The sequence below is a fragment of the Syngnathus scovelli genome, chromosome 1 (assembly GCF_024217435.2).
Source record: "Syngnathus scovelli strain Florida chromosome 1, RoL_Ssco_1.2, whole genome shotgun sequence".
Taxonomy (NCBI): domain Eukaryota; kingdom Metazoa; phylum Chordata; class Actinopteri; order Syngnathiformes; family Syngnathidae; genus Syngnathus; species Syngnathus scovelli.
The window spans coordinates 19,465,450-19,537,538 of record NC_090847.1 but is presented as its reverse complement, the minus strand read 5'-3'; the positions used below and the strand labels follow the sequence as shown (position 1 = coordinate 19,537,538).

General features: G+C 40.8%; 2 long non-coding RNA genes across 2 annotated transcripts; both read left to right on the top strand.

Moving 5' to 3' along the window:
- Positions 1–49,897: 49,897 nt before the first annotated feature.
- On the top strand, positions 49,898–59,626 carry LOC125988470 (uncharacterized). The gene is made up of 3 exons (XR_011087677.1): positions 49,898–50,114; positions 58,666–58,758; positions 59,234–59,626. It is a non-coding gene; the product is annotated as an uncharacterized lncRNA (long non-coding RNA).
- On the top strand, positions 53,810–54,222 carry LOC125988473 (uncharacterized). Its single transcript, XR_007488381.1, has 2 exons — positions 53,810–53,845; positions 53,940–54,222. It is a non-coding gene; the product is annotated as an uncharacterized lncRNA (long non-coding RNA).
- Positions 59,627–72,089: the final 12,463 nt, after the last annotated feature.

Here is a 72,089-nt window from a genome sequence, read left to right as displayed (position 1 = left end):
ATCAACACTCCATAACATTGTTTGAGTTTTAGTATCAACGTTAAACAACAGTGTTGATGAGTTTTTGTATCAACATTTGCATTACATCAACAGCTCCGTATTATAGACATAATACAAGAAAGTTCAAAGCACAAATCACAGTTGATTTCATATGGAATATGTCTCATTTGATGTGTTGTATTTTTTATCAGTAGTCTCTTCAATGTTTTTTGAAAGTCTTTAGATTGGCAAACATCTTGGTTTCTTCATTCAATTTGTTCCAGTATTTAACACCAGATACTGAAAGTGTGTGGCTTCTTAATCTTGTGTTTATTTGCAGGTGCTCAAATATTAACAGTCCTCTGAGCCCAAGGTTATTTTGTCACAGTTTGAATAGATTTTGTATGGTAAAAGGCTTGTCAAATCTAGAGACTGAATACATATTAGGTAAGTCGAGGGGTGAGCAGCCTACCTCCAGTTGCCCCTCTTTTGGGGAGAAGTGGGCAGGAGTCTATGTTTGTCTTATCAATAGTGTTTTTTTTGTTTTTTTTTAAAGGAAATCCACGACTTGCTGTTCCACACATCGTTTTCCGTCCTCATCTCCACCATTCGTCCCATTCCGGTGTCTTAGTGATGCGGCGTAGAGATCTTGAGCCCAAAGATGAGCACGTCATTCATTTTATATTTTTGGTCGATATCTTCTACTCTGTGGGTGATCATTTTTATCAACCGGTCTATGTTGGCACTCTCAGCTTTGAGAAAAGCGATTTCTTCCATCTTGGTTTCCAAGTCTATCAATTGAGTCTTCATTTTTTCCGGGGTCGACAATTTATTTTGATCGTATGATTATTTTTGAAAAGTTGACTAGAATCATTAACTCTGTTTAAAACTTTCCACTTTCCCATTACTCGTTGAAACTGATGTGGAAATAGTCTTGCTTTGTTAGTAATCTAAAAATGCTGCACTAGTATCAGTTTATTCAACTTTGTAAAACAGAGAGCTAAGACCCTCTGCAGTGATTAACCAGTTTGCAGAGGCGACCCCCGAAACCTGTTCACCCTCATCACCACCCTCCGTTCTGTCAATAGATGTTCCCTTGCAAGAGGTGAAAGTTATACTACTGCTTTCAAGCACCTCTGTAACATACGAGTTTTGCCCACGCTACCTTTTATGCAAGAACCACACGTGAGACAGTTTGGCCATTTTACGCTTGCAAGCGGAGAAAGCCATCAGCAACCTGTGTGGCCTCTTTTACATCTACCTCATGCACTGGATGGAGGTCTCCAATTTCATTGTACTATGTAGAATGACAATAAAGGTTTTCTGATTCTGATTCTGATAATCATACGATCAAAATAATTTGTCAACCCCAACACCAAACGAATCTATGAACCACTGTATTGTGACAATAAACAAAAATATAAATCAAAGACAAACTTAATGGAACAAGATGAAAATCAGAAGAAAAGAAGATGAAAGAAAACGGCTTCTCCCACCCTACCAGGTCATGGGCAGATACCACACACAATGGTCCCAAGCAGTTCAAAACACGCAGTACTAAAATGGTATCTCTGAGGACTTTAGAAACATTTCTCACATTTAAGGGGAATCCAAGGGATACAAAGACAACATCTGATGAAGTTGGACGAGGGAGAGCTGAGAGAAGTAGCCTGAAAACTCCTAGTGGTTTTGTTAAAAATATGCATATACATTTCGGTCTGTGCTGTGTACTGATTGATAACATTACATAATGACATCTTGATACATTAACGCTGAAACACAGTACAGTGATTCTGTCTTGTGGTCTTACAAAAAGTGACTAACTCATTTGTGCCCATTAGAATGTGGAAGCCAGTCAAATGAGTAAATAAAGGTAAGAAGTGAGTTTTGTTTCTTGTCACATTAGATTTATTTCCTAAGTGTCTTTCACTCAGACTGTGATTATGACTTTTCTATGGCAAGGCCAGATATAGAGAATATGCGTCTTCAGACTTGAGGAAAATAATTGTGTCATCATCAAAGGAATTTAACATAAAAAGCTGAGGACCTCAGTGTTCATGGTTAGGCACGCTGTTTCCTAAACAATTGGATTTGAATTGAAGACATTTTTATCTCCTTAACAATTACCAGCTTCTATGATGAGCAACCTTTTATTGAAAAAAACTACCATGCTAATGTTTTAGTTAATCTTATCACTTAAAACACAATTGTGAATGGTAAACATCAGGCAATCATGAGTGAGCCAATCTATGTTTTGTTCTTTCTACCTAAATCAGTATTAATATATTGATTACTTATATACTCAACCCTAACTGTACAGATCAGTATTTAACTCCTGTCTCTGTATTGAGGTCAAACCGAGGAAACTTGGGACAGTTCATAAAAGTGTTGTAGATATAGATTCAAAAAGTCCCCGGCAGCTAAAAACTAATATGATTACTTACTTCATTCTTAAAGTACATACTATATGTTCACATACACAATCTGTTTGGTTTACAAGTATTTAGATTTATGCATATGAATATGTGTTGTGCACTTTCGTTTTGAAATAATCTTTAAACACTAGTGTAACAGTGTTCAGTGGCTTGCATGAGAGATTCTTAAACATTGTTAGACAAGGACAATCTGAAGGAGGGGGGACATTTTTCTATACAAAAACATTGGGCAGCAAAGAACAGTAGCTCTAATCATGTTGAGAGAGAACAAAACCTTTCAAGGCATCAAAAATGAGTTCATAATCATGAGAGAAGATAGCATGAACCATCTCAGGACTAACAAATAAGGTTACTGTAATCACCAATAGTAAAAGAGGTGGATCGAATAACGTTTGCAAGAATGGACGCTGTCCAAGAGACAAGCAGTATGGGAGCAGTTGTGCAAAGAGTCAGAAAAAGGACAAGGAGACCAACCCCACCTTCTTACAATTGTACTGAAAGTAGACAAAGCTAGATTTTTAAGGACCACCTGAATTAGCATGCGCTTTTCTGATGTCTGGGCGAGTGGTGGTGGAAACTACTCGAGATAGAAAAGCGGTCCAGCGCTGATTGCAACTCTTATCTGAACGCAAACTAATATTATGATCAGAAGAGATTTTATTATTTTTGTGTAAGCTTGATTTTTGTGTCAGTGTGCAGTTTCCTTAATAGAAGAAAACCAATCTCATATTAAGTAAGTTAGAACTAAATAATTGGTAATGGTTGTGTGACACGGAGGGCGACTGGCGGACTTGCGCTCCTTGATATATTTCCAACAGTGTGTTAAATGTAACACAAATGTGCACAAAAATACATAAAACACACTGGGGTTTTTGTTCGTTTTTAAATGCGACACACAAGCAACATCTTATAAATGTCACGGATCGGAGGGCGACCAAATGCAGCTTGGACCAGGGTTTATTCAGCAAAACAAACTAATAGACTCGGCAAACTGACATGACTTAACGAAATAACAAAATGACTAACCGACAGGGATGCGAAACAAAGGACGTGAAGACATTAAGACAACAGGAACCAAAAAACATCAAGACAACAACAAGACACAATGATTCAACCGGGCGTGAGAGGCAGACAGGACTTATATACACGACAGGTAACAAGAGGCAAGTGAGAATAATCAAACTAATCAGGGGCACACAAGAGGGGAGGGGCGAGCACACAGACAGAAACCAAGACAGAGACACATAGTAACACGGCTGGGGACGAGATGTGACAGTAAAGGCATAGCTGGAATTTCAATTTCAGCGTTTCCAAAAAAATCCAGCATTGAATTGGTATTTCATTTTATCCAAATGCACTTTTGATTTTCTATCTGTGATTACCATTTGAGAGGGTCCAGTACCTTTTGATCCTGTTACGAGAAGGTCTCGGCAGCCTGTCCAGCAAATGTTGAAGGAATTCATACAGTACATACTGACAATGCAATCTTGGTCAATAGGTCTGAACCTTGATCACATCATTACAATTAAGGTGCGAGAAAATGTGGAATAACTCTGATATGACGACTACTGGTTGCCACCAAGAGATTACCAGAAATGTCTTTGATTTCTTCAAGCCAACATTATTCAACGACATAATGCAATTCTCAATTCTCAACAATTAAGTAATTAGACTTGCTAGAAAGAAATGAAAACATCTTTAGCCAATACATTTATAGATAGTATTGTAGACCGTCTGAAGTCGAATACCATTGTACATTTTTTACTGTACACTGTACTTTATAAAAAAAAAAAAAAAAAACATCAAGCAGTCACAATGTTGAAAATTGGTGTCTTGTGTGAAGCACTTTGGATTGCCTGATTGCTGAAAACTGCTATACAAATAAACTTGCCTTGCCTTGCCTTGCCTTGTATTAAGAAATGGTTTCGTTTCAAGACCATCAAACTCATGGTACATTAATTTTTACGTGTTTATATTGCAGTTGTACCGCCTTGTTACAATAAAAGCTAGGATGGTAATAACAGTGATGGGGTAGTCGTGGATGAGTAGATTAGAATGGGGCTTTGACCGAGGGTCAGATGTGAATGAGCAACATGCCCCACCCACCCACGCCAATTCATCCACACGGAGATACCTTGCAACAATGCGCCAAAGGGATTAGAAAGGCATTGGAAAGCAACCTATTTGTCTCGTGTGTCACTAATGGAGTGTGTGTGCTGTGTACACTACTGTTAAATGCAGAAGAAAAAAGAAAACAAATCTCATTACAATTAATCATCCATTTGGCTATCCAAATATTTTATAAGAGGGTGGGTGGAAATTGTTGGCCCTTTCCTTCTCAGTCTGTGAGTTTACGCATGTACATAAATGCCAATCCATCAGCATGTCTGCCAACGATTTTGCTGCTGAGGAAAGATACAAGCAGGTTAAGTAATTCCCACTTAGCTGGCTGCATACTATGCCTGCTGGGTCATGAAAGTCACTTTGTGTTGAACTAATTGTCAGGATGAGCTCCTGCATGGTGATTAGGTATCCTGTTGCCGCTAAAGGGTTTAGTGGCATAATCCAATCAAGTGGCAATGCAGAAAGATTGCAGATTTGTAGGGAACATGTTTGTGGGTAGTTGACTGGTTAGCAGAATTCATATCTTCTTCATATCTCCTCAGCCCCATGGTGGCTTTGTAAAGTGGATTCTGCAGGGGATCCAGAAACAGCTCCCGCAAACCAATATCCCAGCTCTTCTCCCCCCCTGCAAGGAGGGTCAAACCTAAAAATGCCAAAAATTCATCTTTATCTACGCTTCTCCTCTCTTTCCCTCATGCTGTTGCTGTTTGTCGTCCGTCTAAGTTGGTGCATTTTAGAACCTCCTCAATGATGTTGTCACTCATGAATATTTCCTAGGCATCTTTTGGTGAAGCAGCTGTTGATCCAGGTGTAGGTCCTGGGCAGCTCCTGAGAATGGCTTCTGGTTCTACCATGAGTGGGAGGATTCTCATCCCAGTAAGATTGCTTTTTACTTAGTCTGCTGGACTGGGTCTGTGTTTCCTCTTCAGAAGACTCCTTTGATAATACAGACAACTCCTCTGCTGAGTCGTCTGTATTATCAAATGAGTCGTCTTCGTGAAACGTAGATGAATTCCCAGACACAAATTCACCCTGTGGCAAATATTCAAGTTCACAATACCCCGCAGCAAAAATAAATAAATAAATAAATAGATAAATACGTTATTGGTAACTATGTATTTTTCTGGAATTTACAGGTACACCCAGCACCATGACACATGCTCCTTCTGGCAGAGGCAATGGCAGAACTCCCCTCACTTCTGTTGGCAGAGGCAGAGCACTGAAATGAAAAGGTCGCAGAAAAGATTGGCAGGAATTCGGCTGGAAACCAAACACCTTAACCTTGAGGTTTACAGCTGCGTTGGAGTCCTGCCGTCCAGTGAATGTCCTAGAGCTGTTCCTCACCAATGACTTTCTCCAGCATCTTGTTGACCAAAGAAATTTCTCAGAGTCTTTCAAACAGCTAACAAAATGCGAGGAAGTCAGTGTCAGTTGCAGAAGTGAAGCATTTTGTTTTCTGACTGGCATGGTAGCAAAGGCCAGCATGGCTCAATTCTGCATTGTGGATGATTCCACTAATTTCAACGCCACAATGCCAAGAAACTGGTATCAAATAATTTGGAGGTTTCTTCACTTCAATAATAGTGAGATTCTTGATGACACCGACAAATTATACGTATAACGTTTGCCCTGTGTTGGATCACCTGCTCAAAAAATTTAAAGAACTATTTCAACCTGGGAAGAACATGAGCATTGACAAGGGGATTATGCTGTGGTGTTGTTCAAAGTCTACAATCCTACAAACCCAATAAGAGTCCTACATTTTGTTTGATTCAGCAACAGGATATTGTTTCAACATGCAATCCCATGTCAGTGAAGCGTGTACCGTGCCAGACAGTATTCAATTTGCTTGAGCGTCTCCCAGGAAATGGTCACACATGGACAATTTCTACAATTCCATAGAGCGGTGTGAACGTTTGCTGGGAGAACACATCAATATATGCGGAACTCTAAGAGCTAACAGGGGAGGAACCCCAAGAAATTGCTGAGGCAACATAAACGAGCCTGGGAGATGGGGGGAGCATTGGTCCGCGACAAAAATAAGGTGATGGTTTTGACGTGGCATGACAAGCGGCTCCTAAAAATGATCACCACCAATTATGGTGTGGCAGAAAGCAGAAAAAAAAACATCTTACCAACTTACCATCGCAAAGAGGTGCAATCCTTATTTACAGAAGACCACCCTGGCTTGGTTTTTCGCACTCAAGAAACCCATGCAGAACATTGTGCTTCTCTACAGAAAAATCATATGTTGGCGTCATCCTTTAATGCTATTCCAGCGTTTTTTTGTGTCGCAAAATAAGACCGACAAAAAGGAATTGCGCTCTCAGAGATAACCCTTTGATATCTTATTCTATTCTGAACTGAGGCCTTGTCAGATTATCTTATATCTCCGTGACAGTATGCATGATGACAGTTTGTTTATTTAGTGGCACCATTCTAGTTGCATTGATAGCTACGGTATGGATTGAGATGTTTGGTCTCTGATGGTTACACATCTAAGTCAACACTAGAAAAAAAAGAACAAAAAAAACAAGGCTCTCAACGCTGGTCTTGGCACATGGTAATGGTTCAGGCTGCTGCCTTTAATGTAGCCAATTACAGTGGCACAAAACGAGGGTATGCAACATGTGCAGCCGGAATGGGCACCACAATTGATGGGAGGGATATTTATTTGTATTTAACAGCTGGTTGTTTACATGTAATACAATGATCAATAACAGAGACACGTCACTGATTAGGCACCCCTTCGACTCCTCTCCTCTGGTTGCTATTGCTCCAATCGCATTTTCAGGCTGCGCTCAGCACCATGGACAACTCTGCACGGTGTGCAGCTCAGGACCGCGGATAGATCCGCGCTGTATATAGGCTAGCACCATGGACAACTCCACACCGTGTGCGGCTCAATGCCATGCATAGCTCTGCGCCGTAGATGGTGCAGCGTCGTGGATAGCTCTCACACGCCTTCGGCACACGCAGAAACTAGTTTGTAGAAACTCTTTTTAAACAGATAGAAAACAGGCAGGACGTAACTGACAACAAAGCAGGAAGATAAAAGCATTTATATACTGCCTTTATGATGGGAAATTATATCAAAATGATAGCATCTACATACTGCCTTTATGGCGACAGTTCCTTTTCAAATGCTCTTTGATTATTAGCATCCTACCATATTTGCACACTCCATCAACATGGGAACTGGGAATCGAAGCATACATGGGATGAGAAAAAACTATCAAGGTTAAAGACTAATCAATACAATGACATAGTGGTGAGATATAAATCAGTGGCAATCCAATAATGTTGAAATGGAGCAAGAAATCAAATGAAGTCCACAACCAGCAGGCAGCCAAGTATGAGAACAAATGAAAGGCAGGACGATTATAGACTGAATAAAGAAAACAAGTCATTGCTGTCTTTGTTTTTGGTGCAGTCTTGTTTTAACCTTGTGTCCAAGGGACGTTGAGAACATTCAAAAATTCATAGGAACGTCGGGAGCAAAGTGACACAGTGGTTGTGGAAGATAACAGAAGTTCTGCTCAAAAACAACATCCAGATGTCGCCTCCATATTTCATCAGGTTTTTTATCTTTAATGTTTTGTTGTTTCTTTCATTTTTTTTTACGCAGTTCAATTATTCAGTCAACCTCATTAATGGATACACTGCAGAATGTAATCTCTCTGCCAGACATTTGATCTGTTCTGGCCTGAGGCATCATGGGGCTTTTTTCTCTATATTTTTTTTCTTTCATGATGTCCAGAGCTTGAGATCAACGGCAGCCAACCTCATTATGTTATCACAGAGGTTTGGAGGCAAGCTTGTGTAACCCGTTTTTGCTTTATTACCTTACTTATCAATAGTAGAAGCCACTGTGTACAAAAGAATGACCAGCAGTGTGCTGGGTTTTATATACCAATTTGGGGGGAGAATATGGCACCCCAACAGTATGACAATTGACTGTTGCATATGTTTCGCAAGATCTTAGCATACAGCTTATACAGTTTAATTCAAAGTGCTATAAGCACTACAATATGAATCCAGTACTAATGATTGTGATATCAAAGACAAATGGGAATTGGAGGGTATAACTAAGTTTGGAGAAAAATGAACACAGTGATCAATAAAATAAGATAAAAAATGTCCTCTTCTGTTCGCTCTGATTGTCAGAACAAGGCCAGCGGAAAGGAAACCACAAAAAAATACTAAATGAGGGTGCAGTGATGAACTTGTTTATCAAATAAAACAAGCTAGAAGAAGATGTGTGGACTAAGGGAATTTAAGAGAGGCGAAGACTAAGAATATGCAAATTACTACTACTTTGTACGTTGCAATCCACAAAAAGTAAGCATTTACTTGGTATCGATTTATTTATTTATTCATGTATTGATTTATTTATTTAACACATACACAAAATAACACAAATGTCATATGAAGAAAAATATTTAAAGAAAATAGACATGCGCAAGACTAGAAACCCTAACGGGCATATAAAAAGTGTCTCCCTCAGATTTCAAGTTAAAATTGTGACCCCAGGGAACATGCTGTTTTTGGCTGTACTAGATTACAGGGTAATTAGACATCTGCATTTATTGTAAGAGTGTCCGCAGGGAGTATACGCTCTATTGTGTAGAACGCACTGAGCATACGCACGCAGCACAGAGTAGGCAATAAGAAGTGCAGTGGAACACCATGGAAAAACATTTAACAGGATTGAAAAGAATGGCGGAGAGTGACCGAGATAATGAGAGAAATGAGAGTCACTCGAAAGGTAAAACAGGACACATGACGAAGCGTACGTAGTGCTCGTCTTAATTGCGACTATGGTGGGAGACGAGGAAAGACCGGTATGTTTACTGTCCCTTAAAATGTTGGCAGCGGACAGTATTAAGCCAAATAAATTAAGGCGGCACTTAAGGACATTGCACCCCAGTCACGCTGATAAGGCGTTGAGTTTTTTCAGCAAAAACAGGCTAAATATTGCCAACAATCATACCGCTTTGTGAATGCTACTTCAGTCAATCAGCGAGCACGTTTAGCATCATATAAAGTAGCGTATCAAATTGCTCTGTGCAAAATCAACGACTGACATTAATTGTTCCATCAAGACCAGACCCTTGAAAACAAGAGTCTTCTCTTCTATTGGCGAGGAGATGGGAGCTCAACACCAACCTATGCTTTTTCGCAGTGAAGCAAGGTGGCTGTCATGAAGAAAAGTTCTGTCCAGAGTTTTTGAGCGCAGAGAGCAGATAGGAATGTTGTGGAGCAGAAACACAAGTATGAAGTTGCAGAAAAATTTGGTGATGAGACCCTCTTGGCGAGACTGGTCTACCTGAGTGACATATTTGGAAGGATTTTTGAATCTGTTCTATTACATAAACATACATACATAAATTTCGTTTCCCCCCCTATCCCACGTTGGCCATGTCTTGTCACCGTGGGATAGGGGGGAACGAAATTCCGGTTTCTTTGTGTCTTTGACATGTGGAGAAATTGACAATAAAGCTGACTTTGACTTTGACTTACAGACTATAAAACAATATTACTAATAAGTTATTCTTTGTTGTAAGTTGATCTTTCTTATTTATCTACCGTATTTTCCGGACTATAAGTCGCTCCGGAGTATAAGTCGCACCAGCCATAAAATGCCCCAAAAAGTGAAAAAAAAACATATAAAAGTATGTTGTTGTTTTTTTCGTTAATGTTAATAAGGATACAAGCATGGGAGGTGCGAAATGCTTTCTTCTCCCTAAGGTTAGGGAGTTTTCGATTCAAACAAGCAATACATAAGCAGAATTTAGCAAGAATTTAACATAGAGAAACTTTATTTTCAAATGAGAAACAATTTCAGAGCAAAGGCAAGTGAATAACACAGACTTTAAAAAAAAAATCTTTAAAAAGACTAATATTTCACTGGGTTTGCAAGATAATTTGGGTTGGCCGTGAATATTTTCATGTTTTAAATATGTTCGAAAAAAGATTTTAGAAAAAATGAGAATGGTGTTTTTCAAGCTATTTTAATTGGTCAGAAATAATTTCAACCTCTAGACTTCCTATTAATATTCAAATATATTCAATATGTAAATTAGCTTTGCTGAAACTGGGTCTATGTTTTTCAAAATCTGATATGAAAAACGGCTTTCCTCTTGGGGTTTCTGCCACTCATCTTAGTCTCTACACTACACTAACCCAAAATATTGTTAGATTATGTCTCTTTGGCACATATAATCCACCATGCTGCTTTTCTCTTGCAATGGCCTGTAGTGTGTGTGAAAGCTTATGTTGAGAAAGCCTATCTCAATGAAATGTGCAGAACACAGCACAATGCCGGTTCAGAAATGCTTAGGAGTTTCTCCACAAATAAATGGACGCAGCCTTAACCTCCCTGAGGCACCTGACAAATCGCTGACGTGTCGTAGGCATCAGTTTTTCCTGAGTTGAATAGGCGTGTAGCAACCATGAAGTGGACACATACTGAACTGAATGCATGTTTCTGTATGCCTTTGCCTTTTACAAAACGAAAAACACATACGTAGGTGTCAAACTGACCTGTGCATGAAATGGTGGCAGCATGTGACACTTGAAAAGATTATATTTTGGTGAGCTATCATTTTTCTTTAGGTTAGGCTATGATATCTATCCATCCCTCCATGCATACGTAAATTGAAAATTGTCTGTATCGTTGTAAAACAATGAAGACCTGACACAAAGGCAAGATTGTTTACAATTAACGTGAGAAGGAATGATGCTCTTTTGAATGGACTGTAAACTGAGACAGGTTTAGATTAATGTGGATCTTGTTTGTATTATAATAGTGGGGAAGTAGATTAGATTTTATGCTTGACCACGTAAGGGTACCAATGACATAATGAAGACTATAAAACCACAACATTTGTTTGTTGATATTCAGTTTTGTCTGGTTTGCCCTTTCATGAGTGCCCCCTGGCAGCCTGGAGTGACATCACAGAACTGCCTTTTTGACCTGGGACACAACAGAGGAAAACTTTGGTTGATCCACCCTTGGCAGTCTATTTTGGAAACCAGGATTAGAAAATAGATGTATAGGAAGCATACTTTATTCAACCATGTGTCGATTTCATAAACTGTAGCTCAGGAGCAGAAGGGAGGAACACGTTTTAATTCCATGACTGTCTGCCAACAACTGTGGCTCGAGCCAATTCATCAACGATACACAGAGACCATGAGATTACAAAGGACCAACACATCACTCCACACCCTAACTAGTCTGCATAAAATCAGTAACAATGATGATGATAATAACAATACTGTATTGAGGTACGAGTTTAATTCATTCCATGACCACTCTGTACTGCACATCTGTATCCCAAATGTGTTTAACAGGACCTTTTTGTAAGTATAAAACAACAACAGACAAGTTGAGGGTTTAGACAAGACAGTGATAGGGACTTTTAAAACTTTAATAGGTATTGAGGAACATTTAAATTCCATTGATAAGCTAATCAAATTTAACACCCACTACTTTGTAGTGGATGTGTGGGACTGGGTAGATTTGTTGTCTCACTAATCAGTCCCGCAATGATTTTTTTTTGTTGTTTACCCGTTAGTCAGAGTATGCAAAGAGCAACAAAATGTTTGTGTCAATTTGCATCACTCTGTCCACTTACACAGCCAACACAGATCACATGCCCTAAAAGTTCATTACGGTTAATGTCAAGCCTTCTCATCAATGACCTAAAAGTATTAGAGATCTTACACATAGTGGAACAGTCCTCCAAGTGGGAATCTGTTTTGGAAATAAAAATTGGAAAGGTTTATGCCCTGTTAAAAACAGGCCCACACATAACAAAAAAATGATGTGCTAAATTATTACAACAGCATTGCTCAACAAGTTAAAGAAAAGGTACGAGTTTAAGAAAAATAAAGACAAGACTGTGAAAAATAGCATCATTTTAGCGGTCCCCAACCTTTTTAGCACCAAGGACCGGTTATTGTCAGGCAATATTTTCAGGGACTGGTGTTTGATGACGTCACGGAACAATTCTAAAAAAATATTCATGGTGTACAGTCTGGGATTGTATATTTATTGGACCAAATTAATTTATTATTTATGTTTGAAAAAAGTACACCGTTATTATGTCTAACATACAACCCACACCGCCATTACAAATTGAGACTACCAGTTGTGGCTGCAAATGTTACATTTTATTTTTAAAACAAGCATCAATAAATCAAATAATCACCGACTGCACAGTGTTTTGCAAAGTTTTCCTCGTAAAAATTGTTGGTGTTTGAACTACAATCTCATTTCCGCAAAACAGACCAACAACATCTTAAACGTCACCGTACTGTGCTTCCAGCCAATTATATATTATATATTATAATTCAGACTCAAGTAAATAAAACGGAACTAATGCAAGTTATTCGTTCTTTATTGTGCGGCTCGGTATCAAATGATCCACGGACCGGTACCGGTCCGCGGCCCTGGAGTTGGGGGCCCCAGCATTAACCCACTCAGCTAAAGGTGAAAGTGTCTCGCATCCACTGTGGGTTCATATCTCCCACTGCGTCAAACTAATTTCATTAAATCCCATCCACCTAATCCTAGTTTTAAAATGCTCCATGATCATCCTACTCCCCAAGAAAGCAGCTCTTTCAAGACTGAATAACTGCAACTGTTGCTCTGACATCTGTTGCCACCATTTCCTTTGAACGCATCTTGTTTAACCACCTGAAGAACGTCCCAGCACATCTGCTGAACCACCTGCAGTTTGCCTTTCGGGCAACAAGATGATGCAATCAACAAAAGGACTTTTTTTTATTTGGGAACATCGCAATGGTTTGTGGCTGCGTTCAAACCCATCACACTAAACTCCTCTCTTGGGTTAACAGCTGGCAGGACACAGCAGGTGACTGGGTGAAGTAACATTTTATGTGTTGTATCAGTACCGCATGGGGCCTTTGCACACCTATTTTCTCACTACATGAAGAACCTCACCTCACCTCAAAATCAAGCTGCCAAACTCACACATCATCACAGTCGGCAGCCTCATCAATGATGGTAATGGGTTTGCATATCGCCAGCACATCAGCTGATTTTAAGAGACATCCTTTGCAACGACTGCCCCTAAATACAGTCCACCCGATCTGTATCAATCGTTCAAACTTAGGGTATACGTAGTTTTTGTTACAGCACCAGAGTAACACCATCTACCAGTGAAAATTCCTTATGTTTTCAGGTGCTTGGATTCTCTGTGGGTGGATGGATGCATACAAGAAAAGTGCCCTGCCATGTCTATTTCCTTTCACCAGTCACCAAGGGGCTGTAGGGGAGCTAAATGTACAAGCTAAATGTATGCGGTGTTATTTTGTTCACTGTAATATTGTTGTTTGGTATAGGAGTTGTTTGAGCATATTGAAAAATAGCTTTGCCCGGTTGTCTGTTTTTTTGTTTTTTTGGGGGGATTGGTCTAGCTGAGCCGTGCTGGCCTAGACATTTCGTGGGATGTCGTCAAGGGACAAATATAGATTTCTGTGACTACCTAACTCCCTGATACAGATTTCCGTGACTACCTCACTCCCTAGAGGGTGGTAGGACTACTCAAAAGATTGATTTCCCTTTTTTTCCCAATTGGATTAATAGTTTTTTGTTAAAGAACCAAAGAGGAAGAGAACCTAAGATCTCAGTGTTCTTTTCGGTCAGATCTGATACCAACCATAACTAAACTGAATTTGAAAGTAAGAGGAAGTTAATATTAAAGATTACAGAGACTGTGGAGAGTGCTCAAACGGAAATGACAGTGAAAGACACTCACCTTGATAAACTGTTGTATCTGTGTCACGGATCGGAATGGAGCAGGGCGACCAAGTCCAGCTTGGACCAGGGTTTAATGGAGGAAACAAATAACAGACTCGGCAGACTGACATAACTTACTAACAAAACCAACAACAGGACTGACCGACAAAGACGTGAAACAAAAAGACATGAAGACATTAAGACAACAACAACACAAATCCGACAAGGCGTGAGGGGCAGACTTATATACACGACAGGTAACAAGAAGCAGGTGAGAATAATCAAACTCATCATGGTCACACAGGAGGGGAGGGGCGAGCACACAGACAGAAACCAAGACAACAGAGACACATAGTAACACGGTTGGGGACGAGACGTGACAACCTGTTTTTCCCATTTCTTTCCTTGTCCGGCTGAAAGAGTCTAATGTTCCTAATTATTTGCAAAGTAATGTTATTTCTTTTTTTCCCTTAAATACATATTATATCCTTTTTTCCACTTATTGCTTGTCAGTGTGTTTTACTTCTGTTGAAGGTTCCTTATTACTCTAAAAGTTGCCATTGCCAGCTCAGTTCAACCTCAAGACATAGTAGCTGCACTGGGGGGTAGGGGCTACACTCGTGTAGAGGAGGATGGTAAGAACCACGGCACAGTAGACCCTCAGCTTGATGGACAGACTGAGACCCCTTCGCTCTCACACGTTCTCACGGAGTATCCCGAAAGCAGCACTGGCATTGGCGATTCTGTTCTTGACCTCAACGTCGATGTTCATCGCTCGTGAAAGGGTGCAACTGCACTGAATTATTCTTCAATATGTGAAGCAGGTGTGAAATTATGACCCTGCCTGTGCACACGGCCCACATAAATCTGTTTTTCAGGGAAATACTATTCAAATTATTCCCTGGAATAATACCCAAGCGACTTATCAACTCTCTAAAAAAATAATTTGCCAAACTTTAGAGGCTCCACACATACGTTGCTATCATTTACATTATGTTTTCAGTTTCATTAAAAAGCTTTATTTCCTCTCTGCACTAATAATTTGCATGACAACAGCACTCTCACACGGCCTCTGTCACTATTGGTACCTTTATTTGCATTTTTTTTGTTCATCGCCCCACACATTAATATTGTCTGTAGTGAGTGCTTTTTCAGTACAAGGCTCACCGTTCTGCCGCTTGAATAACTGAATGTATGATTGTTAGCCTTGACAGCAGGTATTGATATTTTCACATCTGCTGGGATAGGCTCCAGCATGCCCGCGACCCCCGTGGGGAAGAGCGGTATAGAAAATGGATGGATGGATGGATGGATGGATGGATGGATGGATGGATGGATGGATGGATGGATGGATGGATGGATGGATGGATGGATGGATGGATGGATGGATTTAATTTAATATCGTATTCGGTCACTTGCTGTCGATTGAAAATAACATCACAATTGGTCAGGTAGGTAATGATCAATCACAGCTCATCTATTCTGGGTTTGGTCATATGAGTTGAGCTGTGAATAGTTGGTACCTGAGCCCCGAGTAATACGATGCCGTCATGTCATTTTCAGTCAACAGCAAATTGCACAATGCATTTTTAAAGCTATTAATAGTACGTAAAAAATAATAACATTATCAAATGAATTCACGTTTAGCAACTGAATAACAATTGAATAACTTATTTTAATCACTACAAGTTAGTTTGCATCAATACCCAATTATTGAATACAAATGGTGTCTTAAAATGATACTGCAAAGCGAATCACCACAGGTGAAACAAGACCTATGTGATACTGACTGACTTGCTGAGAGATCCAACACTTTCTTTCTTTCTTTCTTTCTTTCTTTCTTTCTTTCTTTCTTTCTTTCTTTCTTTCTTTCTGTTAGAGTGGTGCTCACGCTGACTTATTTTTGCAAGAACCACACGGGAGACAGTATGCCCTTTTTAAGCACTTGCAAACGGAGAGTCATTTGTCGCTGTGCGTACAGCGATGATCGAATGAGGTCTGACTCAGGCCTCTTGCACGAGCATTTTTATTGAGAGAAACAGGGTGGGGGTGAGAGTGGGGGTGAGAGTGGACAGAATGGGGTTGAAGCCCCTGGCCTGCTGATCAAAGCATAGCAGGGGGTCTTTTACGACGTTGTGTAAACAAAACAACTTTGATTGCTTCCTCTGCAGATGGTCAATCAATTCAAAAGATCTTAGCACTTTGTTCTACTACTTTTGTTAAGACAGGACAAGCTAGGTTAATTGTTACAGGTTACATTCCAGCATAAGCATAGGATCAAACTAATCTATCAACCCTAACACTTTCTTTCTTTCTTTGAGAAGGTGTCCTCTTTTTCAGCAACCCAAATCTGGTCACCCTATATACTACCAAATAATTGTCTTGACAATATGAGCTTTACATACCCTCCTGGTCAATGGTGATGTCATCTAAGTTCTTTCCTTTGAATTGTGTCAGACATACTTTTTCTAGAGTCATCAGAACTTTGCTTATTTTAGCAAACTGGAGGGTACCCTCAGGAAATCTGCACAACTGCCAATAAACTTGTGTTGTGGCCCATAAAATCAGCTAACTGGTTTAACTCCGTGATGCTGAGGTTTAGAATTTGTGAAAGACTTCCTGTTTGTTTACAAAGCTTTGTAGATGTTAGACTTTCGGGATTCTTTGCGCCACAGATCAGGGCAATATATCGAAGGACAAACCTTGGAGGCATGTCAGAGTGAATGGTCTTGCAAACAGGCTCCCATTCTTCTGAGGAAGCCCACATTCCTGCCGTTTGCTGGTAAGTAAATCCAATGCATGCTGCATTGGAGGGACGGGTCAGAAGCACAGGAACCTTTCTTCCTCTTTTTCCCCTGGTCTCAATCCATCTGAAATGTTGAGAGTCTTTTTAACAGATGACAAGGCTTCAAAGACATCAACCTGAGGGTCTACTCTACTGTACAAATATTCTGTCATGGGCTTCTTCGACACCTCCCCTTATCCTTGACTCTTTGCCGGTTAAAAAGATTGACTTGAGTCAACGTAACCATGGCTATGACTGAGGGAACGTTTCAGTGAGTCTGAGCTGAAATGCTGCTGTTTCTCACCCAAATAGGAATGTGGACACCCGCATTACATGCAACCAGAAGAAACAACATCAGACTTAAGGTTTGAAAAATGGCAGTATTTTATTTCTCTCTTTTATTTCTCCTCCCTCCAAATCAAACTGACATTATTGCAGTAATAATGAAGAATATAAAATCACAGTGGGAGGAATATGCCACAGGACTGACACCAGAAGATGCTTCATGCTCTGCTAATGGCTGTTTGTGTTGCTTTTCTGTTGAGGTCTCGGTTTCATTCATTGATATGTTGGCCGGTTGGACCAAACCACCAGAATTATTATTAGAATTATTTTTTTCACAGTTGACTCCTTTCTGCTCCTCAATTGCCTAAATCCGGGTGTGTGCTGTGAAAGAGGAAGTCCATTGTAACAAATGCAAGGCAATGACAGCAACACATTAGACTACAAAACTGCAGTTGACTGCTATGAAATGATGCGACATGAGGAAAAGCCAATGTAAATTTGCAAGCTTCATTCTCTGTGGTATCTTGAGGTAGATGTTCCCGCAGCCATGCCTTAGGCTGCATATGTCTTTTTAAATAATGCCACATTAAATGGTCTCCTAACCTTAAAATTGGAAATTAACAGTGATCAATTATTCATTATATTTTGATAGTTTGAGCTCAGGGAAATACAAAGAGGGAACGTATTTGCCACCAAAGTGAAATATTAAACTTAAAATGTAAAAGTCAATGGCGATCTGCATATTTTCTGTGGAATTGAATCCAATTGATTTAACTACTGCATGTTCATATTTGGACATCGACAGAGTTCTGAACATAGAACCAAAATAGTGACTGATTCATTTGAATGTTATGGCTTAATTTCAACGACTTTAAAGCAATTTTTAAAATGCATGGCATGTAGGGTTATTTCATAAATGTTATATATTTCTTGACTATTATTTTTTTAGTGAAGAGCCCTTTAAACCGTTATTTCTCCTTGTCATTGCTTGACTTGTTTTTGAATCCTCAGAGGTTTATTTTATTTTTATTCATTTCATAAATGTGTAATTTTCAGAAATCGGGTCATGGTGTGATCTCGACCGTTAACATGAAATTGTGACTCATTAAATCTTAAGGGGAAAAAAAAGCTCATTTTCTATGACTTGCCAGGTAAAGACAGCGTACACGAGGTCCTGATGGGCCCTCATTGGTGTTTTGCCATCCGCACTTTTTGCGTGTGTGTGTGTGTGTGTGTGTGTGTGTGTGTGTGTGTGTGTGTGTGTGTGTGTGTGTTGTAAGTGTTCACCATTTACCATTCATATGCTATAAAAAAAGGGAATTAAAATATTATACGCCCAAAAATGTGCAACATGTATGTAGGTTAATTGAACGTTTTAAATTACCTGGTGTGAATGTCTCAATTTAAAGTCCTGTTCCTCCTCAGGGTGATGTCATTGGTCCCTGCGAAGGCTGTCCCAATTCTTCTGTAACCACCTCATTCAGGATGTGAGCCCTTTTTTTTATTTCCACACTCTTAAACTGGAAGTGTGGTTCATTGCTTCAGAGCTTGTATTTTAAAGCTTGCCAGCAATGTAATATATACATATGTATATCCCCAAAGTTGAGATTATGCAGTTTAGCTGCCAATGTCATGCACGGACCATATTTTTGTTTCCGAAATGCCAAGCATGGTGTACTCGTGCGTATTGTGTTCAGAATGCAAATGAGGGCTGGTGCTAGGACTGGCTGGGAAAAAACTACTTCCATTCTACAAAGCCCCAAATGCCCCATTACACCAAATTATGCTCATGCAAAGTCTGGCAAAATACCAAAACATCTGAGGAAAGAGCTTTTCACTTGTTAAAAAAATCTATGAAAGGAAAGTTACCTAAAATAAGCTTATTCATCAATAGGGATGGGCAAGGAACACTAGATCGGTACTGATACCAGCCTTATTTTGTGGTATCGCTCTTCTCAACATTGACTAATACCAGTACCGGGCCGGTTTACGATCAGAAACTAAAAATCGAAATTAGAAGAAAAGAAAAATTCCATGTAATTTGAATGGAAAATTGCTATATTGGGATAGACCCCTCCACATTGTCCAGAGGTATAACCACGGGTGTGAATGGTTTGTCTATGTGTGCCCTGCAATTGGCTGACACCAGTTCAGTATGTATCCCACATTGGACATTTTGGTCCACTAAAGGTATCTGAACATTACACTTTTACACCATTACACTATTGCTGCAAGGTAGAATATGATCGAGGGGCAGGCAGACACTAGATTGTACTCCGAGAATTTATGTGGCGAATATCATCATTCTTCATTCATAAATAACGATAACAGCATGCATCTGAATCAGTAATTATAATGCATCTTATTATTATCTCTATTATATATTTTTAAAATCATCCCAGACTCCGGTTTCCTCCCACATGCCAAAAACATGCACGGTAGGCCGAATGAGTACTCCAAATCGACTGTAGGGCTAAAGTGTGAGTGTGGATGGTTGTTGTCTTTGTGTGCCCTGCGATTGGCTGGCAACCAGTTCAGGGTGTCCCCCAACTTCTGCCCTAAGTCAGCTTGGACAGGGTTCTGCACGCTTGCGACCGTTGTGAGGATAAGCGGTTCAGAAAATGGATGTATGCTTGGTCCAGCTTGCCTCCATACAGAGTTAGACCACACCAGGCGTGCACTGGGCACAAAAATACTGCCCACAGTCTTTGACAGCAGTGAAAGTAGCTAAGCTTGTAATTATAATGCAGGGAGCAGACAGAGCTGCAGACGCTATCTGGATGATTTGAACCGGGCGACAAATGAAGTCTATCTGTATGACCGGGAGAGGACAAAGTAAATCTTGAATAAATTGGTATGTGTTAGCATCTCTCCATTTCCCAGTGTCTCATCATGAGGACATGCTGAAAATAAGACACAGGCTCCTTCCCTCCCCTCGATTATAATGGTAATTAACAGCAGATAAGTAGGCTGATGGAACCCACTCACTCTGATTACAAGTGGTATTGGCCTCCCATGTCGCTGAACCTTTTTTTATCAATGTCCTCTAAAAATGTTTTCATAAGTACATGTTTGTACAGTGGTTCAAATACAAAGGTTTTTTTCTCGCCTATATAACACTCTTCTGTTATGCTGACTGATTTTCACCACATCGAAATTTTCAATCATTTTTTAACCTATATTTCTCTAACTCAAACACTAAGCATGCAGCTAAATGTTTTGTGTTTTGACCTACAACCTCAGAGTATGAGAAAAATATCAGCTGTTTTTGTTTTTGTTTTTTTTGTTGATTTTAAATTTTGGATTGACTAAATTATTCTTCTCCTGGACTGCATACTTTGTCGAGGTGGAGAGGCTTCAGTACTCCGATGACCCCGAGAGCTATGCCGAAAGGGGTCTATACCCCTGGCAGGTTCAACCAAACCAGATAGGTCAAGGGGTAAGAGGCAGACGAAGCGCAGTCCCTGGTCCTTCAGGTTGGGGATTGGGCATGGGGCTAACATCCCCATCCCGTAAAAAACAAAAAATGTTTGTTGCGGAAACACCGACGACAAAAACTCGAGAACAACACGGCTTGGGAGAGGAAGGGCCTCAACATAGGGGGCTAATGATGCGTAGCAGTGAAAGCTATAAGGAAGCTGCCAGGCCGACTCCCCTTCTAACCCCCAGGTTAACCATCAAAATTGCCACCTGGAACATTAGGACAATATTCGAACTGGGGAAGACAGTCCAGGTAGCATAAGAGATGAGAAACTACAACATCTCTCTCTTGGGGCTGTGTGAGACGAGGTGGCTAATGACAGGGCAGCTGAGGCTAACATCTGGAGAGAGAGTGCTGTACTCTAGTCACACAGAAGAGGGAACCCCACACACAGAAGGCGTGGCTCTGATGCTGGACCCGGTAGCACAACGCGCTCTGATTAGCTGGGAACCGGTTAACTCCCGAATCATCACCGCCAAATTCGCCACGAGGATGGAAAACATCAAATTGAAAATCCTCCAATGCTACGCTCCAACAAATGATGCAGAAGAGGACAAGAAGGACGATGTCTATCACCAACTGCACAGGTTGTACTGGACAGACAGAAAAAGAAAGACATCACCATTCTCTTGGGTGATTTCAATGCCAAGATTGGAGCCGACCTTGACTTTGCGGACGACCTGGCTCTCCTGTCACACAACCACAATCAGATGCAGGACAAGGCTACCAAACTAGCAACCACATCCCTTGGGGCGGGGTTAAGGATAAACCATAAGAAGACTAACCTGATGAGGATAAACATCTCAACCAACAACCCAGTCACCCTAGAGGGCAATCCCATACAGGAGGTTGACTCCTTCACCTACCTCGGCAGCGTCATAGTTAGTCAGGGGGGCACAGACAGCGATGTCACTGCGACAGTAGGCAAAGCCAGAGCAGCGTTCATTATCCTAAAAAACATCTGGTCCTCCAAAGAAGTAGACACAACAACTAAAGCGTGTATCTGCAATTCCAACGTGAAAAGCATCCTTCTCTACGGTTCAGAGACGTGGAGAAGGACGAAAAGGACATGGCAGAAGATACAAACCTTCATCAACTGCTGTTTGAGGAGCATCTCCAGAAGCAGGTGGCCAGACAAAATTAGAAATGGAGAACTGTGGCAGAGAGAAAGACAGGAGCCAGTAGAGAAATAAATCCTGAGGCGAAAGTGGGGATGGATTGGACACACCCTGAGGAAACCGGAAGCTACTACCACACGCTAGGCCCTGACTTGTAACAATTCAATTTCTCTATATTTATTAATTACTATAAATCCGTGGGTAGGCATATCTAGTGCTAGAGAGCCGCTGTCTTGCCTGTTTTAGAAGTTTCCCTCCGTCACACACATGATTAAAATGATCAGGCTTGATATCAAGCTATTTCAATAAGACTCATCATGTCTCCATAAATTATATAACGCAGTTCAGAATAAATTAATATGTTATGTTAACATAGCAGGCACGTTCTCAGTTTGTTGTTTGTGTCATGTAACATTAGCAATTATTATATAACAATTATTCAGCCTGTTGTTGCCTCTAGTCTATTTTTATTTTTCAATTGCCTTTCAAGATAGCATGTCTGTTCTCGGTGTTGAATGTTAGGAAATACAAATTCCCCAAAGATACATCTTTTACTCCAGTGGGACTGAAATATGTCTTTTCCTCCTTTATTATGCATTTTATGGCTGGTGCGATTTTTTACTCTGGAGCGACTTGTAGTGCGGAAAGTACGGTAGTAAGTGACCCTTTTGATTTGCTGGCTATGCTATACATCAAAATTGATGAAAGGTATAAATATTTATAATGATCTGTTTGTCAATGTTGAAAAATGAGTTGAGCATCTCACTTTGGGTTGGGGAAAGAGGTGTCACGTCTCGTCCCCAACTGCTCCACTATGTGTCTGTTGTCTTGGTTTCTGTCTGTGTGCTCGCCCCTCCCCTCCTGTGTGCCCATGATCAGTGTGATTATTCCCACCTGCCTCTCGTTACCTGTCGTGTATATAAGTCCTGTCTGCCCCTCACTCCCGGCCGGATCATTGGTTGTGGTTGTTCAGTGTTGGATTTATGTTGTGTGTACATGTCATGATGTCTTTTTGCTTCACGTCTTTTTGGTCAATCTCGTTGTTAGGTTTTGTTAAGTCATGTCAGCTGCTGAGTCTGTTAGTTTGCCTTTTTTGAGTTCACCAATAAACCCTGATCCAAGCTGCACTTGGTCGTCCTGCTCCATGCTCCACCCGACCGTGACAAGAGGGGCTGTATTTGGTAGGTGAAGGCGGTCCTGTGTATCTAGGCTATGGACTTCTTTTGTGGAATTTACATGCATTAGGCTCACTGAGGACTCTAAAATGTCCTTGAGCATGAAAAAATGTAGAGGTACCCTGCCATTGGCTAGTTACCTGTCCAGAGTGTCCCTTGCCTCTTGCCCAACAGTCTGGGAGAGGCTTCAGCACACAAGCAACACTGTTGAGGATCATCAGTATTGAAAATTGATCAAAATTGCACCTGACAGCTGGTTGGCTTAAACTATTCTGTATGACAGATTTGAAAAAAGTAATGAAGTCAATTTGACATAATTAAGATTGCGTGGTGGTAGTCGCGCATCTTTGAATTTAATGTATGCACAGTGCAGTGTTGAGGCATTTGGGTATTTAATATCTATTTTTGGCTCTGCTTATAGATTCCTATCTGCAAGGTAACTCTTGGCTCTTGGGCATGTCCATGTGTAAACACATCTATGAGACGTTCTTTCAACTATCTAACAGATGGGTCCAACAACATGATCTCCCAACAAGACCTAAAAATATACTTGATCCCTGATGGTGTTTTGTTACAAGCTCAGCAGGCTACTGTCCAGCATACATTTTAACAAGGGCTCCATGACCTGGAAAAAGTTTCAAAAATCAAAACTAGCTTTCTTATCTTGAGCTCTCACTGCAGAATATGTCTGCCCAGAAAATTTAACATCCACTGTCGACATTCCACCACGCACTTGTCATAACTGCAAACTGATCCTGCAGAAAAAGTATTATTTATTATCAAAAGTTGCTGGTTGCTCTGCACAGGTTGACATTGGCTTTTTGTGTGTGTGCGTGCGTGCGTGCGTGCGTGTGTGTGTGTGTGCGTGTGTGCGTGTGTGAAATGGAGCGTGTTCATTAGTATGAATGCATGAATAAAATTGCTTGCAAATTAAAATTGATCCAACAGGAGACTGATGGCAGGAAGAAAATGGACTTCTGCTGCAAAGTCCAAACTCTGGACTAAATATTGCAGCATCCAGAACACAGCGACATGACAAGCATTTTTATTTACTTTTGTCGTGTGTACCCTTCAAGGGATACAAAAGTGAAGATGGTTCCTTTTTTTTTCTGATTTGTGTATTTTTTTATCAGGAAAATGAGAAATAGTCAGCATTTTCTCTTTTATCCATTCATTTGGATGAAATAATGAAACAACGAATGCCTTTAAAAATGCCCACTTTTAATGAGGAATAGGGCCACGCACCCCTCCCCTCCATATCTCGGGTGATGACGTCACGGAAGGAAGCGATCATTTTCCCATTAGAAATCATTGTACAGACTATCGCTTGAAATGTCCAAAAATATCTATCAATTGGCACCAAACTTTATATGAAGTTCTCCCTCTGCAGCCTCTCCGTGGCTGATTTAAGAGGAACAAATGAGCAGCATCTCTGCAGCTAAAGTGCCATGCCACGGCTGTGTGTTCCGAGAGGCTTTATGTAAGCTGAATTGTTCCTATGCCATTATGTATTCAATTGAAATTGGTAAAGGTTCATTTGACTTACATTTCCTCTGAAGTCCACATATGGGGTACCACCTCCGCCTACAAGTACTACTACTACTACAAGTACCCATACAACTACAACAAGTACTACTACTACCTATACTACAACACTTGGTGTTACTTCTACAGTACTCCAAGTACTACTACTACAAGTGCTACAACTACTGGTTCTATTACTACCACTACACTACTACTAGTAGTTTTCTAAGTCCTACAACTACTACTATTACAAGTCCTACTACAAGTAATACTCCAAGTACCCATACGACTACAAGTATTTCTACTACCTATACTACAACACTTAGTGTTACTACTACAGTACTCCACACACCTGCCCCCCACTACTGGGCTGGAGGAAAATGCGGCTGCACCCACTTCACTCACCGGCATTAGGTGTCCTCAGCCTGAGGATTTCCTTTATCTTCTTGGTTTGTTTGCAAATCAACTAAACGCCAGCGTGCAGGCGCATGGCAACGTGAAGGCACGTGACAATATGTTGTGAAACTGGATACTCAGTTTTCTATCGCAGAATAGATCAACTAAGAGTTCAGGATTAGACTCAAAAGTTAGTTGAACCTGCTTTCTGAAACAAACCCCAGTTCTAATGTTTAGTCACACACAAACACACACTTGGGGATGGATTGCGGTCTTCAAGTGCCAACTTTATAGCAGTCTACTAAACATTATTGCAAATGGAGCTTGCCTTGCCTTGCAGTGCCTTTGTTAAATATACTTTTGTGCATAGACTCCAGTGAGTCAGCTTCCGCCTTGTAGACCGTGTGCTTCACCTACAGTGAATTCGAAAGAAATGAGAGGAGTCGATTCCATTGGCTGGGAAGCAAGTCGGAGGTGTTCACTCCCACAGTGCAAACACTTTTCGATTTCTGCCCGTCTACAAAAATACCAAGAGAAAGTCACCTTCAAAATGAGGATTTTCAGCCACAGCTTTATTAATACCAATAGTTCTTATAGTTGTTTCAATAGGTTTAGATTTTTTATTCACAGTGTGCCACATCATACATCAAAGAGATCGATATACTGCTTCACATGGCCACACAGAATGAATGCATGATTATGCATGGTTGCCCACTTTCTCTCTTGCGTTTGTTTCGTCTCTAACACACATGCAAATACGGGAGCTCAGGCCATCACTCTACCCAAATGCTTTAGCCTGGGTTAACACAGATGAATGGAGCAGAATTGTTTGTCTGAAAACAAATGACTCATGGCAATATATGAATATATTGCCTGCATGATACAAATGGAGGCATTATAAAAAGATTATCCGAATAGACAGTTATCCTAACAGGCAATTAAATGGTCTGTATGAATTTTAGAAGAAAGCACATGACTAATAGTGACCAAAATTATCACTGTTATTTGGATACAGTTATACGTGAGGTAGTGTTCTGCAGGTGTTCATTCCAAAAAGTACAGCAAAAAGTGAAAATCTTATGCAAAATGTGTTTCCTCTATACTTTTAGGCTGTGGTGATCATTTTCATTCTAATTCAGTGGTTCTTAACCTTGTTAGTGGTACCGAACCCCACTAGTGTTGGCTCGAGTGAACGATTCATTCAAAAGATCGAATCTTTTCAGTGAACGTGAGTGAACTGATCACTTCTTGAAGTGATTCGTCCTTTTTTCAGTTCATATGACTTCAACCAACATGCAATAACGTAACTTATCCCACACAGTAGGTGTCGGTAATGAGCATTGAAGATGGTGCCACCTCGCCGTAAAACAAAACGAAGACACACAGACATGAACAACCATCTGCACTTGCATGTTTTTGGGAAGTGAGAGGAAACCGGAGTGCCCAGAGAAAACCCACGCCGGCATGGGGAGAACATGCAAACTCCACAAAGGGAGGTGAAATCGAACCAGCACCCTCTGAACTGTAAGGCAGACATGGTAATCAGTACCACCCTTATCCCATTCAAATGTGTGATTTTGTCTTTCTGCAGACTGTGCCTTGAATACATGAATTAAACATTTTCAAAAGCAGTGCATCCCTGCACTGCTGTATTGCCTCCATCAACGGTGATAAAAAGCAAGTACGTATGGATTGTAATTATTTACAATACAAACAAAACAAAACAATGATTCATACATTTTCTTTTAAACAATTCTCATGCACAAATCTGTAAGGCAATCACTTATATTGTAAAACAATTCCTCTTCAAATATTCAATTACAATAAATGTGTTTTCCAGCAGCCAGTGAAGGGGTCAGGTCTTCTCTCAGATTATCTTGAGTTGTAGAATAATAATTAAACCAATGGGACGCTATTATTCTAATACAGTCATACCACTACATGTAAAATTAATTCTTTCTGCAACCTTGCTCGTATGTTAAATTGCTCGTATGTTGTGACACTTCTTCCCAGAAGAATACTTTTACAACAAATTAATTCACTCCAGCACCAAAGGTTTTACTTAATGAATGTCTATTTTTCTTAAAGAAAAACAAAAAAAAACACCTTTGGGATTTTTTAAATCACTTATTGCTTCCTTGGCTCCACTTTCACTGCTACTTTTACTCGTTGGAGGATGCTTACTGAAATATTTATCCATAGAAATTTGCCTTTGCCTTTTTTTATGTTTCTGAAATGAGTATGCTAGATGAGCAAAAATACTGCCGGTGTGAATATGGGCACACAGAGACGAACAACCATCCGCACTCGCACTCACACCTATGGGCAATTTGGAGTGCTCAATCGGCCTACCATGCATGTTTTTTGCGATATGGGAGGCAACTGGAGTGCCGGGCAAAAACCCACGCAGGTACGGGGAGAAGATGCAAACTCCACACAGGGAGGGCCGGCGGTGGAATCAAACCCACACCCTTTGAACTGTGAGACGAATGTGCTAACCAGTCACCACATTGTGACCGGCAATTGAAAAGAGAACTGGTTGGGAACTTGTACTGATTAAGCATTAAAAGCAGTTCAGGGGTGGTTAGGAAGCACTAATGGAAAGAAAGGGATGAGAGGTCTTTCATAGGTGTGTGGCATGGGGCTTGTCGGTCCGAGAGCAAGAGCAAATACACAGACTACTGGTATTTATGCAATCGGGAATGCTAACTAGAAGAGAAAAGGGGAGACGAAGGAACTGAAATGCAATGTGAGGACTAGCAAAAGTGGTTAGCTGTTAATCATTCACCTCACAGTGCTCTCTACTACCTGTGCACCAATGGACTGGACTGTAATAGACTGCAGTTCTATATATTTAAAAAAAAAATCTATACTATATACTAATGGTTACCTTGTGAAATGAATCATTGGTTGGCAAACAAGAAAACGAGTCATGCATTATGGATGAAATCCTTTTGGCAGCTTGTAATACCAAAGACCTTTATACACTTTATTTATAGTCGCACCCAATCAAAATGTGAGGCTAAATAAAGCTGTTCCTTGCTTCTTTTGCTCACCTCACTGGCTTTTGACGATCGTGGTGAGAGGAATGTATTTCATGCTAGGGTGGAAAGAGATGAATTACCGTACGCAGCGTCCCACCGTCTGTAATTTTTAGAAAATATATTAGTGCACACAGTGCACAGGCACAGATTACGTGGGTGCAAAGCAGCTCAAGTGCCCACAGGCAATTGTAAGCACACAGTGGAATCACATTGTTGTTGTACGTAGTAGTAGAAATGTTGTCTTTTATCAAGTGGTGTCTCGTTTTCTTTTCAAAGTAGTCACATCAATAAAGAAACACCTCAAAATAAAAACCAAACATCAGGTACAATCGTTTATTTTGCTCATTAAGTTCTGTACTCATGCCCAGACAACCATAATATATCTTACCAGGAGTCCTCTGATTGTTTATGATACAATATCTTCTTTTGAAGAATAAGGGGATTGATTTTGTCCTTGTATACTTTAATGTATTTATTACTTTTGTTTTTATCATTTTAATGGCCTATACTATTGTCCATTTTGTTGACATTACCCCTTTAAAGCACCAATCCCACTGAGATTTAAAATCAGAATCCAGTTCCTTCCACTTAACCCTACATCTCTGTCTCACCCCTTCTGCTAAGTGTTCTTTGGAGAGGTGAAGACAAGGGGTTGAGAATTGGGAACGTACTACACTTATAACGCCATCACTTTGATCCTGTGGTTGTTTCGTAAGCAGACTATTGTGCAACAACTCCACAAATGGAATTGAGTCTTTCACAATATATTTTGAACCGGTCCTAAATAGGTCCATAGGTCATAAATCAGTATAAATGTGTCTGTTGTTGCTGATGATTTGATGTTTTTGTGAATTATAATTAACTGTAATAGTTTAGACTGTTGAGAGCTTGTTTTTATGTTGCTTCCTATGCATAAACATGACAAAAGTTACACATAACTTTTTCCTTTGATAAATGTCTTTGAAGGAAATGCCACGTTTACAATATTGACGAGTCAATTCATATTAAAAAATGATACCATGTCTACTTTATGACTCATACCATCTGAACCGAGCCGAACTGAAAAAAAAATACCACTGAATCAGATCAAAAACCTCCATTAGTTAGTATGCTGTTATTGAATCGCATCATACCTCGAGAGATAAGTATCAAATACTTTTTTGGGGGGAAAGATGCAAACCACTTAGCAGGACTGATTTTTTTTTTTTTAATACAGTCATTAGGTGGATATTGCTGTAACAAAGTGACTTCTGACTGCAACATGACACCCTACAGCATCATATATGAAGACATGGGGGTCGAGCGTAATGTATACAATTCATAGAATACTTGTTAGACAGCGATGCTTTCAACACAGCAGGGAGGGGAAAGTGGGTGTTAAACTTCCTGCAAACATTGAACACAGACAGCGTCTCACCTCTACTGTTACCTCCAAATGTAGAAGAATCCTATCTTAAGCTTTTATGGAAGCTTACAGTGTGGAACCCTATAGTGATTTATCATTAAAAGGATATATAAATAAACAACTGCTTTTGAAAAAATTGCCCAGAATAATATACTGTGTGCATTCCACCCCCTCACTGAGTGTCTATGTGCATGTGTTCATTGTGTTTTATACTATGTCTATGTGGCGGTTGGTGATTTGTCACCGAAGTAAATATGTACAACCCTATTTGCATATTACTAAGTGTGTTAGAGTGTTGCTTGCTCTAAACTTCTTTGCAAGAACCACACGTGAGACAGTTTGGCCATTTTACGCTTGCAAGCGGAGATGCCATCAGCTCTCTGTGTGGTACATTCGTTGTTTTTTTCGGTTTTACATTTCGTTTTACAATGGAGGATTACATATGCGAACTCAAACGATTTCCAACTATGGATTTTCGGTTGAAGCAGGAGGTCATCAGTAAAGGAAGACCAACTCCGGAGGTAAAAGGTTTGATTCGGACAACGGGACTTCGGAGCATCGATTGATTGATTTAAACCTTTATTGTCCCTTCTGGGGAAAATTTGTTGTCAAACAGCTTGTGACATTTAAAAAAGAGGAAGACAAACAGAAAAAACAAAGTTCACAATGCAATAAATATGACACACTGCTGGTCCAATAACAGAGCGGTACACACGATTGAAAACAAGTTTTTGATTCCATGAGCTTTATAGAGTATTTTTATGCGTGAAGACTTTTGATATGGGATTTTAATTAAAATAGTTCCAATTAAATAATGAATAAGCTACTCTAGAGCAGCGTTCCCCAACCTTTTTTGTGACATGCTTAGGTGTCGAACAAATTTTACCGTGGGGAATGTCAGTGCCTCCCCAGTCATGAACCTCACCGCACGTCATTCACCTTTTGATATCAAAAAAGTCTACATTCTATGCTTGCTTAAAATTTGTTTTTGAAATGTCATTTGTATATATTATATATACTAAAGAGTGACTAAAGTAAAACATTGCAACACATTCCAACCCTAAGGCTCTTATTCTCCGTCCACACAACCAGGTCAACCATTTATGAAAGGGAATCCAAGCTGAAACCTTGTGCCATTCTTGGATTATCCTTGACATTTGATGGCATTTATTTCTCATTACAGAGTCAAGTCACTAAAACATGTGTGCTGCATGCTTTAATGAATTGAAAATGTACAATAACGTTGGGTCTCCCAAAATTAGCGGTTAGACATGTCAGCAGTCAGCTGTTTATACTGTATATGCAGTAAATAAGATGAGCTGTTCAGAAAATTATCTCTTTTTACCTAGAAGATTTTTTTTCATACCTATTAGTATTCAAAAAGATCATGATTTTTTTAACAAAGTTTTGCGGTTGTTGTGTAGTCATAATTGATGAAGTTGATGATGTCATTGATCAGATATGCAAAATAAGACATTACATTAGTGGAAAAGCCATGGTTGCTGATGAATTATGACATTGGTTGTCGGCTGCGAGACTAAATAGAAATTTACAAAGCAATTAGTCTCTTCATTCTCATTCCTTAATGAGAAATGGCTTCATCTTTTCACATATACCAATCCACTGTACAGTATGCACCAGATACTGTATAAATAATTTATAACCACAGTGAAACATGCAAATTTCCAGCTTGCAGAGAGATGAGAACGTGCGCACACTATTGAGTACAGTGCTTCCAGTTATGTGCTAGGCCCTAGCAGCTAGGGAGATACAACAGAGGTGAACCAATTAGTATCAGAGCAAAGTGTATGGCATATGATTGTGTACAATGAATATGCAGGATTTAAAGTTGTGCGTGGGTAAACCGAGTGGTACAAATACCTATACAGCAAGTCAATATTTTAAAGCAATTCAAAAAACTGAAAACCCTGAGGGTAATACTTGGAAGTTGACAAAACATTTCAGGAAATATATGCCTTAAACAGATCTAATTGATGCTAGCGAGCCAAGATTAATATTCATACAACATTCCTGACAATTGCATGCCTGTGCAGGTGCTTGCACATGAGCAACCTCATGATTGGCGTGACATTAAGGCTATTTTTTAGTCGTTATGATATTATTCCGGAAAGCCGATTGCGTGAATAATCACATTAAAAATATGCCCATGAGTTTATGCATAAACAATCCTGTGCTATGGCCAGCACAGTGTGATTGGTCTCATGAATGCAATTACACTCGCAGTCATGTTTAGACTTATAATTGTAACTTGTCGTAAATAGAGAAAGACACAAGAAGTTGGATGGAGGAGTAAAATAATTTTAAACTGAAAAAACACATCTACGTGTATTACAAGGTGATGAAGGCACCCTAATTTACAACATGAAGCAATGATACTTTAGTAAGTCAAACCATGGTGATCCAGAAAATTATAATTTGGACTGTGATTCTTTGTTGTTTATTGAATTAGTGATTATTTGTTTTTCAGAAGTTGTTAGAAATTATGACATACTATAAATTTACAAAGACTAAACTAGGCAAAAACCATTTATCACTGACATCTGACACATCACATGCAATTGGAAGGCATAGCAATAAATAAATCCATTACAGAACAATTTATACAATGACGTGCACTGCAGTAATCACTGCTGTAAAATTAATTAGCAGGGAGCCCCTTTTCAATTCAGTGCAAGCACTCGCATAGGATTTACTACACTAATAAATGGAGGAAAAAAAACTCCCATGGCATGTTCTTCAGTTAAACTGGTGAACGCTGTGATTAATATTGTCTCTTTATTGTTAGACACCTCCTGGACTGCTATTAGAGTTTTTAACTATAAAAGTTGTTTCTTTGGGACAACCATCTGGGTAAGACATAAATGATGATGAAAAGGAATTTATTTTCTTACTTTTGTGAGCACAGATTTTCCATCCATTTTGGTTTGTGCTTATCTGCCACACAATTACCTGCTCTTCTCACCCGCACTGGTATATCTACACAAACCTTAATCTATTTGTAGTCAGTTAATGGTGAATGAAAATTTTAATTAAGGTATGTGACAGCAGTCAATACATTGTGAAGCTTCTGGAAGATTTGTCTTAAGACAATTATTTAGTCCTCTGAAACATCAGCAAATGCGTGGACTGTTTTTCTGGTGCGCAATGAAAACACACAACCAGAGATGGGAGGTAACTAAGTACATATATAAAGAATACATATTCTTTTGATTATTGATATTTATCTTCCCTAAGTTTTCTGATCATTGCGAGAAGTCATTACCATGAGCACTGTCTACTCATAAATGAATATCGTGAATTTTTAAAAGTAATGTAACAGAGATTTAAAAAAATTCATTGCTACCGCCTGCAACAGCATTTTTCTCGTTTTATCTTGCCAAGTGCATCTCCTTGGCACATACTGCACAACAGCTGGTGAATTTGATCCACAATTATTATTACTTCTTAAATCTGGGGACACAGAGAGAGACCCACCCATGTTGGGGGTGAGGGATAGTTCTCTTCTAGTGTGTGGTGTACATGAGACGAACAGCACAGCGCACCATACTCAAAACGATTTCTCCACAATCAGAAACATTCTCTCGCAAATCAAATGATACCAAAGATAATCCACAGGTCCAAATATGTTAGAGGAAAATGAGTAATAGCATAAAATACACATCATTTAGTACAGGGGTGTCCAAACGTTTTGCAAGGAAGCCCATATTTGATAAAGTGAAGGGGCCCGGGAGCCAATAGTTTTTTCGGACATTTTTTAACTACAAAATTTTCATGCAAATACACACTGTTATAAAACAAATTTCATTGTCCCAATTGTCTTTATTTTTTTAATGACAAAATAACCAAATATAAGCCACTCAGGCAGATGTGAACAACTCTAAAAACAATAAGGGGCAGTGGGCTAGCCTGGACGCTCAACTTGACCATGAGCCATTTTTACTACGTAATAAATTAAATATTGTATGTAAATGTATTGTCTGGAGTATAGCATGCCCAAATAAACTATACCAAAATGAACTGAACTAAGATGCACATGGCAGATAAACTTGATTATTTTCTTGACAGAAATGGAAGAGGGTATAATTTACATATAACAAATAAACACATTCATGATGTCGGCTGGAAATGTAATAGCTTCCCCTCCTTGAATGACCTACCTATCTATTTGGCTGTCCGTTTGCCCATCAACTATCCATCCAATTTGACTGTGACCAACAGAGTCACAAAAACAAGTAATACTTCTCACTGATAATTCAAGCCACGAATCGTTAGAAAATGGCAACTTTCTAAAGAAAAAAAAAAGGAAAGTAAGACCATTGTAGCTTTATTTAAGACAAATGGTTATGAGGTATCTTTGATTTGAGGTTTGATTTGTCGGTGGTTGTTTTTAAAATGTAATTTTTGTTGTTCAGTTTTTAGTACAAAATACAGACTGTAATGGCTTTTTAAAAATAAAAAAAACTTCACACATGCAATACAATGAATAAAATTTAAATAAAGATACTAAAACTAATACAGTAATCCTCAATACTTTGTGGCTCATCTATCTAATTTTTTTTTCATGAAAACAAATAGTGTGGATATATTTGGTGCATCGCGGCTTTTTGCAGCGTCACTTGGAGCTTGACACAGACAGATGAAAATTCCAATGAGAAATGCTGGACTAAAATTTTCTATGTGACTAATACATTTGTCACAATAAAATGTATATTCCTGTGTAAATGTTAGACTTCTTCACTGTGAAGTTTGCTTTGCATTGGGGTGGCAATGTACAAAGCAGAATCATGACAAGCGAGCTGCCCTTACTTGAGATCAGCATCATCCAAGCAATGAGGCTCATTATGTCAGGCACAGCCGCAAAACATTAACCTTGTTTTGCGAGCGAGCACTTAGTAAATGGATGAAGCCGTGGATTTATAGTCAAATGACTTTGTCCCCATTTAGCTGCACACTAATAGACTGACACAGCACAGGTGACCATTTTTTGTTCACTAATATTATTTAACCCTTGTTCTGTTAAGGATAAGTGTTTTCTCTCTTTATATAAATATTTCCTTCATCGTTTTCACCATGATTACCACTTGACATTTGATCGCCATGTCAATTACTATATAAGATCAGGTCACACATCAACTGATGGTATACTGGAACATCATCACCCGTAAACTCTTCACCGAGTAAAGAGAAGCCTGCCGACCAACGTTAGCTCTCAGCCAGCAAGCAAAGATGAGATTTTCCTGTAACTTTGGATGGAATGGATGACTTTAAACGTACATATTTAGACACTGTGCAGTATTCATATGCACCAATTACTACACCAAATTGCAGGGTTTTTTTGTCTTGCACTTAACATGCAGTCAAGTAGGTACCTTCTTCACCTGCTCTTCCTTTTCTACCCTTTCCATCTACATTAGGTTCATGGCTGTCTTTTCCTTCCTCACCTCCTGTCCCTCGATAGCAGTGTAACATTTTACCCCGGCCATGAATTTTACATGATCGTTCATCTCTGCAGCAAGAAATCTCACTCTACACCACTCTCACACAATCCTAGTGTGTGCACTGTGGCCACTCTCTCCTATCCCCTCTCATTAAAGTTCCATGTTAAATAAATGTTTCAGAGAGTTTTTTTTTTTTTTGTACTAGGGACATACCATAACTTGCAGGCATACAAATCCAGAGACCACTCTAATAAATATGGCTTGAGCATGACCCACCGCTAGTTATGAATAAGTAAGCGGACAAAGGCAGGAAAATCAGCATTCGAGGGGAATTGGGTTGTGGAGGAAGACAAGACTGAGATCATCTGTAGGAAAGAGGAAGTTGTATAAAACACAAGCTTGTCATCTAAGCTAGTTATTTACTCCTACATTTTTTTGCTTAATATATAAAGACGAGTATATTGATCTTGGTGTGGCAGATTATAGTCCATAGCATTGTATATTGTAATAATATTATCTGTTGTTGTATGTTACTATTTTCAAATGTAAAAAAATATTCTCTTAGATACAAGGTATAATGTCTGCTCAAAGTAGTACCCCTAGGGAACAGCATAGGTGCCAGAAATTCCAATGAGGACAGGTCCCACACGCACACCAACGTGCGAGTGCAAATGGTTGTTCGTCTCTATGTGCCCTGTGATTGGCTGGGAACCAGTTCAGGGTGCCCCCGCCCATCCGATGACTGCTGGGATAGGCTCCAGCACGCCCGTGACTCCCGTGGGGACAAGTGTTATAGAAAATGGATGGATGTATAATGTAGAAGGGAAGACAGACGAGAATAATTAAATCGACAAGCTAATGTAAACGATACACCCGCAGGCACCACAAGAAACTTTCGTGTTCATTGGTCATTGCTACTCATATGTGATAAGCAGGGTGGGACTAAGCCAAATTCCATAAATACTCACGTATATTTTATATATGAATCAATGTGGAGTTTCATTTTCATACAGGTCCACTGTGACAAACGGGGCTAGATAACAAATAGCAGCACGATGCAGATTTTATTGAAGTAAGGGAAAGTGGAAGGCGGGAATGCTGGCTGGGCCGGCATAACTCCGGCAACTGAGTGGGGACCAGCAGATGACTGGGATAGAGCTGCAGCTGGTTGCTGGCTTCAGAACATGGTAGATGGGTTAGGGTGGGCGGTTTTCAGGGTTAGTCCAGGCAGTGCATGGAGAAGGTTGACAACAGGAGTCAGTCTGATAGAGCACACTGAGCATACGAATAGCATCATAGACAAACTGACAGAGATTGCTGGGAGCTCGGGGTTTATGTCGCGTTGTCAACAAGCAGGAACAGGTACCGGTGATTATGTTGATTATATGGGCGTGGCTAAGAACGATAGACGTTGAGGAAAATTTCCGGCTGGGTGGCAGGTAGCGCAGGCACTTGGCATCCACTGGAAATTACATTTGCAGGCAGCCAAGCAGTTTTTTAGAAGTGCTAGAAAATAAAGTATACATTCTTAATGGTCTTGTTCCTCAACATACGTAACTGCACTAGTTTGGCTATAACTACACAATATGTAATTGAATTAAATATGTGGTTAAATAAGGATATTACAGCCCCTAATAAAGGGAAGAGAAATGTTTTTCCAGTCAAAAAAAAAAGATCAGGGGTGTCCAATCTTTTTGTAAAAAAAAAAAAAAAGGCCAGGATTGGTTAGGTGAAAATGTGTAGGGGCCAAGCACTAGGTTCCAGTTGCTTTAATATACAAGTCCCTTTGTCATAATTTTCATGTTTAGTCGAGTAGTACCTCTTGGTAATGAATTTCCACAAAACAGCCAGTCTTTTTTCAAGCTAGGCAGATGCAGGTGTTTTGTATTTAGGGCAAAGAAATTGACCATTTCCAAGCTACCTTCTCTGAATATATACATGTTTTTGGCATGTGGGAGGAAAAGCCAGAGAAAACCCATGCAACAGGCAAACTGCCCAATGAAGCGTCTGAGATTTGAACCCACAACGTTTTAAGGGTGACACAGACATGATAACCACGTCTTCACTGTGCTGCCCGAATAAAGAAACACTTTTCTTTAAGCTCCATTGTAAACATCAGCTTTACGCAAATAAAACCATTCCAGCCTCCACACCACAGTTGCGCATTTTACTTTTATTGCATGTCTTAGTTCATAGGGTTGCAAGGATAACCAATTTCCATGAAGAGAAAAACAACTCAGCTCTGCCGCGCTCAGCAAAAGCACTCCCCTCTCTCTGGGCTGTAGTGCGGTAAAACAATTAAAGTTTGATTATGTTAGCTCAAAGCTCAGTTGTCTGCAGTGAATCAATGCGTGAGTGTTGCGTGTTATGCGGGGATGTCTGAAGTTGAGGCAGGAAAAACAAAGATAAAGCAGGTTTTTTAAAGCAGGTGTGGTACTTCTGGCTTAAGTTTGTCATTCCTTCACCAGACTCAATGAGGCTGGACAAAAAATTTAAATAATAATGTGGAGCTGTTTTAGCTGAAAAGAAAGATCATAAAGACAAGTTGAGTCAACACTTTAATCTTCACTCCACAAAAATAACTGAGTGTATAGTGCACGTTCTTGAAACAGCTTTTCGGTGTATATTTGAAGGTCATCTCCACAGTTATGTAAACAAGCTGTTTTACATATTTATCACCTCTGAATCATAAAGTCAGTCACAACAATGGATGAGTGAGAGAGAGAGAGAGAGAGAGAGAGAGAGAGAGAGAGAGAGAGAGAGAGAGAGAGAGAGAGAGAGAGAGAGAGACGGAGAGAGAGAGACCCCATCATTCCACATCAGCCTCTAACATCATCACAAAAGGGCGAGATACAATTACCGTAAATTTTGGACTATAAGCCGCGACTTTTTTCTCAAATTTTGAACCCTGCGGCTTATAGTCCGGTGTGATTTATGTAGGATTTTTTTCTGTGATTTTTGTGATAACTTGATCACTTTTATACACTCGTAAAAAGGCTGTGGACCGCTGTTGTGCGGCACCGCTTTGATGGGAGGGATATGTGACACTGTCACTGGAGAGAAAAGTGGTGCGTTGATCGCATGTCCATCTGCCAGGCAAATAGTGCCGTATAATTCACACAAAGAAGAGACAGAACGAGATCAAGACGGACATTACTGAAAAGAAGCTTTTATACACAAACCGTCATTATGGGGGACAAAAGAAATGCATATGATGCCACTTTTAAGGCACTCGATGTTGATGACATTGTGTTGCGTCACCCTTTTCTTTGTTTCCCGGTCACGTCTACTTTGGAGCTATACGTGTCGCTCGCTAGTTTAATGTAATTTAGCGCTTCGTGCATGAATAAAATTAGCAAGAACAGATCCTCATCATGGAAAATGCTAGAAGAAATGCATAAAAGCGACGACGAAAGAGAGACTGAAAACGTGTGTGGCAAAGGATATCTAACGCTATTCCAATCGGACACTGAGGAGGAAGACTTCGATGTTTTAGTGCAGAGGAAGATGAAGACCATTTTTACAAACCAGATTCGGTTGAAGTTGGGAAATTGTGTAAAATGTAAATAAAAACAAAATACAATGATTTGAAAATCCTTCTCAACCCGTATTCAATTGAATACACTTGTATATCCTGTTTTACATATAAGTACATTTCTGATGGGCAATACTTAACATTATTGTGACTCTCTGGGTCAAATATTGTGAATGTCTTAACAAAATTCCCCATGATCAGTCAATGCGATTTCTAAATTGGATCCAGACTTAAAAGTCACTTGTAATGGAATGTTTTCTTGCTTATTACTTGAAGTGGCGGCACAATTGATTTTCCAGGAAACACAGTGGGGCTGTATATCAAGTAGTATATGAAAGGAGGGACAACAGGGTCGCATTCGCCAGTACAGTATATGTGTTCACCACTCTGATCACAAAGCATGATACAGCATATCAAATGAAGCACTTGCCTACACATAAATTCATATTTCGCATATGCCTGGCCAGAATTTGATACATGTATGCTTGTATGGGACAAAGGGCTGGGACAAGAGACTATAAGGTTGGTTCTCAGAAGGTATGGCCAGGTGGGTTACATGAGCGCCTGAACACCAGGTCATAATGATTGATATATGCTTTAAATCAATCCTTCCTGTTGTATGCCCCAAATTAAATATAGTTCACTCACCTCTTTGTTTGCAAGAGATTGTTGAATGCCGTGGTCTATTCCATTGAGTCATTGGTACCTGCAGTGGTACAGCTAGGATTTATTTGTTCTGAGAGAGAACCTGAGCCTCCTTCATGAGCCATCACTTAATGCGTTTCCCAATGATCCTAGCAGCTAAGTTGTCTGGAGCTTAATGCCCATTCATTGCAAACAAGCTCCGGTAGCCCAAAAAATCGATTTTAGAGAGACCAAATTGAAACTTCACTGGGTCCTCCCCTCTCAAATAGACTTCGGAACCTGTCGTGGATGGTGGCCCTGCACCCCTGAGATATGTCTCCTCTGGGAGTGCAGTGCTGCTGTAGACATGTAGCCGAAAGCCAACCACCTGCAATTCCCATACTTGCCAGCAAGCAAAGTGCACACTTTGTGCTCCACGAGGTGAGCCCATGGAAAAAAACACTTGAGAGGACTTTGCAGAGCAGTGGCTCACCCCAATCAAGATGTAATTTGGGCTACCAGAAACTTGTTGGTAAGGAGGCACAGACAGACCCCCCTGTGGCTGTGCTCCGAATGGCTGCAGCTACCCTCACAGCTGCATGTGGCACAGCCACCAAGAAGAATCGTCTGTGTCTGTCCGGAGTGATGAACCGGAGCTACACAGAAAAAGTCATGACAAAATTAAATTATTTTTTAGAACAAGGAGTTCGGATTCTGAGCTTGCGATCTTTTGTCAGTACAGTACATGTGTAATTTACTTTCTAAAATCTGTTCTACCAATGAATCGTCGTTAAATTGGCCATTGTCCCACTGACTTTAGCTCACTGTGAAGGAGCATGGGTCCAGCGATTATTTTCTTCTAATCATTTGAAAGGTCATGCTTGCAGGTTTCTGGACATGGTTTGGCCATGTTCACCTCTCGGTTTGTGTGTGCTCTGTTTATTGTCATTGAAAGTCAGAGAAGAGTAAAAAAAAAAAAAAAGAGAGAGTTGTAACATTGATATGTCCTGGAGGTGTTATCCTTATATCTGGTGATCACCTGACAGAATCAGAAGTCGTAGATGTGCACCCATTTAAGAAGTCGTCTTCAAATGTAGACAGCTAAAAAAACAGTGAACCATCTCAGTTTTCTTGCTCATCAGCCTCCCACAGGTCACCTCATCTTACTTGCCCACTCAATTTGGGATACACAGGCAGCTGGCAAGAATAAGAAATCTTGGTGTCAGCTGCTGTGGCATTTATTATTAAAAAAAAAAAAAACATGCCCACATTCTGTCATTCTGTCTCATTAAGTGTACGCATTACCCGAGATTTAAAAGCTGATACCTTGGGTAGCCCAAATTTGTATTGTTTCCTCAATGGATTTCTTGTAAGTGCACTAAATGGTGTTGTAGTGCACTTAAGTTAAAAGCAGTAGAATGATCCTAAGAACATACAGTATTTTAACTTGGGCTTGCTAAGTGAGTTTTTGAAAAGTAGAAGTGAACAATGGGACATTCAATGTCCAGCATACTGACTGGAAAAGCATGTTGCTTAGTTTGATAAGACAGCCGTCCATTTTCAACACTGCTTATCCTAGGGCTGCTCAATTAATCAAATTTTAATAATGATTACGATTTTGGCTCCAGACGATCTCAAAATTCATATAATCGAGGAAAAACAATTATTTGGTGTTTCGGTTCTGAGATGTGACTGCGCAACTCAACCGTTATGCTCCCGCATGTGTAGAGAGTGGAGATCCAGGCCATATTTAACAGGCAGTGTTGTTCCTGGACGCGTTCAATGAACAATAGTTCCTGAACTCGTTCATATTTTGGACGAACGTGAACTGAACGTAGCACATTTTTGCTCTGTGGACGTTTTAGTGAAAGCGCTCAAGTTGGAGCCAATGCATGGTTTTGAACGGCAGTTTACTTTTGTTCAAGGATGCCGGGTTTTCTCTTCTTAGACTTCAAAATAACACCCAGCTAAACACACTGTAAACAAGGCGAGAGAAAAAGGATTTGGCAACCCTGGCCACAAACAAATGCATGGCACGTGCGTCATCAAAATGCTCACGTTGGGCGAAAAGCAGACTACACCCTGAATTGATCACTAGCCAGTCTCAGAGCACATATAGAGACAAACAACCAATCATATCCGCATTCACACCACCAAATGAGCAATAGGACATGCAGTGTTTACACTATTGTTGCTGTGCCTTCAAAAGATGCCGTTGATTTATGTCCTTTTGAATGCTGAGGTGAGGTATTTATTCATTTCCTTCCTCATTGTAATGAGTAGGCAGCAAGCCTCTGCCGATCACAGTACTGGAAGGGACCAATCCAAACCTAATATGGCACACTAAACTTAATGGAATGGAAGAACCTTTTCAAATATAGTACATACAGTCATACATTTAATGACATACGTACAGGCATATTTTGCTGAGGATGTTCTTATGCAGCTATCCACTAAAAACTTAGTCACTGTTAACATTTAAATCAAGAAATGTTTTTACATGTCACATTGCCGAGTGATTCACTGAGAATTACGCTTCCTTCAGATCACTCACGTCATTTGAACAAAATAACACATTTATTCAGCAAATGTGTGTTTTGTTGGCAGTTCTTTACAAAACTAGTGATTTACAAGAAGCATTACATTTCTCAGCAACTAAGTAATTCAATATATCGCATGAAACCACGGTGGTATAAACACATTTCATAATAGTATTTGCTGTCAGCAATAAATACCCATGCACTGGGGAAAAGAAAATGACATCCTGTTGCACACATGTCCCCCTCGCTGCACACATTGAGCAAAATGTCAACTGTTCATCCATCCATCCACCCATCCATCCATTTTATCCTTGAGGATTGCAGACTTAAAAACTTAAACAATCTGAACTGTCATGTTCCAGCAGAGGGTGGTGGGTATACGTATTATCAAACCACACAGTTTAAAATAGATTTGATAAAAATTATCAGCTTTCCAGCAGTTGAATCTGTCCAAATTATACCTTTATTGTGCCCTACGACTTGCTGGCGACCAGTTCAGGGTGAAATTTTTCTTTCACCCGATGTCGGCTGGGATACACTGAAAAAAATATAACTCTAGAAATTAGATGACACCAGTCTGTTGGGACGCCAGTTTAATTATTTAGTTTAAATATGTGGTATTATGTAACTGCTGACATTTTTCTCCTATGAAAGAGCTAATTTATTCTAACAACTGCAAGTGGCAGCTGAATAAAGAAACAGAAATAATCTGCAAATACTTAAAATGAACATTAATACTAATAAATGATACATGTTTAAGTCAAAGCAAGTCTAACTAAGGTGGGGGACACCCTGAACCGGTTGCCAGCCAATCGCAGGGCACACGGAGACGAACACCCAACCACACTCGCACTCACACCTAGGGGCAATCAGCCTATCAAGCATGTTTTTTGGGATGTTGGAGGAAAACGGAGTGCCCGGAGGAAATCCACGCGGGCTCGGGGAGGACATGCAAACTCCACACAGGGAGGGTCAGAGGTGGAATCGAACCGGCACACACCTAACTGTGAGGCGGACGTGCTAACCAGTATGGTATAATTGTCACCTTTCTGACGATGTCAACAAAAAATAAAAATGTAGAAGCTTCTTAAAATTTTGACATACACAGCTAAAGCTCAATTTTACACTGACTTTGATAAACTTGTCAACCCAGAAAGTGCATTATATAAAAATTTCGTTTTTCTAGCAAGGCCAATGGGGTCCTTTGTCATGGTAATTTACGTATATCAGGCATGTTCGCCGTTCGTCACCGTGAATGCTCCCCCTCCTACATTGAAGTCTGTTGACATTTATATTAAAAGAGAACCAATACGCAGATGACAATATCAGACGGACTAAATAATTTTGACGCTATGTGAATTGGATGGAAGCAAGATTAATGTTTTGATCACATTTCTCCAATACAGGGTGTTTGTGACAAAGTTTCAAAGTGAATATCGCTCTTTTTAATTAATCATTTCTTTTTTTTACAGTATCCCTGCCATTATCACATATCCATGTGATACTTTCTGAAGTGAAAGTAATATCTTTTCTTTTGTTTTGTTTTCTTGTTTTTTTTTTAATTCAACGGGGGATGTGCAATATATTTACATGATGAGGCTGCCAGAATGAAAGCTATACTTACCTGATTATGAAATTATGAAATTAGAAGTGTTCGTGCATTTCCGGTGCAGCATTCCTTATCACTTAAACGTTGTCAGTGAGGACTTTGAATCAAATTTTCTTATTCTATTTCTCTTGCCCGTTTGAGTCTAATTATGTTTTCCCTTTATCTCATTGTTTCTCTCTAGGTCTCTGTCAGATCAAGGAGGAATTCTGCAGGATCACACTACAACGACTGCAGTCCACATCCAGCAAGTTGGATTAATACACACCCTCGCTGTTAAATCTGTACAGGAAGAAGGGTGGAGCCATTGGGAAGAAACCTGATATGATCCTTGACATGTTAAATGAGACATGTGCATTGTAGTAGTATTTAGTTTTATGCTGTTGCTTTCTGGTGTTTTATGTTGTTGCTTTCTGGTGTTTGTAGGGTTAAGGTTAGGATTAGGGTGACCCCACCCTCGATAAGTGGAAGTAAATGATGAACCGAATAACAGGTCAGGGCCCACAAAGAAGTGGTTTTATGAGTGCCAACGGTGCGTGGTTCACTCGGCTGATTTCAGTGCAAACTGCATTGGTTTATTTTATACTCATCAATTGATATTTTTTTATGATGAGCATGTTTGCCTCACACTTGTAATATTCCCGTTCAAATATTGGCTCCAGTCACACACAGACGCAAACAATGAATGATCGAGGTCTCCAAATACTCACTTCACGCTGTGATCATTCACCGGTGGAGGTCTGCTTGCAGTTCCTTATAAATGTATTTAAAGTAGTTCAATCTTTTACATGGATTTCAACATGTCAATTCCTGCTTGTTCAGTGTCAGACAGGGTGCACCTCATTTTTAAAGGGAATGAGAAGAGTCGGTTTCATTGGATGGAAGCAGGTCGGCTGTGTTCACGCCCACAAGGGCGCTAATGGTCCTTTCTCAATGTACCCGTCTACAATATTATCAAAAGAAAGACTGTAGTGACAATGTGATGAGGTTAAACTTCATGCAGCCATTGAGGCTTCCAAGGACTGCTTACATGCATACGCGGGGCCAAATCTGGTCAAGATGCTGGAGTAACAGATACTGGAGTATGTGACAAGAAGCGGGTTGTGCTTGCTTGCCAGCGCTGCTTGCTGTCGTGCAAGTATTTTCAAACCTTATTCAGTGCAATTGTGTCCTTGCTGAGAAGACGCTTATATTTGTTGGATTATTTTATCTATTTCAGAAAACTCTTCACAAACTTCATTGGCCACATCGAGCATGTTCTGTGAATAGCTTTCCATTCATCAGAATTGCTAAAGAAAGGACAAGCAAGGCTAGCTGAATTGAAGTCACCTTGCTGAGTCCATACGCCTAGTTGCTGCTGAACGACCCTTGTGAGCTACCACATTGTCCAATAAAAATAGTGTTTTGGTATGCGAAATTGTGAACCCAGAAAATAATGTGTTGCGGCCGAAAATAGATAGTTGAGTGGATTCAAATGCAAAATAATGTATAATATTAGAAATGTTAGTTATAATACAATTTTTTGTAAAATTTTACCAAAAATATCAGCGGATTTATTGGGTATTTATAGTGTTAAGAAATGTCAGGTTAGCTTTGCCTGAGTGCCAGATGCCATCGTCAAATGAGCCACGTGTGTTCCTGACCCCTGCTTTATGCCAATAACATCTCAAACCATACTCACTAATAATGTATGATTGCTGTGCCACCTATCAAAAGAAAATAATATTTTTAGAACCATTCTTTTCCGCCAAAATCTAACATCAGTCACAAAGGGTGTCATTATGTTGTCATTTTAAATTCATCAAAATGGCAATCATCTAATGGTTTGTATGACAGACACTTGTGTGTTTAATTTAATTTAATGACAGGGGTTCTTGGTGTCATAGAGGGATTGTTCTTCAGGCACTACCAAAAATATCCAAGCCTGTTGTTAAGTGAATATTTGAAAAACAGACTTCCATTGTATTTGAGGTTGTTTTAATCTGCCCAGAAGTGATTCTTATTTAGAGTGACACTACCTTCAGAGTCACTCAGTACGATGGCTGTATTCTGCATTCACAAAAATACACCTGCACTGTTTAAGGTTGACATGGAGCAGGGATGAGCAGCTTAATTGCTGGAGGGGACCACAATTTTTCATCCATGCTACTGGAGGGCCACATAGGAACATGCATTTCAGAACCAGAAATGCTATTTTAAAACTATGCAAAATAAGTACATGCTTGCTCTTGATTTACTGTATTTCATTTTTGATCATATATTTTTCAATGCATTCATATAGTAACAAATGTTAACCTAACAACCTAACAACTTTAACCTAACAAAGAGTTGGCAGCAAACCACAAAATAGTGTAATTTTTGCAAAAGACTCACAACATCCCTCTGCTCAACGATCTGAACCGCTTCTTTGCTCGCTTTGATGCTCAGAATAGCACTTGCCCACTGAAGACCCCTCCCCCTCCACACGAGCAGCCCCTGTGCCTCTCTGCCGATAGCGTAAGGAGGACACTTGCTGCTATCAACACCCGTAAGGCGGCAGGCCCAGACAACATCCCAGGTCGAGCGCTGAAGGACTGCGCTGAGGAGCTTAAGGATGTCTTCACAGAAATCTTTAACACTTCCCTGTACCAAGCCATCGTCCCATCATGTTTCAAGGCTGCCACCATCATACCTGTGCCGAAGAAAACTGCTCCATCCTGATTCAATGTCTACCGCCCAGTGGCACTGACACCCATCATCATGAAGTGCTTTCAGCGGCTTGTCATGACACACATCAGATCCATTCTCCCCCCCACCTTTGACCCCTTCCAGTTTGCAAACCGAGCCAAACGGTCCTCTGAGGATGCAATCTGCTCTGCCCTCCACTTAGCCCTCATCCACCTTGCTGACGACACGACTCTGGTGGGTCTCATCACCGAGGGCGACGAGACTCAATACAGGTCGTAGGTCGACCTTCTGACCACATGGTGCAGGGACAACAACCTCCTGCTGAACGTCAGGAAGACCAAGGAGATTGTTGTTGACTTCCGGAAGGGTCACACCCAACACCTGCCACTGACCATCGGTGGTGCTGTGGTGGAGAGAGTGAGCAGCACCAGATTCCTGGGGGTGCACATCAGTGAAGACCTCTCCTAGACCACCAACACTGCATCACTGGTGAAGAAAGCTCAGCGCCGCCTGTACTCCCTGTGGAAACTCACGCGAGCAAGTGCTCCACCAGCCATCATGACCACCAGTCCCGTGGTCCTACTGGCATGAGTCTTTTCAGAATTTTGTTGCGGCCCTCAGGCTACATGACGCTAGCGATGCGAGGCTAAGGGCGATGCTAATCCACATGATCTTGATGAATATACTTTTCTGATGGCATATGTTGACATCAGGGGCATGATACGTAAATGGATACACACGATAGTATAAAATGTAACTCGAGAACCCAAGGTATATCAAGTGTTTCCCCATCTGTCGGGTCGCAAAGATGCCAACTGTAGTCTAATTGATTGATTGATCAATAACAGAAGAGTGGAGAAAAGGAGGTGGAGGTGATATGAGGAGAACCTGGGAGAACATGATTGATATTACATTAGCCTGAGTGAAAAGGATTGCAGCCAGCAAGGGAAAGATTGGAAGACAATGTAGCCGATGATTGATTGACTTGCTAGGAGATGAACTACAAGCTGGGAGTGCCATAACAGACTCATGAGAGAGAGAGAGAGAGAGAGAGAGAGAGAGAGAGAGAGAGAGAGAGAGAGAGAGAGAGAGAAAGAGAGAGAGAGAGCAGTGATTGTAGAATATTCTGAAGAAGTGGGCAATGAAACATTTGGAGAATGGAATGAAAAAGACGGAAAGTGTATCAAATCAAAGTAGACAAACCTCTTGAGTTTTTCTTTTTCTTTTTTTGCTGTGGGTTTCAAGCAAAACTCATCAAAAATCATCAATGCCATATTCGCCCTACATCTTTCTGTTATGGTCCGAAAAGGTTACATTTTGCAACAACAAATAAATCATTTTAGCACATTTAATTATCAGGCTTAAACAAAATGTTGGTATAGAATCCCAATCTGGCGCCACGGTGACGCACTGGTTAGCACGTCCGCCTCACAGTTCGGAGGGTGCGGGTTCAATTCCACCTCCACCCTTCCCTTTGTGGAGTTTGCATGTTCTTCCCGTGCCCGCATGGGTTTTCTCCGGGCACTCTGGTTTCCTCCCACATCCCAAAAACATGCTTGGTAGGCCAATTGAGCACTCCAAATTTCCCCGCAGTGAGACTGCGGATGGTCATTCGTCTCTGTGTGCCTTGCAATTGCCTGGCAACCGGGTCAGGGTGTCCCCCGCCTGCTGCCCGTTGACTGCTGGGATGGGCTCCAGCTTGCCCGCGACCCCCGTAGGGACAAGCAGTACAGAAAACGGATGGATGGATGGATGGATGGATGGATGGATGGATGGATGGATGGATGGATGGATGGATGGATGGATGGATGGATGGATGGATGGATGGATGGATGGATGGATGGATGGATGGATGGATGGAGAATCCCAATCACACCCTTCCATGTCTCACTGTCATTGCTCATGTGAGTATTCAACGAGGGTCTGCACCACCCCCTGCTCACATTGTGCTCAACCACCTTGGCCTCTCCTTTTGTCATGTTCAATATTTAAAGTAAAATGATCAGTGTCAGTTTCATTTGTGCATTTATCTGCAGCGTGAACAGTTTATTGAGCATCTAATGTGGTGAAGTCTCATGAAGTTTTTCTGCAGCTGCATTGCTGCAATGTCCTTAGGGCCACTCCTATTTGGCACAGGAAGTGAGAAGGTGCCAATTCTGCAGCTTAAAAACCGGTCAATTGTATTGATATATTGCATAAGATAGAGTGCCAAAATTAAATAAATATGTTACTGAGTACTGAGTCACCTGGTACAGCATCTGTGTGACGAGCTATTTGAAACAGAGCATAATACTGCTATATTATAATCAGGAGATCTGTGTTTTAGATTTAAAGGTGTGAAGCTGCAGGGTTGAATGGAGCCGTGGAGGTGTGTGGATAAGTTTATTTGCTCTTGAACGTAACCGCTGCGATACAATCATTAAATAATGTGTTACTGATCTGATTCACTGCTCCCTCTTTTCATTCACTCTCTATCTCGCTCCACCAGGTCACACAGTGTGCTGTGTAGAGTATGAATGAGTCACTTAGTTTGCAACCTTTACAGCAACATTTATAATCCGCAAGGCCTTTCAGGTGAAGTGAATCAATTTGCATTTTTGGAAGTTGGATAGATGTAGTCTGAGTCTTACTTTGATTCAAGCAAAACCCATGTGTTCCAAGTGCAAGTGACAGCATGGTGAAACCCACTGAAGGTACTGCATTACTCATTTTAGCTTTCTAGTCTAGTAATCAAAGATTAATGCGTTTTTTTGGTAACAAAACTAAGTAGGCAAAATGTTCAACTGTAGAATGTTCATCTTCAGGAAAGATAATCAGGAAATACACAATTGAAACAGGTTCCAGCTCATATGGCATTTCCTTCATTTCAATGACAATGCTTCACAGGATGCAGCTTATCATTCATTTTTGAAAATATTATCTTTTTTTTTAAATATTTAATTTGATTTCAATATTTCATTTTTGAACATTTGAACAATTTTTATTAGTCTGTTTTGAAAACTAGTTATTCATCAGTTTGTTGTGTAGCCAATATATACAATATGAGACGTTCATATTTGGGTTGACAATTTTAATGGCCCTTTGAAGTAAATTAAGACTATGATGCAGCCCGCGACAAAAATAGGTTTGACACTGCCTTAAAAGCTGGTGAGTCAATGTGAAAGACCTATAAGAAGGTTGTTGGAGAAAGAAGTGAGAACATGTTGAAGAGTGTCAGAAATTAAGAGCTCATTACGATAGTGACGGACAAGGTGATGGCAAGGCCTGAAGGGTAGGAGAGAGATTTGGAATGAAGCCAGCGTAATGAAGTGAGGATGGTGATGATGTAAGCAGTATGCTCTTTGACAGTTGCTGTATGAATGTATCCATTTGTAATGACCAAGGTGACCATTAAGCATTAAGTAACAGTACTGTAATGAAGAAGTAGATGCGCACTGCACTACTTAGTCTACGTTTGTATGTAGATGACAGGGCATAAATGAGCAATTTTCCAGAAGTAATAAAAGGAGCTCAGCTTTATGTTATGTGGTTTCACATTTGATCAGTTTTTGCTGTCAACAAAGTGTTTTGAAGGCATTTTTAGTGACTATATATACATTCTTGACAAACTCAGACCCACACCTCGGATGTAAGTGTAAGTGAAGATGAAGCACCCTAGTTTGACTTTGTAGTGTGTACTGTTGAATTTGCGACAAGCACTAGTAGATCTTAAAAAAGATACATTTTTGGGATTTACAAATACACATTACTTTAAAGTTGACTATTTTTACTAACAAATAAGATTCTGAAAATCCCTTGTTAAAAACACTGCCCTTCTACCTGAAGAGGATTGTTTGGTTCATTTAAAAGGGATTCTGTGTGAAAACACCTGTTTTCAAAAAAAAAAAAAAAAAAAAGGAAGTGCATTTCTGACAAAATAATAACAATAATAATTGTCACGTCTCGTCCCCGGTTGTTTTATTAAGTGCATTTTGTCTTGGTTTCTGTCCATGTGCCTGTGTGCTCGCCCCTCCCCTCCTGTGTGCCCATGATTAGTGTGATCATTCTCACTTGCCTCTTGTTACCTGTCGTGTATTTAAGTCCTGTCTGTCCCTCACTCCCCGTCGGATCATCGTTGTTGTCATGTCTTGATGTCTGGAGTCTTCTTGTCTCACGTCCCGGTCAGTCAGTCCAGTTATTCTTTTGTTAAGTTGTGTCAGTTTGCCTTTTGAGTTTGCTCAAAAGCTGGTCCAAGCTGCATTTGATCACCCTGCGCCATCCGCTCTGTGACAAATAATAATACATTTAATTTAGAAGCACTTTTCAGGTCACTCAAGGTTACTTTACAAGAGTTAAAAATTTAAAAACAAGTTAAAAACAAAATGTTAACACTAACATCAGTGTGACATAAGCGAAGTAAACTCTTCCTGTGTTCATTATTGGAGTTTATTTTAAGAGAAATGGAGATGGTTTGCATTCACACATGCGAAATTGTAGAAATTGTCATATTGGAGAGTTACCTAGATGTTGCAGGACAGCATTACATAAATGAGCATTCATAAAATGCTGTCTTGATTTTCTAATTTTACATCCAACAGCTACAGGAAAATAAAAGACATCATGGGAAGTAATTAACAAGTGAAGAAAGACCTTGTGCTACCTTGTATTTTGCCCCCTAGGTTTCTCCAAATTGAAAGCAAGACTTTTAAAACCTTGTTACTGCAAATAACACAAAGTTTCACAGTTTCATTAGTAAAATAATGAAGGAATATGGAAAATCAGAAAATTTGTCACGTCCGTCAGGACACTGAGCCAACAAACTTTCCTCAGCCACACCTTCTCCCTCTTGTTACCTCACGTATTTAAACCTTCCCCGTGTGTTTCTCCCTGCCGGTGTCTATTGTTGCTTCCCGTCTGTGTCTGCGCCTGTTGTTCCTGTCCTGTTCCTTTTACAACATTAGGGAAAACAGAGCAAATTTGATTGCTTCCTCTGCAGCTGATCAATCAAGCACAGGATGCAACCGCTTTATTTTACTGCGTTGTGAGAGCAGGACAAAGTTTGGTTAATCATTATAGTCTACATTCCAACATAATCATACGATCAAAATAATCTATCAACCCTAACAGAAGTGTTTAAAGATAAAATTATAAAAGTCTTGTGAGGATGCCCTTGTGCTGGTCTTGCACGGCAAGAGCAGAGCGGAGCCGTGACACATTTGTGGTAGTTTATTTGTAACTTTGTGAGTATTAGTGAAGCCCTAAAAAATGTATATGTAGATATCTAAACATGTTCTGTGGCAACAAAAACTGCTGTGACAATGCAAAAAAAATCCATTTCCCCTGTGTTTTAATGAGTCAAATACATAGTAAAATCCATGTACCTTCTGCAATGTGCTCACATTCCAGTCAATGCTGTTTGGTGCACTGAATGAGAAATTTTGGCGAATTGTTTAAATGTCCGAAGATGTGTGAAGGGTTAATAAACTGCCTAATGCAAGTGTCCACTGTTCTTTTGCTTTGACAGGTAGCTATTGATTGTTGAATGGAAGCATTTCTTTTCCAAACCCTTGTTCATAAAACTAAAAATCGAATAAAAATAAAGTGTGTTCTTCATGTCTTTAAATGGACAAAAGCAAGTAATTACTACTGTCATTCAATTTGTTCGCAGAAACTACATTGGCACAAATGTCTAGATGCATCAGAAATTTGTCGTGTTCCCGTTATGTTTCATTATCTGTGGCCAGCATTGCTGTAAACAAGTCCAACACATCGCTGTAGCTGTATCTCAGGACAGACACATTAATACATTGATTTAGTAGATATACTGCTACACCCCTAATAAAAAGGCATAAAGCTCCTCCCCTCTGACAGATGAGCAAACAGAAAAAAAAACTTGCGGCACTGGAGAAGGGTTTTACCGTATGCCGGTCACAGAATTTACAGTGCCGGTGGATGGTCAGAAGGCAGCCGGAGGACTTTTGCCTCTGGGGGAAGATCAAGAGATGAATACTGGGAGTACACCACCAGAGAAGGGTTGGAGGCCGTCCGTAGGATGTGCACTGCACTTGCAGCAGTGTTGCAAGGAGGCTGCAGGACTTTCCAAACAAGATTTGGTGCCCCAAGTATTTTCGGTGAAGCCCAATCGGAATGGTGGCCTCTTGCCAGCTCAGCCATATAGAGGGAGGGACACCAAAAAAAGAGTGGTACAGTGTAGAAGCAGGATACAAGGAGAGCTTTGGAAATAAGTGTGGACAGACTTGCATCGTGGGAGATGAAATGATGGGCACAAGATGAGATGAAGAAACAACAAAGATACAGAATGAGGTGACAATACGCGGGTGAGAGAAGGAGATGATAGGACTGGGTCAACAGAATGACAGTAACCTTTACTGAAGCGTCTCCGATGGCCACCGTGTAGTGGCCTCATGTGAATTGGGACCCAGGCTAAGGTCAGAGGGTAACTCGTCATAAAAAGAATCTACATGCATGGGCCAGAATTATAAACGTGACACAAACAGATGAGGGCTTGAGAGATCCCACTGGTAAACAAACAGAAATCACCATCCTCAAGTCAAAGTCTGAGAGGAGGTTAGAGAGTTCGGGTCCCTAACCTTCAAAGTCGGAACAATCAGAGTCTATACATCTGTGTGCAGGAGACGGTAACGTGCACGAGGAAACAGAGAACTTATTAGACAAGACACTGGGGAGACAGGAAGACAGTGGTGAAAAAGACAGAGCGGAAATGGGAAAAAGGCTCAGTTGGCAGGCTGACGGAGATGACCAGCAGAGTAACATGTCAATGACGCATGCTTCCTGCTGGGTCTTAGTGTTCTGGAAGCATTCTGCTATGTTTGTGTAGGTGGGTGTTTTTCATGGTGGCTGTGCAGCCAAACAAGGTAGGGCAGTAGGCAAGGCTGGAGTATAAAATCACGCTAAATATTTCATTTGAAAAATGTCAAACAAAAAGTATGGGTATTATGAAGCACTGATCATTGTGGATATCATGTATTTTTTGCATGTGTAAACTTTTAGTTGATTTCCCAGTAGCTGTTTTGTGGCAGTTTGACCAAGTAGTCAACACCTGCAATGTCCGTTTTGATTGGTCACCAAGTTTCAAAAGCCCAGAAAGTACTGGAATGTGTATCTTGTTTGCCCTCAGAAAGTTTTGAACCTAATTACAATTGCATCACCTAGGCCTTAGAAGAATGGCGCACAGGATAACACTTTTCATTTCATCAGCTCATTGTGACTCCACTTTCTGCTATGATTAAATTGCATCCAAAGGGAGAATTTGTGCCACAAGCAGTTTTTCACAATAACCAGTCTCCAGATATTCAAATACACATGGTTAAGGCAGCAGCTTCTATCTTCAACTTCAACTTTATAATGTGAAATTAAGATAGCAGTACAAATATGTAAGATGTATTGTTGAGAGGTTTTCTAAATATAACAACTAATGTCTGAGAACTCTCTCTTAATGACATAAAAAAAATTAAAAGTACAGTATATGGAAGTAGATCAATGTATGATAGGAGACGGATGAAAAATCTTCATTCCACAGGGTATAGAAGAAGAAAACTTTTTTGCGAATAAAGGTAAATTTTCATGTGAAGCGGGGAGGGGTGTGCTGTGCTATTAATTGGAACAGTTGCAAAACTATTTTAAAATGGAAAATCAGTCACTCATTGCAACAGACCGCAATCACAGCAACACTCATGTCCTGAGACTGCATTACTTTTTTTGTTGTTTACGACGGTCAGAATACAAGATATCGTATACAAGATATCATGTGTTGTGACAGGGCAAGATGTCACACTACAGATCCATCACCAATAGTCATGTTCATTTGTCTCTGATCAGAATTGGGAAAATAAAAACAAGAAAGAACCCATCCTTGGATTGTGGGTAGAGGGTAAGTGTGATGTTTATTGCTTATAGTGGCTATTTTATCCAGTTTATGCTCGCTTTTACATATACAGAATTGTCGTTTCTAACCTCCCCAACAGTGGGTACCAGTACACTGTGAAATCCTGAATTGGTCAATGCCAAAGAACCAACCGAATGCTGATGCAGGACATGTCACACAACGCGGCACGATACTCAACAATTCCAACATATCAGGCCTTTGTCCTTGTGGTCGGGAATTGGGGTTTGTACTCCCAGACAGTTGTTAAAGGGTTAAGTCAACCCCAAAATATTCTCTGTAATATGTTCTGTGCACTTCAACTGGTTGAGTGTTCTGATAGTAATGTTTTGTTTGTGTAATAAGAATTAAACAGGCAAAATCCATCTGTTTTTAGTCATCTCCAGGGGTGAAAACATTTTGCCACTTGCTGTTGACTGAAAGTGACACCACTGTTTCTATTGTTTGCTATTGCTGAAGCTGTTTTAAAATCTTGACATTGACATTCATATTGCAGCACATTGTATTTAAATTTTACGTAGTATGAACCCCAAATATCAAGTTGGCTCCATTTAATATTCTGTCCTGGATGCACCCCAGCTTTACCCCAATGTCCATTAGGATACCCAAGATTCTTTTCATGATAGGTTGAGAGCTTGTAGTAGAAAAGGAAAGCAATAGTCCATTTTAATCCTACAGTGCAATTCCGTATTTATTGTAGTTTTTCAACATTGCTTACATGTGAGCTTTATGTCATCATACTTCTAAAAAATATTGTGACCCCATTATGTACATTTTTATCTTGGCCAACATTACTATGACCATATTGGAGCGTAGAACTGATGTAACACTATGCAACCACCATGCAACATGTAGAAAACTCTTCACCCAAGGATATTACTTTTAGCATGTTCCCTGCATCAGGTCATCAGTGACAATAAGGAATGTTGCTGTTAGAGGAAGTAGCTACTTTTGCTATTAATATACAAGACATTTTTGTTCATATTTGTAAACCAGCTCAATTTAAATTGCACAACTGGAGGAAAGAATATTATCGTCAAAAAAAATTCACCATGGATGGCAAAGGGTCTTTTAAAAAAAAAAAAAAAAAAATCATCCATACATACATTTTCTATACTGCTTGTCCCCACAGGGGTTGCGGGCGTGCTGAAGCCTGTCATCGGACAGTAGGCGGGACACCCTAAACTGGGTGGCCACCCAATGGCAGGGCACACAGAGACAAACAACCATTCACTCTCACACTCACACCTAGAGACAATTTGGAGCGCTCAATCGGCCGACCAAGCATGTTTTTGGGATGAAACCCACGCGGGCACAGGGAGAACATACAAACTCCACTCCATGCAGCCACACACGCTAAACACCGTCTGCATGGCTGTCGTCCCAGGAAAAAGCCTCTTCTAAAAAAGATGCACAAGGAAGCTCGCAAAAGGTTTGCTGAAGAAAAGCAGACTAAGGATATGGGTTACTGGAACCATGTCCTGTGGTCTGATGAGACCAAGATAAACATATTTGGTTCAGATGGTGTCCGGCGTGTGTGGCGGCAACCAGGTGAAGAGTACAAAGACAGTGTGTCTTGCCTACAGTCAAGCATGGTGGTGGGAGCGTCATGGTCTGGGGCTGTATGAGTGCTGCTGGCACTGGGGAGCTACAGTTCATTGAGGGAACAATTAATGCCAGCATTTACTGTGGAATACTGAAGCAGAGCATGATCCCCTCCCTCCTCAAACTGGGCCGCGGATCAGTAGTCCAACACGATAACGACCCCAAAAACACCTCCAAGACGACCACTGCCTTCCTAAAGAAGCTGAGGTTGAAGGTGATGGACTGGCCAAGCATGTCCCCAGACCTAAACCCTATTAAACATCTGTGGGGCATCCTCAAACAGAAAGTGACATTTGGGTCTAATTTTGACATTTTCAGCTGGGGTGTACTCACCTTTGCTCCCAGCATTTTACACATTCATTGTTGTATTTTGAATTACTTTGAAGTAACAATACATTTACTTTGCTGTCCAAGCTCAAAGTGTCATTTCTTCAGCGTTGTCCCATGACAAGATATAATTAAAACATTGCAGAAATGAGAGGCGTGTACTCACTTTTGTGAGATACTGTATGTAAAAATAATGACAAAAATGATAACCCTAATCTTCGCCGGACTTGCCAGTCGCATTGCTGCCAGTAAGCTGTCCCCCGGCCGGTGGTGGTGTTCGCAAGACTTGCCAGTGCATTGGCCGGCCAGCCCCGCTGCTACTATAAAGCTCTCTCCTTTCTTCTTCTGAGGTGTTTGTGGCAGCTGCCCGCTGTCCAACAGCGTATGATGGCCCGTGTGTGTGGTAGCGCTGCCAGTCAGCTGGCCTGTGTGCGACAATTTCAGATAAATGAGTACAAGACAACCTTGACTGGCTTGTCGAAATTGAAAAGTTGGACAAAAAAAGTGCAATAAATAAATAAATCGCTTTTTAAAACATTCTGAGCAACCTATGATGTAGATCACACTCAAGGCCCGGGAGCCAGATACGGCCCACCATAATCATTTTATGTGCCCCGCAAAGACAAATTGTGCATCGAATTCATTCATTCATTCATTACTAAAATTGAAAAATTGTCTTCAATTTTAAAAATAATCTTTTTAAAAGATTTGACCAGTTTTTACTCGTCTGATTTGAAAACCAGCTATTTGTCAGTTTGTTTTGTAGCTTATACTGTATATAATATGAGGTGTTCATATATTTATCTGGGTTGACAGTTATAATGGCCCTCTGAAGGAGACTATGACTACAATGCGGCCCACGACAAAAATGAGTTTGACACCCTTGATGTAGCTAAAGCAACCTTCAGCACTTCTGCAATTACTCTTAAGGGCAATTTTTGTTTCATTTCGGAAAACACGTATCCCCAACCACACCCCCAGCCAGTTCGCTGACGTTGCCATGAGTTACCAATGCAATAACTTGCCAGCATGTTTGTCTTGCAGGTTGGCGTGGTTGTGGATCAGTTGGTAGAGCAGATTGTCCGGTGGTCACTGTTAACACCAGCAAGACAAAAAAAAAAAAAACAAAGAAAAACAAGCTGGTCTATTCTGTTTTTGTTTTTTTAATTAGTTATCTGTGTTTTTTAGCAGGGTTCATCAATCCTTTTATGTGTGCTTAACACGTAAGGAAAAGCACAAAATCTTCTCTACAAAACTGTTGTAACTAGTAAGGATACATTGCTAAATAAACATTCAATCAACTTTTAAATACATAGGCTACTTAATTGTAGCTGGGCTTTTTTTTAACTGACCTTCTTAATGTAGTAGCTCAGGTACCATTTATTGGTGACTGACCGTGACAAAATTTAAATGATTATTTTTGTTTCCTGTCCAGCCATCATTATTTTCTTTTACGTAATGAACAGCAAGAGAAGAGCAACTCGCCCCAAAATTGATGGACAACAGGAAAAACAGGAAAATGGCTGCATTGTATTTTTAACTATGTTCACATGACATGTTCCAGAAGACCAGTACACTGAAGACAATACTAAAAAGAAAATCATTCTTCTAATTGGTCTTAGGTAAAGGCATTATGACAGCTATAGTAAACTGTGTTACTGTAGCTGACACTAAATTTAATCACCATAGCAACAGCTAATTGAGATCAGTGTGATAACCACTTCAAAGAGAGGAAGATATACTCTACCAAGAACATTCTCACCGTTGCCTAGAAACAAGTCGAAAAGAGAAAATTGTGGATTGTCATTCACACATGCAAAGACACAACTACTATCAGAATCAAAGATCAACCTGTAAGCTGGTGATCAAATATGAGAACTTGGAAATTAACACCGATTTGATGGTCCACATTGTCATCTATATCAGCTTTTGTGCTGGCAGTTATGGTCTAAACCAGGGGTGGGCAAACTTTTTTACTGGCAGGCCGAATTCGGTTCTAAATTTAGACCAGGGGGCCGAACCAGGAGCAGATGGATGTGTTGTTTGTATGAAGTAATTGAAATGGCATGTGAAGGTCATTGCATAAAAGGTTTGTACTTTTAGTAGGCAGTAAAGCATGGATATTGAAAAAAAGCGTTTTGAAAACAAATGCATTTATTAACAGCTTTAAAAAAGTAACCCACACTCGAATTTCGGCACTGATGGAAATAGAGCGTGCAGTGCGCCGGGTCCATACTACTTAGTACATACACGCACGTATGAGTGTGCACCGAGCTTTCTGACTCGGCTTCCGGGAGTAAATGCGAGGGCGGGCGCTTCCCCATCTATTGGGGAAACACAGTAATTGCAGGGAAAATGACCCAAAAAAAGTTTAATAATAAACATTTTTCAAGTTTGGCGGGCCGGATTAAACAGCCCCGTGGGCCGGATGTGGCACGCGGGCCGTAGTTTGCCCATGTCTGGTCTAAACAATACTACAACATGTTAAATATTCCAATTGGTCGCCAATATGTTTGTGGGATAGTGTTCATTTCATAACACCTGTGGTAATCCCCTGTCCAAAAAAAATAAATAATGTAACACCTTTCGATTCTGCAATCATACTAGTGGTGCCCTGACATGTTTTTGAGATACCAGCCATCATTCTTTGGACTTTTTGCTTTGATTGGGAGCTCAAAGTTGCGATACAAGCATTGTATAATATACAGTGGAACCCTAGAAGTCAACTGACTCGGTACTTGACATATTTGGTTTTTGACACAAAATATCCGGAAAGCTTTGTCTTAGTTCTCAGACAAAGCTTCGAAAACTGATGTTAGTTGGCGTTGTTTTTCAGCGGGTTTTAACCATTGTGTTGCCTGACTGCATTTGTGCAGGGCGTGCTTCCGGAAAGCTGACCCCGTGAGACCACAAGATCACGGGGGTTCATGCTGAGAGTTGATTTCATCTGATAACAACCGAGAGCTACTGTACGTATTTGTAAACAATAGCCAGAAAGCTGCACCAGCGAGACCACAAGGTCACGGGGGTTCCTACTAAAGACTTGAGTTCACAAGATAACAACCATGTAAAAAGAGAGCTACTGTATGTTATATTTAAGAGGCTGGACGACGGAGATTTAATGCTTTAATGCTCAGTAATGAACATTTCCACGAAATGTAACACACCAGCTCAACTTCCGCACATGTGCAATAACACGATAGGCATGGGTGACTGCACTTACCGATGTCACACTGTATTTGTAAACAATAGCCATTATTTCATTCAAATTGATTTGCTTTTGGGAAATTATTTATGGGTTAGGGTTAGGTACAGGTAACCCTTTGGCTCTTGGTGAGGTAGTAGATGTAAACTTCCTGTTCGCAAAATACGATCTTTTAATAACCTTTGGTGTGAAGTGCATTCATTCATATTAAAATGTATTGATGTATTTACCTGTATAAGATAACATTCGGAGCCTGCAGGTCAGCATGACAGACAATGAGCTCAGACCCAATAAAGTACTCTGAGATGCCAAGTATATGAGACCTGTAAGTATTTTGAACAATTAATAATATCAGTAAATAGTCTGTTCACAGTCAGCTTAATGTTTTGGAGATTAAATATAGCCCAAGAATGAGTGTATGTTACATGTTTGTGGGAAATCTGACGGGAGGGGAGAACAACTCCATGGTGACAGCCAAGGTGATTGCCTCCATGACTGAGACGCCCAAGGATGGGGAGCCCAGACAGAAAGGCCCATCACCTGAGTAAGAAACTTCCAAGGATGCTGATGAGACCTCAACCGACATATTTTTAGAGTTGTAACATTGACAGGCTACTATATAAGGCAATATATCAATAATAGATCGTATCAAATTCAACCCATCTTGTGACTATGTTTTTATTGCGTTGGTGTGAATACCTTCCCTATTCAGAAGAAAAACAAACACGCATTGAGTAACTTGGGCACAGACAAATTGTTGTCAGTTTATGCCGCAGAGTGCGACTAGCGTTATCAGCATTGAGAAATTCCAATAATGGGTAAGTATGTTTTGTGTTTAAATAGTGTTATTTTGTCATGTTTATTTATTTGAGCTCATTATTTGTCTTTTAAATGTCTGATGTGTCAAGTGCCGCAGACAGACCGCGTAAAGCTGTGCTCCAAGCTTTTGCTGTCCTGTATCTTTGTTGTTTATCGCGGTTTTATGTACTGTGGCTTCGAAACGTGACGGTGTCGCTTCTCAACGCTCCTTCTGGAATGAATTAGTGTTGAGATCCGGGGTTTTATTGTCTACTCAATTTACTTTCCAATAAGCAGTGCATGGGGCGCAACCATTTTATTTTGAAAAAAAGAGGTGGATTGCAGAGCAATTCAATTCTAAAAACACTTTCTACACAATATAGAAATATAAGGAACATTGATAATAGATTTTGTAAATGAATTGCTACCAGAGTGGCAAAACATTTTGTAGGTGTTGTAGCTGCCACCCTGTACCTTTACAGCACTTCTGTTCATTAGTTACAAAGAAGATCCACTCTGTCTTGAGCTGTAGGATCCCACTATCTCCAAATCTACGCTGACTCAGTGGTTCAGTAATTGACTTTACAAATAAACATTCCCAACCTATACTACTATAACTATATAATTGAACTTGGAAGATAAGGCATGGAAAGACGCCGGCTTTGGTGTAGCAATGACTCTCAGAAAGATTCAGAGCTGTGTCGCAACTCAGGTGAATCGACCAAGTTAAGCTACATTGTTTGCATGATTAAATTACCCTTATCGTCTGCAGTATTTTTATTTAAATGCAGACTACTGCATATCTAATCAAGCATTTTCCCAACGATTGGTCAGCCCACCACCCGGGGCAAACTCATTGTTAAATGTTCATTAAGATGTCGAAACGCCAATTCCATGGTTGGTTGACAGCGGGGTGCTGTCCGATCCCTCTCTGAAAGCCTTGTTCTGGCTTTCAGCCTGGGGACAGCGGACCTTCGTGTTGTTCCTCGGGCCTGGACGATCTTCCCTCTGCCCTTTGCACCCGTGGTCGTCTTCATTCTTGCCTGTTATGGTGGTCAGCACTTCTTCGTTTTGCACTCAAAGGGCTGCCAAGTATGAACTTGAATGTGTGACAGCCAGTGAGGGGCGAGCCTAGGTGTGAGGTTAAGTCCTTCCTGGGTCATCCAGCTCAATGGACTTGGAAACTCCAGATGTGTGTGTCTGCCCATGCATGCACATCTCTTGTACTTCTCAATCAATGTGGAAATGTTTAGTACCAGACTCCGTTCTCGCCACAATTCCATATGAATATGCAAATTATGCATGATCAGATAAGAACATTTTCAAGATTTTAGTCAGCAATGACAAAAGCTTCACAATATGTGAAGACGCAGACGGAGGCAAACTAAGACGAGGCCTGAAAAACTTACCTTTGGCATGTTGTCCTTTAAAGTAAACACTTTCTCATAGTGTGCTGAGCTGCAACCATGGCCTGGCTTTTTATCTCAGTGGTCAGTGTACTGCGTTCCAAACTGGAGACATGATGGCGATGCAAATTCTATCCCCAAGTCCGAGGAACACCGCAATCCTAAAAATTTCCCTTACACCCACCCGTCGACCGAAAAAAAGTTTTCAGGGATATCGAAATTGAGCGTTCACTCCGGGCATCTACTCTGCTTCCTCTGCCACTACACCTGCCACGATCAAGCATCATCTTGTCTGAACAAAAGAATACTATGGCTATCCAAACCATTTTCATTATTTTCTTTGCGTGATTGTGAGTGTGAATGCTTGTACTTAGGTGTGATTGTGAGTGTGAATGGTTGTTTGTGTATTCCTCGCTGACTGCCCAAAGTCAGGTAGGATAGGCTCTAACACGCTCTGACCCTCGTGAGGATAAGCGGTTCGGATAATGGATGGATGAATGAATATAGGGACTATGTCAGGGTTGCATGATGTGTTTCTCTATTTCATGTCTTTGTCTTTATTTCTTTGGGGTGAATGTTTCACTGGCTTCTTTAATTTGATTCTTGTTTGCAGTAAGCACATACTTGGATTTGCTGTAAATGTAATGAAACAAAATTCTACTCGTCATTTTGTTCAGTTTTTTCCTCTTGGTCTAGTCTCGGTCTTGATACTCTCTAGTCTTGACAATGTCTGAATTGGTGTGGTCTTGTGGATATGTGTAGTTCTGGATTTGTGTAAAATACATATGTTTTATTTAATGGCGTGTGAAACAATGAGAATGAGAGAAAGCAAAAAATCAAAGGCGTTCATAACTGCAGGTGCATGAGAATTAAATCATCACATGAGTGTAAACTTGTGCGCACGCTGGAGCATGCACTTACCACAAGGATACTTGTGGCGTACACTCTGCAAGCTGGATAAAATGCTAGGGCCTGTTTTTAGGGTCTGTCCTGCACTGGTTGCATGAAAAACTGCTGTTCGCTTCAGGCATCGAATGACCTACACTCACCGTGCAGTAGTGATTGGAAAATGAAGCTTCAAATTGAGAAGGGTATGCGTGCAGTGTGGCAACATCGACGCTCAAGGGGACCTCCATGTTGATGAGCTCGATGTACAGAAGCTGTTGAAAATGCTAACAGGAGTCATCTTAATAATATTATCTTATGTTAGCTAGCCATGTTAGCCGCTGAACATTCATACTTGAACATTCTAAGAATTCATGTTTTGTCTGTAAAACACGTCAATTAGATGATTAATTTGTGGTTGCTGATCTATTTCTCTCACCAGGTAGATATTACTTATGAAATGACAAAGATATTGGCTTCTATACACGGACAAAATTATTGGTATGACTGGTTTCGTAATATTTTGGTTGGGAAGTTATTTATTTCAAACAGTTCATTTTGAAGACACCAAGAATCTGTCTTGAAATATGGTACTTTTATGACTCGTTAGCAAATTCAGTGCAGTTTTAAAGGCAATTTTTGAGGGAGTCACCATGTTGTTTCCAAGTTCAGTTTTTTCAAATCTACTGCTGAAAGCAAAATTGAAGTTCGTGAGATTTGTATCTCTTGTATCTCAACAATATAATCATGTATGTACTACATTGTTTCAGAAAGATGTTGCCAAAAGGTGTAGCACGGTCTTTCTTCAACATAATGTCGACAAAACCTGAATCCTAAGTAACATTATAGCTGCCATATACTGTTATTCTGCTTTTTTTGTTATGATGTATTTTTTCCCTGTTCAATCTGACTGCATTTCCTATAAATATCAATCACAACACAAACTATAGTAGCCAGTATATCAATCACCCTTGCAGTTCTAGCGTAAAAAGCCTTACAGAGCCAACATTCCGCCTGACCAAGAAGATGAACAAGTTAAAAGTTGAGCTCAACAGTGTTATAATTGTTTTTAACATATACATTGTTTGATGAGCAATTTTTGGGTAACATGGTATGTTTGCATTAATGCATGGTTTCAAAAGGAGCCAGCAGAAAACAGCCCCGCAATGCCCTGGTCACAAAACAAGCATTTTCATTGCCAAGAATTCACACCACTTAACCAATTCAGCTGATGGTGGACTTATGAGAAGGATTTATTAGTGCCTACATACAATCTATTTCAAGATGTACTCAAGCCTAGGTGAAAGGAGATAAGATATTTGCTTAGAAACAGTTATGTCCTTGTGTTTGATTGCTTACTCTTAAATTGTTGCAGTGACAGGGTCGGTCAGGTTGACAACATCAATTCTGCTCCCTTTTACGCCTGAGATTGGAGAGAGGGACTCAGACAGCAATGACTTGCTCTTGCCCTTGCTGAAATACGAATGTTCCTTTGATTCTGTATTGTTCTCAATGAGGAAATACAACCAACTTTTGCAATTAGGCTCAAATAAATGGTTTAACTATTGCATACTATTACTATCATTGCATATGATTTAGTGAAAATACAATTATGACAAATATAGTATAGGCATTTGAGCGCACTTACATGATTGTAACATATGTAAATCTGCGATGCTTTGTTACTCACTTGGGAACCAATAGAAAAATATCCAGCCACTTCCTTGTGAGACAAACTAATCAAATCTAACTATGACCCCAGTTACCTCAATTCTCCACTGGCCCATGGCTACCTTAATAAGGATGTTGCCATATTACATTCAGACCTTCAGCTCATTGTTCTGCAAAGTGGTTGCGCAATCCTGCTGGGTTCTATTTGTGCCAAAAATATGTCATCGTGGGCACTGCTTATGTCTACTGCACATATGACATTTGGCTTTGTTTACTGAACATTGAATGTGTCGTCTTGATGTGACATTTGACAAAGTCCTGTTAGGAAGTGTTGTGTGACGGTGTCATCAAAGGTGGCTTTACGGGGTGTCAGCTGCCGCCCAACCCAAATATTTTGCAAACTCACTTGCCACCTCTAGGCTGTTAACCATCAATCAATCCATCCATCCATACCCCATCCCCCCCACCCATCCATCCATTCGTCCATCCATACCCCATCCAACCATTCACCCAACCACCCACCCTACAATCCATCCAACCATACACCCTTCCATCCATCCATCCATCCATCCATCCATCCATCCATCCATCCATCCATCCATCCATCCATCCATCCATCCATCCATCCATCCATCCATCCATCCATCCATCCACCCACCCATTCACCCACACACACACACACACACACACACGCACACACACACACACACACACACACACACACACACACACACACACACACACACACACACACACACACACACACACACGCGCGCGCGCGCGCGCGCGCGCGCACACACACACACACACACATTTCTGAACAGTTTATCCTCCCGACAGTCGCAGGCCCGCTTGGGAGTAGCTGAAGTCTGTCATGTCAGAACATTACTCCTCACAAACATCCTCTGCCTCGCTGTACTCAGTGTCACTGTCCTCACTCCCATCCTCTGGCTCTGAGGGCTCCTCCCATAGCACATCATCCTCACTGCCGTCCAGGCCAATTGATATGCAACATTTTTTAAACCCATGGATGATGCTCTCTGGGGAAACTGCATTCCATGCGTGGAGGATTCACTCACAGACCAAACGTACCGGAGGCTACTGAATCTTTCCCGTCAGTGTGAGTGTGTGATCACCAGACAGGAGCCACTCTGTGGATTTCTTTCGCAGATTGTCTTTGAATGGTTTATTGACCACAACATCCAACACCTGCAGCTGACTTGTCATTCCCCCCGGAATGATCACTAAGTCGCCGTTCATTGCCTTCACTTGTTTTTTGACTGGACCACGAAATGCATCCAAAATCAGCATGTTCCTCTTTTTTCTGAGTTCCCCACGCCATCTGCCCCACACGACCTTGAGCCAGTCCACTACAAGCTCGGTTTCCATCCAGCCCTTTTCCTGGGCACATACAATAATGACATCGCCTCCTTAGGTACTGTCTTACGTTTTAAAACCATATACGGAGGGAGTTTGGTTCCGTCTGCGAGGCAGGCTAATATGACGGTAATGCGGCTCTACTTATTTCCAGTAGATTTTATAATAACAGATTTCTCACCTTTCTTGTGTACAGTGATGTGTTTTGGGATGTCAAAAAACACAGGTGTCTGATCAGCATTGCCAATCTGATCCAGTGGGTAAGGGTGCTTTTTCCTTAAGTTGATCACATAGCGCTGAAATGACAACAGACTCTCTGAAAAGTAAGAGGGCAGGCACTGGGCTAGACTTGTTCCGCGTCGCAGCGTTAGTCCGTTACGCCGCATCATTCTTTTACACCAGCCAAGGCTTGCTTTGAAGTCAGCGGTGGGCATGTTTAGCTCTTTGGATATTTCCACAGCCTTGAGCTGAATGACAGCTCTGCTGATAGGCATCCCGTCCTTTCGTTTCTCGTCCACACCCTCCTGTCGAGCTCTTGAAAGCGACCGCTCTGAGGACCACGGAAAGCTTTTCTCTGATTGTGAGCATTTTTAGGCGATCTTTTTGAGCTCGCCATCTCCGTACATAACTCTCTGTGACACCATATTTCACAGCCGCTTTGCAATTGTTCGAAGACCCTGCCTCATTTGTCACCATCATCTTGAAGTTTGCATCGTAACTTCTCCTCAGACGCCAGTTAACCTGGCCGATCTTCGACCCACTTTTCTCCAGATTGTCACTACGTTACCTCTTCTCTTATTTTCTTCTCTTTTTTTCTTACCGCTATTTTTTATTTTTGTTCTTAGTCCTACCGCTATTTTTATTTTCATTCTTCGTGACAGGGGTTCGCGTTCGCTTGGGGAGTTGAATTCAGCATTCGCTTTAATCTGGCTCCATCTAGCTATGTGAATGAATGTCTAGACCCGAATGTCTAGACCCCTTATTTCAATGCAAAAACCTCGTCTTATATTCGGGCCAATACGGTATATAGGCATCATACATTAGTAAGACTTATAAAGGGCAGTGGGAACTAACGAGGGCATACCGACTGGCAGTTTTCTGTTATATCATAACGTGAAATAATTTGATGCTCGAAGTGCGTGCGTGCGCACGTGCGTGCGTGCGTGCATCAGTTTTTTGTCATATATTAGGTGTACATCTTCAACACAGAGACAATCAACATGTCTGTAGGGGAAATTGGCTTGATTGACATTCAGGTAAAATTAGAATATATTGTTGCTTCAGGCACCAAATGATATAATTTTAATGTTCAAAAATAAACCTGTGACGACTACACCTCATGGGAATTTTGCAGGAAAATGTTTCCATGGCAACCTGAGGTAAAGTTTAATTCGTACCATCGGTGTATTACATAAAATATTTGCGCTTGTCTGCTTACTGTCAGTAAAATGTTTTATTTATTGCTCATAGCCTGACTTGACAATCATCTTGTTCCACACAATTTAACTTTGTTACTCTCGCCTTTGTTCGCTGGTCACTGGAGATTAGAGCTGCAGCAAGCCTGGTTTGGGTATAAATAGTAAATGGAACGCACTTATATTGTGCTTTTATCAACACCACATGGTGCCCAAAGCGCTTTACAATGACTCACCTTCACCCATTCACGCTGGCTGCAGCCATGCAAGCCGCTGCCAGGTCCACACTGGGAGCAAATTGGGGTTCAGTGTCTTGCTCAAGGACACTTCGACATGGTCACTAGGGTTGAGGATAGATCCCACAACCTTAGAGTTGACAGGCGAACACTCCTATAAAACCACATATAAAAACACTCCAACTATTGTAGAGCTAATCGCAAATGCCTACTAATTAATATATAATTATTTTGTGTGCCTTTGTCCTTAAAGGAGAGGCAGAGTATAAAATGGGGAATGATTTTAATCACAATAACAAAAAGCCTCCATGTAAACCTGGCTATTAGATGATGTAGATGCTCACTTTCTGCTCAGGCTTTGCATGAATTTGAGAAAAAATAGAGGTGAAAAAGTTCACAAAAATAGCTTCTTTTGGCTTTTTATTACTCTTTCTTAGAAAACAGCATGACATTTTCCATAACCTGCTTGTTTCGATCCATTACTCCATATAATGGAAACTGACTGCAGGTCACAGTTCCAGTGTGCTCAAAGATCATTGGGCTGACTCTTCGCTCTCTTGCACACATCCATGCCCAATGGAGACTCAGGTTAGAAGGTAGAATCATCAAAGGCCCCACCCATGTTCTCCACTCAGCATTTGAGCGGCTCCTATCTGGCCGGGGGCTACACTGCCCTGCCTGCAGAACTCAGAGGAAGAAGACAACCTTTGTCCCCACAGCACTGCAGATACTGAACTCTAATCCCCTTTCTGCCCCACCACTACTGCATATCCCTCAACTGACTTTATTGCACCTGGACTTTATTGATCAGTCCACACTGGTGTATTTTCTTTGAAGATTTTTTTTTAAATATTCTTTATGTTCTATTGTCTGTATGTCTTTAATTTCAGTCCTACTGATGCTACTGCTCATGCCATTTTGAATTGCCCTTAACAGGACAAATAGTGTTTTTGGATTTGGAAAAACAAAAAAAAGTGTCGGTTCAGTTTTGTTCACGGTTTTGATTTGGTTTGTTGACTCTTAGAAAAATCAAATGTCTTAAACGAAAAGTGTATAGTCACTGCACTATTTTTTATTTCTATACTTATTGTATTGATTGATTTAAATTATTATTACTAAGTGGTTTTCTATTTAGTGATGGCACGGTGGAGCACTGATTAGCATGTCCACCTCACAGTTCAGAGGTTACAGGTTTGATTCCACCTTAGGCCCTCACTGTACTGTGATTTCCATGAGGTTTTCATTATGTAAAATACACGCAAAATACATGTTTTGGCTCCACAGGTTGATCTTAAAATTACTCTCCATGGTAAAAGCTCAAAATATTAACAAGGTCTTGAATGATGGACCTAGAACAATGATTTAATAATTCCTATCTAATATAGAGTAATGATTACGTGTATGAGTACTTTCCAACTAATGGTAAATATGTGTAAATAAGTTCAGCTCATGCATGAAGTTTGTTAAATTCTTGTCATTTAAGAGACATGAACAGAGACAATTGTTAGGGGATTTATGGTAGACCTAAGTCACCACTGTAGGAGTTATAACAGTTATATGGCTTCCTTTTTTTTTTTTATGATGGAGGCTGAGAGCTGCATGCTAGCATCAAATGAAAATTAGCAGGAGTTGAAGTATCAATTTGGAGTGCTCAATCAGTCTTTGAAATGTGGGAGGAAACCGGAGTACCCGGAGAAAACCCACGGGGAGAACATACAAATTCCACACAGGAGGGCCGGAGCCGTAATATAACCCCAACGTCTGCTTTATATATTGCACTTCCTCTAAATAAATTTCTTGCGCCTTCTGTCATTTTCCTCCACTTTAAATTGATGTCATCATTATAGGTAAGACTTATGACTGTCACGCCCGTGCCACTTCGCTCAGCCACACCCCTTTCGTTACCGTAATGTCTGTCACCTGCTTCCTCTTGTTACCCTGTGTATTTAAGCCCTGCCTGTGTGTTTCTCCCTGTCGGTGTCTACTGTTGTGTCCATTCCTGTTCGTGCCCAGTGTTCCTGTTTGTGTCATCTGGTTTTCCCTCGGTCTGTCGGAAGGCTCACGGTCAGAATTTTAATCTTGTCCAAGGGGACTTCATGCCGGTCAGTCTGTCTGTTTTGCTGGCCGTGAGTCTTCCTCCCGTCTGTGTCGTTCGTTCCCCACCTGCCTCCCTTCCAACTCCTTTTCCCTGCAATAAATCCTGGTTCAAGCTGCATTTGGTCGCCCTGGCTCAACTCATTCCTGACAGAAGACACCGACCATCACAGCGACCAGCGCTTGGACCAACCCTTTGCCGGCTCCCGCAACTGCTGCATGGTCGCCAAGGAGATGAGTTCAAGCGACGCAAGATGCACGGTTGCCCCCCCCCCCCCCCCCAAAACAGATCCGACGGCGCGGATCCAGCGGCCGCCACTTGTTCCGGCGGCGCGGATCCAGCGGCTGTCACCGTCGGCCTTCAACGGTGCATGACGCACGGCCGCCCCCCGACCCAGTCCCGACGGCGCGGATGCTGCGGCCGCCACCAGTTCCGGCGGCGCAGATCCAGCGGCCGTCACCCAGTCGGCTTCAACGGCGCATGACACGCGGCCGCCCCCCGATCCAGTCCCGACGGCGCGGATGCTGCGGCCGCCACCAGTTCCGGTGGCGTGGATCCAGCGGCCGTCACCCAGTCGGCCTTCGGCGGTGTGTGACGTGCGGCCACCTCCCCATTTCCTCCCGGCCCATGTTGGACAGTCTTGGATTTTTTTTCTTTTTTGGGACGTCGGGAGCCGTCCCTTGTGGGGGGGGTACTGTCACGCCCGTGCCACTTCGCTCAGCCACACCCCTTTCGTTACCGTAATGTCTGTCACCTGCTTCCTCTTGTTACCCTGTGTATTTAAGCCCTGCCTGTGTGTTTCTCCCTGTCGGTGTCTACTGTTGTGTCCATTCCTGTTCGTGCCCAGTGTTCCTGTTTGTGTCATCTGGTTTTCCCTCGGTCTGTCGGAAGGCTCACGGTCAGAATTTTAATCTTGTCCAAGGGGACTTCATGCCGGGCAGTCTGTCTGTTTTGCTGGCCGTGAGTCTTCCTCCCGTCTGTGTCGTTCGTTCCCCACCTGCCTCCCTTCCAACTCCTTTTCCCTGCAATAAATCCTGGTTCAAGCTGCATTTGGTCGCCCTGGCTCAACTCATTCCTGACAATGACAGTAGTCACTAGTTTGTACTTCTTTCCTGCTACTTCCGTCCCTTAATTTATATCTGGCTAGCTCTCACCAATCCCAATCGCATCCTCTCATGCTCCCAAAGGAAAGTCATTATAACTGTGACTTACCGTATTTTCCGCACCATAAGGCGCTTCGGGTTAAAAGGCGCAGACTCAATTAAGGGGACTATTTATTTCTGTACTTAACCCACACACACAGCGCACTGCTTTATAGGGTGCATGCATGCTAAAACATACGATATATAAAATATGTAACGGGATCAAGACAGTGAGTTTGGTTGTACTTCGTTCTATCAGTCTTCATCCAAAAAATCTATCAAATTTCTGATCTTCTGTATCCCAGTTAAACAGCTGATATTACTGATTACTCTTTCTATTGTACACCAATATTCCTTGGTTGGTTTACTAGGCTCGCCCCGCACCTTGGGCAACATAGCCTTTGCCATAGTTACTAACATTATTGCTGTGATCTGATCAACTGCTTTGTTTTGCGCATGCCAGTGTCACCAACAGTTGGTTTTACGCAACTCACTGGTTGAAGTTTGACGCTGATGAGCAAAATCGACGGTGTACAGTTTGTCAACACACATTCACTGCACACACATTCAAACTATATTTGTGAAGGTGGCAAACTTTTGACTCGATTCAGTTGTCATAGCCAGCAGCATATTAGGCGTACTCCAAAAAGTAAATGGAATTCCTGCCTGCTCAACCGTGTGTTACAGTCAGTCGATGTTTTCAGTGTGTGTGTGTGTGCGTGTGTGTGCGTGTGCGCGTGCGCGTGCGTGTGTGTGTGTGCGTGTGTGCGTGTGTGTGTGTGTGTGTGTGTGTGTGTGTGTGTGTGTGTGTGTGTGTGTGTGTGTGTGTGTGTGTGTGTGTGTGTGTGTGTGTGTGTGTGTGTGTGTGTGTGTGTGTGTGTGTGTGTGTGTGTGTGTGTGTGTGTGTGTGTGTGTGTGTGCGAACGCGTATATTAAAATGCAGTCTGTAGACAGGATAAGCACTGATGCATGCAGAATCCAAATCAAACACATTTTTATTTCATGGGAGGTATCGAGAGTAAGTTATTTTTTCTTATTTGCACAACTTAGATTTTTGTTAAACAACTTATAAAGTCACTTCTATTTCTGTGTAAATACACTGTACATATATATATACATATGTATACATATGTACTATATGTGTATAGTAAATACAGTGATCATTTGGAGACTTGACTTTGATACACTACAAACTTTTGTTGTGAAAGGTGTTACATATAGTATATTCCATCTGTTTATATTGTACATCACTATTCCTTGGTAGGGTCACTCGGCTTGTGACCCTCCACCCCCAAAAACCGCGTCTCAGATGAAAGTGACTCAGCAATGGACACAGTTTTTGTGGAGGAAAAGTGCCGCATTGGGAAACAGTGGCACTGGATCAAAAATAGAGAAAGGCTGGACTTGACGAGAAAAGAAAAATTACCGGCACTAACGATAGTGATGTAAAAAAATTAAACAGCCAGGCAGGTGCAAGCGCCATAAAAGAAATCAGTCTGTTACTTATTTGAAAAATATCATTTTCCGTCATCAGTCAGAAGCCAAACACTAGGGATGTTCGACACCACTTGGAGCCACGATACATGTCAATGCACTTGGTGCAACAGGTTCCCATAGTGTGCTCGCTCCTTTTTAACTGCAGACTAATGCGCAGATCCAATCTGATGCAGGTGTTAGTTTTGGGAATGGAACTGAGAGCGTGGTTCCATATTATTTTCTTCAGAATTGAGTGATTTCTTATTTTTCACTCTGCTTGGTCTGAAAATTTAGAAGTTTCTTTCCGTACCACATTTATCTTAATTTACTAGTGCTTCTTGAAGCCATAGATTGCCGTTTGAAATAACTTTAGCCATGTCTATGATTTGATTTCAGTTCTACAAATTTAAACAAATGGATGAACACCTGAGACTGGGGATTCCATAATTTTGCATGGGGTTGTAGAAAGCATGAAGGTATGGTAGAGAAGGCTGATAAAGTGTGTTTGAATCTAGGGGAATAACTTTGAAGGCTAATATTTGCCGTATGCACAGTACTTAGTTCATGATGAAGGAAAACTCTTTCCGTCATCAC